At 34.9% G+C, this 71173-nt stretch overlaps 7 protein-coding genes, 1 long non-coding RNA gene, 2 other non-coding genes and 1 pseudogene across 10 annotated transcripts; 3 read left to right on the top strand and 8 right to left on the bottom strand.

Moving 5' to 3' along the window:
• Window positions 1-16563: 16563 nt before the first annotated feature.
• On the bottom strand, window positions 16564-20276 carry LOC145067933 (purple acid phosphatase 2-like). The gene is made up of 8 exons (XM_079014959.1): window positions 20087-20276; window positions 19689-19889; window positions 18957-19068; window positions 18630-18859; window positions 18029-18167; window positions 17652-17872; window positions 16960-17081; window positions 16564-16839 (listed from the first exon to the last, which is right to left on the bottom strand). Exons 1-8 carry the CDS (start codon window positions 20270-20272, stop codon window positions 16644-16646), a joined length of 1407 nt encoding a protein of 468 aa, XP_078871085.1. The 5' UTR covers window positions 20273-20276; the 3' UTR covers window positions 16564-16643.
• Window positions 20277-27601: 7325 nt separating this feature from the next.
• LOC145080391 (uncharacterized) lies at window positions 27602-30386 on the top strand. The gene is made up of 11 exons (XM_079023169.1): window positions 27602-27984; window positions 28154-28328; window positions 28422-28580; window positions 28656-28749; window positions 28879-28949; window positions 29108-29159; window positions 29288-29336; window positions 29403-29540; window positions 29633-29752; window positions 29837-29998; window positions 30129-30386. Exons 1-11 carry the CDS (start codon window positions 27674-27676, stop codon window positions 30133-30135), a joined length of 1338 nt encoding a protein of 445 aa, XP_078879295.1. The 5' UTR covers window positions 27602-27673; the 3' UTR covers window positions 30136-30386.
• A 373-nt stretch (window positions 30387-30759) lies between these two features.
• LOC145080471 (uncharacterized) lies at window positions 30760-31903 on the bottom strand. The gene is made up of 3 exons (XM_079023175.1): window positions 31644-31903; window positions 31386-31514; window positions 30760-31228 (listed from the first exon to the last, which is right to left on the bottom strand). Exons 1-3 carry the CDS (start codon window positions 31743-31745, stop codon window positions 30932-30934), a joined length of 528 nt encoding a protein of 175 aa, XP_078879301.1. The 5' UTR covers window positions 31746-31903; the 3' UTR covers window positions 30760-30931.
• Window positions 31904-32089: 186 nt separating this feature from the next.
• LOC145053153 (immune-associated nucleotide-binding protein 9 pseudogene) lies at window positions 32090-32977 on the bottom strand (annotated as a pseudogene).
• A 1311-nt stretch (window positions 32978-34288) lies between these two features.
• LOC145080423 (electron transporter, putative (DUF179)) lies at window positions 34289-37565 on the top strand. The gene is made up of 3 exons (XM_079023172.1): window positions 34289-34802; window positions 36558-36694; window positions 36782-37565. The coding sequence occupies exons 1-3, from the start codon at window positions 34562-34564 to the stop codon at window positions 37463-37465; spliced, it is 1062 nt and encodes a 353-aa protein (XP_078879298.1). The 5' UTR covers window positions 34289-34561; the 3' UTR covers window positions 37466-37565.
• Window positions 37566-37894: 329 nt separating this feature from the next.
• LOC145080359 (putative serine/threonine-protein kinase At1g09600) lies at window positions 37895-40881 on the bottom strand. Its single transcript, XM_079023167.1, has 5 exons — window positions 39883-40881; window positions 39524-39811; window positions 38808-39457; window positions 38428-38746; window positions 37895-38351 (listed from the first exon to the last, which is right to left on the bottom strand). The coding sequence occupies exons 1-5, from the start codon at window positions 40213-40215 to the stop codon at window positions 38205-38207; spliced, it is 1737 nt and encodes a 578-aa protein (XP_078879293.1). The 5' UTR covers window positions 40216-40881; the 3' UTR covers window positions 37895-38204.
• An 810-nt stretch (window positions 40882-41691) lies between these two features.
• On the top strand, window positions 41692-46026 carry HSD5 (hydroxysteroid dehydrogenase 5). The gene is made up of 6 exons (XM_079023171.1): window positions 41692-42064; window positions 43770-43962; window positions 44084-44169; window positions 44265-44396; window positions 44503-44667; window positions 45576-46026. The coding sequence occupies exons 1-6, from the start codon at window positions 41870-41872 to the stop codon at window positions 45876-45878; spliced, it is 1074 nt and encodes a 357-aa protein (XP_078879297.1). The 5' UTR covers window positions 41692-41869; the 3' UTR covers window positions 45879-46026.
• On the bottom strand, window positions 42317-42389 carry TRNAK-UUU (transfer RNA lysine (anticodon UUU)). The gene has a single exon. It is a non-coding gene; the product is annotated as a tRNA-Lys (tRNA).
• Window positions 42472-42544, bottom strand: TRNAK-UUU (transfer RNA lysine (anticodon UUU)). Its single transcript has one exon. It is a non-coding gene; the product is annotated as a tRNA-Lys (tRNA).
• A 192-nt stretch (window positions 46027-46218) lies between the features above and the next one.
• LOC145080439 (Rieske (2Fe-2S) domain-containing protein) lies at window positions 46219-47512 on the bottom strand. Its single transcript, XM_079023173.1, has 3 exons — window positions 47015-47512; window positions 46634-46894; window positions 46219-46553 (listed from the first exon to the last, which is right to left on the bottom strand). Exons 1-3 carry the CDS (start codon window positions 47393-47395, stop codon window positions 46374-46376), a joined length of 822 nt encoding a protein of 273 aa, XP_078879299.1. The 5' UTR covers window positions 47396-47512; the 3' UTR covers window positions 46219-46373.
• Window positions 47513-65118: 17606 nt separating this feature from the next.
• LOC145080515 (uncharacterized) lies at window positions 65119-66598 on the bottom strand. The gene is made up of 2 exons (XR_013695161.1): window positions 65811-66598; window positions 65119-65276 (listed from the first exon to the last, which is right to left on the bottom strand). It is a non-coding gene; the product is annotated as an uncharacterized LOC145080515 (long non-coding RNA).
• Between the last annotated feature and the right edge of the window lie 4575 nt (window positions 66599-71173).

Genomic DNA, 71173 nt, shown 5'->3' with positions numbered 1-71173 from the left:
ATCGAGTATGCCGCCTAATGCTCGATAAATCTGTCATCGTATTCATTGATGATATTCTAATCTATTCCAAGTCTGAAGCTGATCATGCCATTCATATTCGTACGGTATTAGAACTTTTTCGAAAGGAGAAACTATAAATGTGAATTTTGGCTTCGTCAAGTTCAATTTCTCGGCCATGTTATTTCTAGTGACGGTGTATCCGTAGATCCTACTAAAATAGAATCCATTCAAAATTGGGAAGTGCCCCGTAATGCTTCCGAAATTCGTAGTTTCTTGGGTCTCGCAGGATATTACCGGAGATTCATTAAAGACTTTTCTCGTATAGTCGTACCTCTCACGAGTCTTACACGAAAGGAAGTGAAGTTATAATGGGGTGAAGCCTAAGAAAAAAACTTTCTCGACTTTAAAAGATCTTTTGATTCGTGCTCCAATCTTATCACTTCCAGAAGGTGATGATGATTTCTCCGTATATAGCGATGCTTCAAGATTGGGACTCGGTTGTGTGTTGATGCAACGTGGTAAAGTGATAGCCTATGCTTCAAGACAACTGAAAGATTATGAGAAGAATTATCCCACCCATGATCTCGAACTCGCTGCGGTGGTATTTGCCCTAAAACTTTGGAGACATTACCTTTTTGGTACAAAATTTCAATTGTATACCGACCATAAGAGTCTCAAGTACATATTCAGTAAGCAAACTTTGAATATGATACAATAACGAACCATGGAGCCGATTAAAGACTATGACTGTGAAATCTTGTATCATCCTGGAAAGGCTAATGTAGTTGCCGATGCACTTAGCAGAAAGGTTTATCGTAATAGTATGTGTTATGCTATTACTCACAATACAGTAAAATTCACTATTCTTGATGAACTAGAGAAATGGCAAGAAGAGACCCTAAAGCCAGAAAATGTGAAGAAAGAAAGGAAGATACATTATAATAATGCTTTACTTGATGATCCACGAGGATTAAAGGTATTCAAGAATCGGCTATGGATTCCAAAGATTGGTGGATTAAGACAGAAGATTTTAGATGAAGCCCATAAATCTAAAATGTCAATACATCCTGGTACAAGTAAAATGTACTATGATGTAAGAGCTGATTATTGGTGGCCTGGATTAAAGAGTTGATTTTAGATGAAGCCCATAAATCATGTTTTATGTAAATAATATTATGAAATATTATGTGATATCGAGTATTGAGTTCTAATAGATAGTTTTTACTAGAAATAAGGTAAAACTATGTTTAGAATCACTCGGAAAATATTGGAAGTCTTGTGAGATTCCAATTAAAAGTTAAAATATCGAAATTTAACAAAAATATAAAATTTGAAATAAGTAAAATTTTATTATTGAAAGTTGTAGATAATCTCGTTAGAAACATTTAGACGAAAACCTCATCGAAATCCGAGTTATAACGAAGAAGTTATGACCAATCGAAGATCCGCGACAAAACCGGCACGGTGCCGAATGACGTAAAAAGTGAGTTTTTGATAAACTACTTTTTAGCCTTAGTGATCTAAATGAAAGTTGTAGTATTCGTTAAACCGAGAATTTTGATAAAAAGAACGCCAAAATATGACTTCGTATGAGGAAGTGCAGCTGGAGCTTTGGAACTCGTGGAACAACCCTGACTTTCAATTTTGAGAAGATCAAAGGGAATTTAAGGCGCTGTTTAATTTGTGTCTGACCGAGTCGAGTCAGACGTTTTTGGCTGACTCGGTCAGATGTAGGTGTTTGATAGATTAATTTTGGTTGTCTGACTCACAAAGAAATATCTGAGTGGGTTAGAAGAAAAAAAGGAGCTGAGCGAGAAAGGGTTTCTACCTTTCCAATTTTACCCTTGCCTTTGTAGAACTATCAGCGCCTCCATCCCCTTCGTTTTTTTCTCCTCTTTCAACACGTTTTTCTTCTTCATAGAACAACAAGATCCTCGATTTGAAGTTTCGATTTTTATGTTCTGATTTGAACAACAAGAATCGTCGATTTGAAGGTCCGATTTTTTTGTTCCTCTTCTTATCAGGTAACTTCTTTTCTTGTTTAAAGATTCATTTTTTTTTTATCTTTTTTTGTTGTTCTTTTCCTATTTGGTGTTCCAATTTTTGCTATTATATAGCCGATTTTTGTTGTTTGTTGTTGTGTTATTGTTTGCTGCTAATGTATAGTTCCTTAAGACTGATTGGGTCATATTTTTGCTGTTTGAATTTCAGAGTTTTGGTGTTCTATTATTGTTTTTTGTTTGCTGTTATGTTGATGTTTGTTGTTTTGGTCAATTTGCAAATTAGTTGTTAATATATAGTTAGCAACAATTCTTTTGTAATCGTAATCTGTTTCCCCTGTTTTCGTCTATTTCTGTTATTCTTGCTTTGTTTTGTACCCATATTTTTTCAATATAATCTTGTGTAGTTGGGTGCTTATATTTTCATGTATTGTTCAGAATATTGTTAATGTACAGTCCATGGTCAATGGCTTTTGAATTCTTTCCCCATCAAATACAAATGGAATAAAATAAACAAGAGGTAAAATCCAAAGTCAAACAATACTTCAAGGGATTTTCAACCAGATTCAACAATGCAGTCAACCTAGCTTGTGAAACAAGGGATGCATAAATGCATCAGTTTCAATACTTTTTAGTAGATATGTCATGGGCTTGTCAAATATTAACCAAATTACAAATTTTAAAAGATTTTGTGGTGAAAATTTGGCTTCCATTTGTGAGAATTTTGAAGCCTTTGTTTGATTCTTTAACAATTGATGAAAATGAGTGTTTAGTAGTTAAAATGGGTGAAATATGGCAATCTTTGAAGTCTGTATTTGCTTCAATAATTCTTGCATTTCCCAGTGGACAAGAAGTTGGACAAGAAGCTGAGATTTTAAATGAATGGTTAGAAAATAAGCATATTTGGTGTTTGTGAGAATTTTGAAGCCTTCATGTAATTGTTGTTATTATTATTGTTGTTTTTTATTATTATTGTTGTTTGTTGTTGTTATTATTATAATATTGCATAGAAACGTGTAGACCGTAGAGCATCGGGGTAAAATGGTCATTTTGCATTGGTCAGCACATTCAGTCAGATTTCCAATCAAACAACATGATTTCTTACTCAGTCAGAATTTCTTACTTAGATAGACCTTTCTCAGTCAGCACTTTTTCAGCCAACAATTATCAAACGGGGCCTAAGTCTACACTTTACTTAATCTTTTGTTTGAACTATTAGATTTCGTTTTTGAGCTACTTTCTGCTGTAATCATGAGCTAAAACTCATATCTTCTATTTAGGGTAGACGAATTTATGACTAAGATTTGATTTTGTGGTGGATTAATTGAATTTGGTGAGTTTTATTTTGTTAAGTTTGTAGAAGAACCTTATGTGTTAACAACAACTATTTTCTGTTAATTAACAAGTATATTAAGCTGCATGAACATCACTTAATTGCTTATCTCATATGATTTATGTGAAAACATTGTTATGTGCCTAGGAATAGCGAACGTGAAACTAGGTTTAACTAGAAAATAGGTAAGTTAATGTGTGAGTTTGTGTGTCGAACCATCATACAAGAAGTTAATTAAATTAGATTTTTCATTAGCTAACTACAAGTCTTACTTAACCCGAATCAATAAACTAGGAAATTTATTAGTTTAATCATTTGATCATTGCTTGAATAGATTTGTTTTCTAAGGATTAGTAATAGCGAATGTGAACCTAATCACCTTAATCGCTAGCCAATAACAATTAATCCATTGTACATGCCATAAAATCAACCATATGAATAAATAAGTTGAACCTAAACAGAAGTTTACCCTGCTTACTCAACTATACCACCAATTAACAGGTACACTGCCTTTTGTGTGTCTAAATAATATTTAAAAAGTAGGATTAAAACTAGTGCATTTTACACACATCAACAATCCAGCTCCCCCTGAGCTCCAACAAACTTTTTGCTAAGCGCAAGTGATACAAAAGATCGGGTAGCCCCTAAATCAAACAATATCAATGCAGAAGTACCGTTCATGAGGAACAATCCTAAAATAAAACAAATAAATATAAGTAGACAAATAAATATAAATAAAGAGATAAGGAGAAGATACATACCTGTAACCAGATCAAGTGTTGCGCAAGCCTCCTCTGTTGTTAGCTGAAAAGCATTGCTCCTACCAACAGACACATCCACCTTGACTTGGCATCCATCAGTAATCTGTAGATTTGTTGGAGCAGGTGTCATTGGAAGAAATTGTTGTATGTTATGAGGTCCTTTCGGTGGTACTTCTCGGGTTATTGGGTTCGATCTATGTGTGATAAGGAGCAATTTGGAGGGCGAATTCTAATTCAAGTAGGGGAGAATTGTAACTGTTGGATTAGGTGTCTAAGCCCATAACTATAATTGGTATGTACTTGAATTGATAGCAGCACAGTCCTTTTGGGTTGCCCTCAAACCTAGCAATCAGACAAGGAAATTATGAAAGGAGAGATATTAATTTATTATAAGATTAATAAATTAATATAAATGAATTTATTAATATGTTAAAAGATTAATATATTAATAAGAAATCATTTTGTTTAATTAATTGTTAGCCATAAATTAATTAGAATTAATTTTGGGGTTAAAAGAATTGATTATAAGGTGCAGGGACTAGTTTGCAATTATCTAATAGTTGAGTGGAAGGCTCTAGAAACCCCTTGGATAAGGGTGGACGAAATCTTTAGGGTAAACCCTAATAATTTCGTCCATAGGGGCTTGGATAAGGCCCTTGGGTTTGCTTAGGCCCTAAGCAAAGGATAACTAGGGTTTCCCCTAAACCCTAGATCCCTCAGCTATATAAGGAGCCTCCTGGTTCATGTTTTGGTCACTCTTTTCTTTTGAAGAAAGCCTAAGGGCCAAAATTTTGCATACTCCCTCTCCCCTCTCTCCTCTACTTTCCTTCTTGCTAGTTTGGGTGTGATTCCATTAGAGGCATTACACTTGTGGTGCTAAGCTTCCAAGAAGATCAAGATCAAGATCAAGGGAATTATCAATTGTTTACTATAACAATTGAAAGGTATGTAATTACTAAACCCTAGGTTGTAAATTTCGATTATAGCCTCTCTCCTCTAGGGTTCTTGTTTTGCAATTCAAAGTTGTATGTTCAATAGATAAAACATAGATCCAAAGTAGGTTGCATGTGAACTTAGGAATTGTTTTCTAGTTTATTTGTTTTACCTAAAACACATCAGTGGTATCAGAGCCATTGTTTGTTTTAAATTGAATTGTTATAATTGTTGAATTGCGAATTAGGGTTTATAGCTATTAAACCCTAAAGGCCATTTTTTTCGATTTTAGGGTTGTGGATCAAAGGGTTTTTGAAAACCCTAGCCTCCAAAGAACCCTAATCGAAATTAGGGTTAGGGTTTTGAAAACCCTAGCCTCCTCCCTTGAAAATTTCGAAATATGCTATAAAGATTAGGGTTTCTTTGTTTTGGATAATAGTTGCCTTATTGGATAATTAAGAAAAATAAGGAAAATATCCTATCCCTATATTTTCGAAATCTAGAAGGGATATGGATTAGGATTAAATTAATTGTTTAATTTAATTAGATAATCCTTACAAGATTTAATAAATTAATTAAAAGTTAATTAATAGATAAATATTAAATCTAATTAATTGGTTTATTTAAATTTAAAATTTAATAGTTTAAATTTCGAAAAATTTTTATATAAACCCTTGAAGTTTTAAAATGATATTAAAACACACCTTATATATATTATAATTAAAAGTTAAATATTATATATGTATAAGAATATGGTCAGTCAAATCGCTAGTATGCCTCATTCACGAAGCTAGTCTATAAGGGGGGGTACAAGGAAACTGCCTATAAAATGGTAGTTGAATGGGTGTCCACTCTCATCCACCGCTTCCTTGATTAGTGGAGGGTCGTTAGCAGAACGAATTTGATAGGACAACTACTTCCCATTAAAAGTATAATGCTATTAAAGAAAGTACTAGAACACTATTTTTCAAAATCCCAACTCTAATTACTTTAGGAAAAATGTGAAAAGTATGCTAATCCATGAAATTGCACATTATGCTTTATTGGCCGTTAGTGGAGCGTGTGTGGTTAACCGACACACTAAAAGGCACTAATAAAGAGTAGTAATGGGTATATTATAATTATCATTTTGATGGAGCGTGTGTGGTTTACCGGCACATCAATAGTTAATGATAAAGACAATAAGGTTACCAAGCACATTTGCATGGTTATTCACATCTAGTTTGTGATCCTCGGTATCCCAGTCACAAATAGTAGAGCATAATCCGAGATTAAAACATGCCATTAAATAGTTTTAATGTATCTCAAAAGAATTAGGAATTTCACTTCGTTTATTTTGTCTAATGGTGGAATTGGTGAATCGTCATTCACCTACCTTTATGAGATTTGAACTTGGATCTCGGCATCCCATTTCTAAGTTGTAAATCGTCATAGTTGGGTCCTAACCTTGATATGATATCTTTGGGTTATTATATTGAGGTGTCTTGGAATCTAACTAAAACTATCTTTCTTTTCAGATGTTTACTCCTGGAAACACTTCTGCTTCATCATCCTCCAGCCACAACTTCTCTCTACTAAACATCTGCTCCAAAGTCATTATGGATGGCTCCAACTATAACGATTGGATGCGTAACATCAAGATGGCGCTTAGATTCGAGGACAAAGAGTATGTCCTTGAAAACGAGCTCAAAGAACTTGATGAGTCAAAAGCCACTCCTGAAGAGTATGCTGCCTACAAGAAACACTATGATGATGCTACCAAAGTGGCATGCATCATGGTTGCAACCATGTCCCCAGAATTGCAGAGGTACTATGAGGACTACTGGCCTTTTGAGATGAACAAGGACCTTATGGAAAAGTACCATAAGCGAGCTCGTCAAGAAAAGTTTGAGGTAGTCAAGTCACTCATGGCTTGCAAGATGAAAGAGGGGGAATCAGTTGTATCTCATGTGCAAAGAATGCAACGCTACATAAAGCGTTTGGTCAAGCTCAACATTCACTTCGATGAGGAATTGGACATTGACATGGTCTTGAACTAGTTGCCTGATTGTTATGGTCAGTTTATCTTAACTTACCATTTGAACAACACTGAGCAGACTTTGGCCCAATTGCACAACTTGTTGTAGACAGCTGAGGCAGGGATGAAGGGTAAAAGTATACCCTCCACACCTGCAAGTGCCCCTGTCTTGGCCATTGGACATGGAAAGGGGAAGAAGAGGAAAGGTCCTCCCAAGCAAAAATGGAAGAGCAAGGCTCAAGCTGTGTCATCTAGTAATGGCCCGAAGGCTAAGCCCAATGGTTCCACTCCCCATGTTTCTGATCCAAAAGAGGCCATTTGCTTTTACTACAATCAAAAGGGGCATTGGAAGAGATCTTTCCCACAATATCTGCAAGATATCAAGGATGGCAAAGTGAAGCCATCCTCGGCAGGTATTTACACTATTTCTGCTAATAACTCATTATCTTCTCGTTCATGGGTCCTTGATACAGGATGTGGATTTCATATCTGTTCTGATTTGCAGGGGCTAAGGGAAAGTGAGGAAATAGAGCATGGGAGAATAAACTTGATCATGGGGAACAGAAAGTCTTCACCAGTTACCAAGATCAGAGTTTATCAACTTTTGCTCAGTAATGATGTTAGATTAGATTTAATAAATTGTTGCTATTCGTCTGAGATGACGAGAAACATTATTTCATTTCATGCATTGTTCAGACAAGGTTTTAAATATTCTTTTAATGATTTGAATGGTTCAATTTCTGTTTATAAGAATGGTGTTTTTTTGTTTGAAGCTTTACCTTGTGATGGTGTGTATGAAACAGTGACTTATGTTGATAGCTTAGGAAATAGTGTACTTAATATTGACTTGTCTAATAGTGTAGACAAGGCATGCTTGTGGCATTGTCGTCTTGGACACATTAACAAGAAACGCATAGCCCAACTCCAAAAGGATGGAGTGTTGGAATCATTTGACCTAAAATCAGATGATATGTGTGAATCATGTCTTTTGGGAAAGATGTCAAAATCACCATTCACGGGGTCTTGTGAAAGAGGTGAAGGTCTGTTGGATCTCATACACACAAATTTGTGTGGGCCCTTCAGATCAACCACAAGGGATGCTAATCGATTCTATGTGACTTTCAGTGATGATTATAGCAGATATGGTTACATCTACTTGATCAAACATAAGTCAGAAACCTTTGAAAAGTTCAAAGAGTTTAAGCATGAAGTCGAAAATCAATTGGGCAGAAAGATCAAGATACTTAGATCCGATAGAGGCGGGGAGTATCTTAGTACCGAGTTCAACGACTATCTGAAAGAATGTGGGATAGTCTCACAATTGACTCCTCCTAGGACACCACAGTTAAATGGTGTAGCTGAGAGGCGTAATCGAACCTTGTTAGACATGGTTCGTTCTATGATGAGTCGTGCCTCGCTTCATATTCACTTCTGGGCGTATGCCTTAGAGACAGCCGCCCACATCCTCAATCTTGTCCCTACAAAGAAGGTTGCCAAAAAACCTCACGAAATGTGGACAGGGAAAGTTCCCTCGTTAGCACATGTTAAAGTCTGGGGTTGTGAAGCTTTCGTAAGACGAGAGACTCACGACAAGCTAGCAGCTAGAAGTGAGAAATGTGTTTTCATTGGTTACCCAAAGCAGTCTTTTGGATATTTGTTCTACAGACCTAGTGAAAACGTGGTGTTTGTAGCTCGAAGAGGAGTCTTTCTAGAAAGAGAGCTCATATTCAAAGAGGACAGTGGGAGTACCATTGACCTTGAAGAGATTCAAGAGTCAACCAATGAAGGAACCTTATATAACACTAGCACTCAACCAGAGGAAACAGTTCCTGTTGAACCGGTTGATAAATCATTACCTCTTCGAAGATCCACTAGGGTGAGTGTGCCACCTGAGTTGTATGGTTTTCATATTACTTCAGATGGTGACTCATTCATAAGTGATAGAACACTGGTAAACTTAGATGAACCAGTCACTTATAAGGAAGCAATGGCAGGCCCAGAGTCTTCCAAGTGGAAAGAGGCAATGGACAGCGAGATTAAGTCCATGTATGACAACCAAGTTTGGAATTTGGTTGATAGTGCACCAGGTCGGAAGACAGTTGGGTGCAAATGGATCTTCAAGAAGAAGACAGACATGGATGGGAATGTGCATACGTTCAAGGCTCGACTGGTTGCAAAAGGTTTCACTCAAACTCTAGGGGTTGACTATGATGAGACTTTTTCGCCGGTGGCTAAGATTAAATCTATTAGGATATTGCTCACCATAGCTGCCTTTCATGACTATGAGATCTGGCAGATGGATGGCAAGACTGCCTTCCTTAACGGGAAGTTGGCTGAGGATGTTTACATGAGTCAGCCAGAGGGTTTTGTTGATGCAAAGTTTCCCAATAGAGTATGCAAGCTTGAGAAATCCATTTATGGATTGAAACAAGCATCTCGCAGCTGGAATCTTTGCTTCCATGAGAAAGTCAAAGAATTTGGTTTCTCTAGAAGTGAAGATGAGTTTTATGTGTATATCAAGGCAGTGGGAGTATAGTAACTTTTCTGGTGTTATATATCGATGACATATTACTCATTGGTAACGACGTTCCAACCTTGAATGAAGTTAAGTATTGGCTTGGAAAGTGTTTTGCCATGAAAGACCTAGGAGAAGCCGCCTATATTCTTGGGATTAGAATATTGAGAGATAGAAAGAAGAGACTAATTGGACTTAGTCAAAGCACATACTTGGATAAGGTACTAAAGAGGTTTAGTATGGAAAATTCCAAGAAGGGAGAGCTACCTATCCAGAGCAATACCAAATTGAGTAAGACGCAATGCCCGAGTACAGATGATGAAATAGATGACATGAGTCGTGTACCTTATGCTTCCGCTGTCGGATCGATCATGTACGCTATGACATGTACTCGCCCTGACGTGGCATTTTCTTTGAGCATGGTCAGTCGCTATCAGGGAAACCCAGGTAGAGCTCATTGGATAGCCGTGAAGAATATACTCAAGTATTTGCGAAGAACAAAGGACTGGGTCCTTGTACTTGGTGGCAATGATACTTTGAGAGTAGATGGTTACAATGATGCCAGCTTTCAGACGGATAGAGATAACTTCCGTTCTCAGTCAGGCTGGGTATTCTTATTAAATGGAGGAGCAGTTACTTGGAAGAGTTCCAAGCAAGATACGGTGGCTAATTCTACTTGTGAATCAGAGTACATAGCAGCAAGTGAAGCGTCGAAAGAAGCAGCTTGGTTGAGGAACTTCATCGGGGATCTCGGAGTTGTTCCAGCCATCCAGGAGCCTATGGAACTGTTCTGCGATAATGAAGGAGCGGTTGCCTTGACAAAGGAACCGAGAGATCATGGTAAACCAGACATATCGACAGAAAGTACCATTTCATCAGACATAGAGTATAAGAAGGCCATCTTATAGTGAAGAGGGTGTCATCTGAAGATAACCCAGCAGATCCCCTCACAAAGGGTCTGAGTAGGGCTAAGCATATTCAGCATGCTCGGAGCATAGGACTGAAAGATGATATTAGTTTTAGTAGTTAGATTAGTTTTCTGAAACTTGTAACAAAGTAAATGTAATTGACTTTTGATGATTAAATAATAAAGTATTATTTATAAGTTTGGGTTCTACCTTTTGTCAATTGTTTATTATTGTGTTTCATTTTTGCATGTTTTACTTCCCGAATAATAAGATTATTCAAACTCCACAGTCGCTCGTACTTTTGGAAGTAAGTAGTGAATCAAGACTGTCATGAACTGGATTGTAGATTGTCTAAGGATAGACATGGCAATGTATTCGCTGCAACGTTCATGCGTACTCAGAAATTGAGATTTGAGTATTGGATAAACCCTCGCTCAGAGTATTACTTCATGGAATTCATCACGAGTAATATTGAGACGATAATATCTTATAATCTTGAAACAGAGATATATGAGTTGTGATTTGCAAGTCGGCTATGCATTGGTGATACGAAAACGCATCAGTAACTTGGTGTTATAAAACGTATTATCATGTATGGTTTGATGAGTAAAAGATACAAGCATATGATTCAATGTTTATTTGTTCCTTTTGCCCTAACGGGAAAAGCGATATCTGTGGGCCCCTCGATGATTTGGTGTTGACTTGTGTGTTGGGCCCAGCCAGGACTAAATTGATGTGTTCAATTAGAAGTCCTACATCATCACAAATCAGGAATCGGGAAACATAGATTCTGGACAAAGAGGTTGATTGCATTCCATGTCTTTTGTCTAGGGATATCTAGCAGAACGAAGGATTATATGATCACTTATCTTAGGACACGTAACTGACTGGGTCAGAGTTCGGCAGCAGCTTTTTGGAAGCTACAATTTGCTGGTCAAATTTAGAAGGCATACTAGCAATTATAGTTACAGACTTATCCAAGTGGGAGACTGTTGGATTAGGTGTCTAAGCCCATAACTATAATTGGTATGTACTTGAATTGATAGCAGCACAGTCCTTTTGGGTTGCCCTTAAACCTAGCAATCAGACAAGGAAATTATGAAAGGAGAGATATTAATTTATTATAAGATTAATAAATTAATATAAATGAATTTATTAATATGTTAAAAGATTAATATATTAATAAGAAATCATTTTGTTTAATTAATTGTTAGCCATAAATTAATTAGAATTAATTTTGGGGTTAAAAGAATTGATTATAAGGTGCAGGGACTAGTTTGCAATTATCTAATAGTTGAGTGGAAGGCTCTAGAAACCCCTTGGATAAGGGTGGATGAAATCTTTAGGGTAAACCCTAATAATTTCGTCCATAGGGGCTTGGATAAGGCCCTTGGGTTTGCTTAGGCCCTAAGCAAAGGATAACTAGGGTTTCCCCTAAACCCTAGATCCCTCAGCTATATAAGGAGCCTCCTGGTTCATGTTTTGGTCACTCTTTTCTTTTGAAGAAAGCCTAAGGGCCGAAATTTTGCATACTCCCTCTCCCCTCTCTCCTCTACTTTCCTTCTTGCTAGTTTGGGTGTGATTCCATTAGAGGCATTACACTTGTGGTGCTAAGCTTCCAAGAAGATCAAGATCAAGATCAAGGGAATTATCAATTGTTTACATTAACAATTGAAAGGTATGTAATTACTAAACCCTAGGTTGTAAATTTCGATTATAGCCTCTCTCCTCTAGGGTTCTTGTTTTGCAATTCAAAGTTGTATGTTCAATAGATAAAACATAGATCCAAAGTAGGTTGCATGTGAACTTAGGAATTGTTTTCTAGTTTATTTGTTTTACCTAAAACACATCAGTAACATCCTGTTTCAGAATGTCCTTGATTAGGGTTCGTGGGCTGCAACCCGGGCATGAGGAAGTGTCGGGGTTGCGAAGAGTTGCTAGAAGCGTAGGGCATCTTGTCACATTTCCGTGGATATGAGGTTCATTGGAAACATAGTTATATCGAGGAAACAATGGAAGTTTGAAGTTTTGGTAGAAATAATCCCTTATTTGAGAAAGGTGGCAACTGAGTACGCTGGGCGTACGTGTGTGTATGCTTGGCGTACTCATGTGCATGATTTTTAAGCGGAGCCACCTAGTACGTTGGGCGTACTAGGCATATAATGAAAACCCTAATTTTGGGTGGGTCCCTATATAAAGAGTGAGATGGCATCATTCATGGTCACCATCCTCAGATTTCGAACCCTGTTAAACCCTAAACCTTCGTTCATGGAGCTTGTGAGTGCATTTGAGTGTTTTTGTATGTTCTTGGAGTGAAGAATAAGCTTTGGAGAAGAAGGAGTGAGAGTCCAGACCCTTGGATCTGAGCATATCTATGTTGGGAGCTTCACATAGAGGTATAAAAGCTTCAAGCTTTCTCACTCTTTTGATTTGTGCATCTTAGTAGAGTATTTTAGGGTTTTGTCCCAAAAGTTGGAGACTTTATAAGATATTGAGCTCAAGAGACTTTGATCAACCCCTTTGAGTGTATTTAGTGGTGTAATGTCACAAAAATCAAGACTTGGACGTTGGAATCAAGTCATGCATGAGATATGAGCATTTTGTGATAGAAGAATGAGAGTTTTGTGTGTTGATGACCTTATCAGCCATGCAAAGGCTTAAAGTCACTAACTTTATGGAGTAAGAGCCATTAGGGAGTCCAGATCTAGGGTTTGAGTTAATGTCTTAATGGGTTAAGACCAAAAGAGTAGGAAAACAATCATGGTCGTACGCTGAGCGTAATTCTAGTACACCCCGTGTACTGACCAAATGTCCCCGATGGCCAATCTGGATTCGTGAGTTCGTTGAGCGTACCAAGGGAGGTAAAGCCCGCGTAACCTTACTCTGGACTTTTGAGCTAAGTCTCATTTTGGGCCTTGAGTGTTGGGCCTGGAGTTTAGGCTTGTTGTACTAGAGTTTTGGACCAAAGGAATATATATATATATATATATATATATATATATATGTGTGTGTGTGTGTGTGTGTGTGTGTGTGTGTGTGTGTGTGTGTGTGTGCTTTGGGCCCTTGGGTTGGGCTTGCCATTAGATTTGAGAGTTGGGCCTCAGGAGAGCCCATTTATTATTAGGCCTTGGTGGGCCTAATGGGTTTTAGTTTATTGATGGGCTGGTTAGTGGGCTATCTTTAGACCTAATGAGTGAGAGTTTGGACTTAGTTCCTAATTGGGTTAATTGTGGGTTTGGTTCAGAGATAGAGGTCGGTGCACAGCAACAACGTTTATAGGGGCTGTTCATCATCCGATGTGAGTCTTCTCACTATACTTACCATGAGTGGTATCTTTGTGTGACTGAGATGTCTTATGTGCCTACCTGTGTATTGTGATATTCTGAATTATGTTTTTGTGATTTATGTCGAGTATTATTATTATGAGCTTATTGAGTTAGGACCGGAGGGTCCACCCGAGTTTTGGGACCGGTGGGTCCCATTGAGACACATTGACCGGAGGGTCTTATCTAAGTATAGCCAGTGGCGGATCCTTCTTGGGGCCAGAGGGGGCCATGGCCCCCCTGATGTTAAACTTATTTATACCTTTATACATATATTACATGTAATTAGTCGTTAAAAAATCCCTTGGAGGCCCCTCTCGTTTTATAGACTTACTGATAACACCTATATGTGCGATTTAGTTAGAAAAAATCACAAAAAGTCTAATTAATCAAGAAAATAAGTAACCCATTAACAAAATCTTAGAAAATCACTGATTAAAAGTCAAAACGATTGGTATTTTAATAGGAAACTAAGTAAAATTTAGGATACTACATAACTCTATAAAATACCAAAACACTAATCTAATTTACAACCTTTTCAACTCAATCTTTGAGAAAAAATTAAACACCAAAAAAGTATGTTTGTTGCTGGAAAAAAGATGTTCCAAATCTCATGGGAAGAATAAAACCCCTGCCGGACTGGTAATCTCCTTCGCCGATCAACAAACTGCATGTGGTGTGCTCTCTTTATGTCGTCTGCACTGGTGCCTGAGTGCTCAACGCCCTTCCTGTGTACAACCTCTTTATGCCTCTGTCGGTGCTTCATCTCTTCAGTGCGCTTCACCCTTTTAATACTTGGTAATTCTTTGCATACTTATCCATTGTTTTAGCGAGGTAATATAGATGAACAGAAAAAAAGTAGGGAAGCAAAACACAGTACCCAATGCAATCTAGATACCTATTGATATAATTAAAAAAACATAATAAAAACAGTGAAACCGATTTAATACTAAAGGCTGTGATAATTTAATGTCAATGTTTTGTTATTTAATTTATACTATATCACAATGATTTCTATTATGATGTTATTGTTATTAATATATAAGAAATCAATTGTTAGGTTTGTTAATTAGAGGCGATAAGAAAGTAATTTGTGAATTTTTTTGTTAGTGGCTGATCACATTAAATCCATGGTATACGTTTAGCTGAAATATAGAGTGGATAAACAGACGATAAATTGGGTTGATTGGAGTATTTCTTCATTTCTATATTTGTAATTGTACTCAATTTAACTTCTCTTGTACTGTTTCTTTGCCCCTCAGTTGGCTAGTTTCTTACTAGTCTCGGGCTTTTTTTTTATATATTATATTTGCCGTTTAAAAAAAAAATCGTTTTGATTATGAACAAGTGACCCGCAACTATCTTTCGTACTATATATTTTATTTTTGTATATCTTTTAATTATTTATAATTATTACTTGTGTTATTCTTTTAATATAATCTATAATTATTACTTGTGCTATTCTTTTGTTGTTAAGGATAAACAATATTAGCGTCAAATTATTTCAAATAGGTCGTTAGTTGCTAAAATGTGATCTCAAGCTTTTTTTTTCTACACATTTTTTAGATCAACTATTAATTATATATTATATATATAACATGTTCAAAAATTGTTGAATTAAAAATAAGGGTTCATGATATTAATGGTTAATATAAATTTGTTTATATGGTTTTGTTTTGAAAATTTGATTACGGCCCCCCTAACTTTTTTGTCTGAGTTCCGCCCCTGAGTATAGCCATGAGAGGCTATTGAGATATGTGTGGTATTTTGGGGAACTCACTAAGCTTCGCGCTTACCGTGTTATTGTGTTATGTGTTTCAGGTTTTTCTCATGATCGCGGGAAGGCACCGGCTCGACTATACACACCAGTGAAAGAGTTATGTTTTGAGGATCTTTGATTTTAATCAAACAATTATAAGGTTGCGATTTGTAAATTAAGTAAATGAGATTTTTTGTGAAATATGTTATGAGAATTATGTGATTTTAAATGAAAATTTTGTTTGAAAATTGAGGAATGATATCTTATATATATTAGCAATATATTGGCATGATGATGATAATTATGCCTTGTAGTTTGTGACTGCTGGAAGAACAAGGCCATGAAGAATTGATACGCTCATCCTAAATAGCAAACGACGTGGAGTCTCACACGAGGACACAAAAGCAGATTTTCCGAAACTTGTGTATGTTTGGATCATGCATGGATATCATATTTCATATTATAAAATAGAACTGTATTATGTTTTTGGAAATTGTTTGTGCAATGAAATGTATATATGTTTGATGTAAAAATTTATGTATCTCAGGTGACGAAAGTATTACTTATTTTATTTTAAGATACATGTAATCTAGTATTAAAGACAAATGTGATAACTTAATTTCACTCGCATCATATTTACATTTAATGTAATATTTAGTTGTATTTTTATGCTTTCTTATGGTTATGCATGTTGGTTTGTAATCTCCATGAAATATGTTCCCCACTATTGAGAAAAACTTTAATTGGGACCAAATTGAAATGTTTTGAAACCCGATCGTAAACAAATATTGTTTTTAAAATGGTAAGAAAAGTTTGGATGTTACAATTTAGGAGTAAACCGCTGATTTTAGTTACAAGACTTACAAGATCAATATTTTTATTTTTTCAATTTCATAAAAGAAGATTAACTTTTGTCGAATTCGAATTTAAAACAAGTCTTTTATTAAAGATAGAACGAGATTAAAAAAAAAGAAAAAAAAAACTATTTCATCAAAGCATTATAACAAAGTCACATATGCATATCAATTCATAATTCAAACACCCAAACTTATTGTTTATGTACCGAAAAATCAAAAAGGAACCACCACTTCGCTTTAAGTTTGACATATAGATTCATTCTTTGGATACCAATGTCTATTGAAAAACACCATGGAATCCGATTTAACAGCATACCCGTCAACATTGCGATGCCAACTGTAATAAGCATGTGTTCGATTTTTAATCTCAAATGTTGCATGACCAAAACTAGCTTCTCTAAATGCAGAATATTTTGGTTGTGGCTCCATCATACTGTGGATGTAAAAAAATACATTAGAATCAATCTTTGATGTCAGTTGTCCTTTTTTTTTGGATCCTATTTTTTTTTTTAAATAAGAAAAGGGATCAAAAAGAAAAAAGAATTATTCTTACTAGGTTGCTAGTCCTTCGATGTTCCCTCCATCTCCGATTGTGATGTACACAGGGGCATTTTGGTCGTGGACAGGAGTGCATTCCCCATTCACAATGTTATAAGCAATGTTGGATATGCGTTCCTGTGTGAAATAATTTGACAAATAAATGTGAGAAATTCCAATGTTATCCCTAATCTACGGATTTGCAAACCTCACCTTACTAATGTATTTTGGACTAAGTTCAACTAATTATATTAAATAGATAGTTCATACACAAAATATCTATAATGTATAAATGAGCTCTATAAAATTTAATTGATTGACATCATTATTTTATTTTCATTCAATTTTATTATTATTTTTCTACAATACATTAAAGTCTACAACTTTTAATAAAACTTAATTTTTGAAAATCATCTATTTGTTCATTAAAAAAGTTTAGTTGAGTTTAATTCCTTGAATATTAATTATGTACTCCATCTAATTCAACCATTCCATTAAATACATTAAAGAGTAAATATCACCCTTTACGTGTCACATAAAAAAAAATAATAATAAGAAAGTCAGGAAGTCCCTACATTAAGGAAAGTAATGCTCAAACCTGAACCTAAAACCTCACTTACACATTCTTAAATCCTTAGAACTAATTGGCAAACATGAAGGGACCTCATACGATCTATGTAATTTATGTTCAAATGGTATCCAACTTACCGAACGTTCATATGCATGAACATGACCGGCAAATACAACATCCACCTTGTATTTAACAAACCATGATTCAAACATAACTCGCATGGTTTCGCCTTCCATGTAATGGTACGTGTTGCTATTGTACCATGGAGAATGCATAAGAACAATCAACCATGGAGTTTCGCTTCTATTAACCTTCGGTAGTTCCTCAATGAGCCACATGTACTGTGGAGTGTATGTGCCTATATACACCACATGAATCCGGTTTAATTATGTTAATTATATATTGTTATGTATGTGAGTCACTAAGATGGTGCACTTTATTATTATTTTTTTACTATTATGTTTGTTCTTGTGTCGGATTTTTTTACCAAAATAATGAAGTTAACAAGTTTTACCATATGCTGAATATGAAGATAATACAATGATATATGCCGAAGCTCTCTTGATTGAGTACCAAAGGGGTTCTGTGCTCCCAGATGCTTCAAAGGGGACATGATATCGATGGAGAAAAGGCTTAAATGGCTTCTTTTCACCCTGTATAGAAACAATGAAATTTTAAGTTGTATAGTACCAAATTATGTCGGTTCATCTAATTACTCAAAAGTCCAAAGTGTATCGTCATATACCTCCTGTGTGGTAGTTTAATATAAGAAATGATTACCTTGTATCTTTTAGGGACAAAATTTTATTTGGATATATAATATCGAAAACCTATTAGAGAAAACGATGACACAACTTGGGAAAAAAAAAAAGGAAGGAAAATTTGTAAAACCTTATAATTTGGTGGATAAAGCAACGTATCTTCTCCTTGGTGTATTAATTAAAGTCGAAAGGGAAAATTTTGTAAAACCTTATAATTTTTAGGGACAAAATTGTAGTTTTTTTTTATGAAGTCACAAACATTATGTGTAAGCAACAAATACTAAAAAAATGATCAAAATATCAATTGTTTTTAAAATTGTGACAATTTATATTATTTTGTACAGTATTACTTACTATGGGGGGACTATAATCAAGCTCATGGTTTCCAGCTGTCCAAATCCAAGGTTGATATGCTACGCTTCTTTCGACAAACCTTCCCCAAGTATCCCATCTTCGGTTATCATGGAACTCATAATGATCAGCATAAGACAAATCACCAACATACAACACCGTCTCCCCTTTCACAGGGTTCATTTCATAATGTGTAAGTGTGCGATTTGAATCGTATGTTTGACCAAGATCCCCTACAAACAGTCATTCAACTTATTTAAACACGCAATGCAATGTCATAAGTTATAACATCACAATTCACAAAGAATGAAAAATAACTCTAAAACATACCAATGATTCCAAAAGTGTAGGGCACATCGAGACCGACTTCCGGAGGTGTCACAAACCAAAATGTTCTTGTCGTGTGCCCGACGCCAACCTCATAATAGTATTTAGTATTAAACTGTCATGCAAGATTTTTATTAATATAAGACGAGGGATGAATAATATAAATAGAATACGAATAAAATAAAATAAAATACAAGGTTAAAATGACCAAAATGTTAGATGTCATATCACAAAATAATTACCTTTTCTTAAGAAAAATTACAAATAATAACTTATTTTATAATATAGACTCTTAGGAAATAACTTTAATAACTGAAATCGCTTTCTGACCATTCTATTGAATATTGACTACCATTTTGCAACATAGTTACTTAAAACAACCAATGGAAAAGAAAAATTACGTAGTGTGTGCGATGTCATAAAACTTAGATGTATTTGTTACTATTTTCCATTTAAGACTTGGATGTATTTTTATTACCATCTAAATCAAAAGACTGGCCTATTTTCTTTGTTTTTGCATTTTTACCTTGTTTAGTGGTCAAAAATCTTTTTATTTTTTTGAAAAAAAAAACTTATATCTATTACATGATTTGAACCCTCAAACCTTAAAGAATGAAGACAACATTGAATTTTGTTAGGCTAGAAACCTCTTGGTTATTATATATTTTTTCAATTAGAACTTTTTTAAAAAAAAAAGTAGGAATTTAATGGAAGGGTTTAAACTTTAAACCGTACCTCTAAGTTTTTGAGGGTGCAATGATGGATGTAACCAGAAGTGTAGTTGTAGTACTTGTAAGTGTACATTTGGCCTTTGGTTTGGTTTTTTTGGGTACTATCTTGGGGCCAATAAAAAACCGTATCTGAACCCGGTTCATCCATCGTTACCCATGACACTATCACAGCTTTTCCCACATGATCACCTTGTGTTATATGAACCTTTCAAAACACAAAAATACACAAAATTTTGTCATTTTAACATAAGCTATATTACAAAAAGAAACTCTATAAAATTATGTGTTTTGCATAAATATCATGTGTGAAAAGTAGTACATTAAGCTGGAAAAAAAAACAAAAATAGTACTTCTAAATCATAGGGCTTATAGCTCAACGATATCTGGTGTTGACAAAAATACCTGCTGAGGTGCATTATAGCCGGAAGGGGCATGAAAGACATCACTATCAAAAGGCATGTCTATGCTTTTTTCTTCATTTCTAATAAAAGAACTTGTAGTTCCTCCATTAGAGAGCAACAACAAACCTCCATTATTCAATGCTAAAAACCATAAAATTGCAATCGAATAACACCTATAAGATATCATTTCTCTCAAGAAAAGAGCACACATCAGATGGTGTATTTTGAATACTCTCATAAATATATGGGAGTACTTATAGGATTTTGTGAAATGTGGGAATATCCGAAAATTAAGTATTGATATGTAAGACATCCGATGATATCAATGAGAAAAGAATTATACCATTTTTCGTTTTACTATGTTGTGTTTCTTAAATATTAGCAGCATGACTCATGAGAGTGGAAGTTGATACAAATGTAAATTATATATTATATGAATTAAACGTAAACAAACTCATTTTATATTTTTATAATCAAAGAATTTTTCAAAATTTTTAATTTACTTGGATCGTCTTTCTTGTATACATAAACAACTCACATACAAAAAACAATCAAATTGTTTGTTTCACTTGGATGTACTTTTTTTTCCCCCACTTGGATGTGCTTTTAGAGCTCGGCAACTAGTGGGTTGCCGCTGCCGGCCAAATGGAGTCCAAATGTTGCAAAATACTTACTAATTTTGCATAGTACACTTCCAATTTAAATTTGAAGTCATACTATTACTCATTTATATTTATGTATAGATTAATAGAGGGTTCCTCTAGGAACAATAATGTTTTCTATTGGACCCTTTTTTTTAATAGTAAAGTTTTCTTCTTTCAAACTTTGACAACAATTGTTTGAGATGTTAACACTTTTGGTTATTTATTCTTTAATGTTACACCATTTGGCTACAATAATTTGAGATGTTAACCATTTGGCTACAATAACTTGGTTACAATAATTTGGCTAATTTTGGTCCTTTACTCATTTATATTAATGTTACACCATTTGGCTACAATAATTTCTACAACTTTGCAATTTTGGTCCATATAATATTAATTACAATAGACAAAACTGCAAAAATGGTCCCTGTGGTATGTATTTTTTTGGGGTTTCGGTCCAAACCTCGACTTTTTTGGATTCATGGTCCTTTTGACATAGTTTGTACGTAGAATTGGTCTCCCGACTTAACTTCCGTTAAGTTGTTGCGGTTAACTCCCTCATGTGCCTCCCACATGAGGGTATATTTGCCTTTTCACTTATAAGGGACCATTTTTACACCTGAAAAATATATCCCCATTTTAAAAAAAAAAATTAATACCTATTTATTTATTTTAATAATTAAAAAATAAAAGAGGTCTCTCTCTCTCTCTCTCTCTCTCTCTCTCTTTCTATCTCTCTTTCTCTCTTCCCTTTTCTTCTTCCCAAACACCATTGTTGAAGAAGCATCACCCAAAATCCCATGTCGAGTATCAAACAAACAAACACACCCTTGGATGGTTGTTTCCGGCGAGATCAAGAGGAGCTACAACCCTCTCAATGACTGAAATCGATGTTCAACACCTCCGCAACCCTCTTACAGTCGAAAAAGCACAACCCCAAACACCCCACCTCAATCGTTGTTACTGCAGCTGCTCTGATTCCCTTCTGAATCGTTGCTATCGATGATGAGAAATAAACCACGATGAGGCTCGCTGGGGAGCAGCCTCGCCACCTCCTTCGTTTGTTCATCGCATCTTTCCCCTTTCGCACATTTCCTCACCGAAGTTGCTGTCGCAACTTACTTGTTTCCCTTGGATCTTCCTTCCTACCTTCTCCTTCGAAGATCAATGCTTAAGCAGCCATTGTTGCTTCCGGTCTTATTCTTCCTTCATCGGTCCGATTGAGCACCTGTGACACTCCCTTTGATCGGCGACTGCAACTACCTCCCTCCCATGTGTGTTTTGATGCCGGATCGGGAAAAGGAACAGTGAAGGAGGGCTCGTCGGAGATCGACGCCACCGTTCCTCACTATCGCCAGCCATTGCCGAAGACTCCAATCGTCCTCCTCGCCCGTTTCTTTCCTTACTCGATCTGCAAACCATATTTATTACAAATCTGAAAACCAGGGTTGGAGATGGTGGTTGAAAGGTGGTGTATGGCGGTGGTTTGTGTGATATGCTTGAAAGATGAAGACATTAAAGATGATGAAAATGGACTTGAAGAAAATAGAGAGAGAGAGAGAGAGAGAGAGAGAGAGAGAGAGAGAGAGAGAGACCTCTTTTATTTTTTAAGTATTAAAATAAATAGATAGGTATTATTTTTAAAAAAAGGAGGATATATTTTTTTCAGGTGCAAAAATGATCCATTAGAAGTGAAAAGACAAATATACCCTTATGTGGGAGGCACATGAGGGAGTTACAGAAACAACTTAACAGAAGTTAAGTCGGGGGACTAATTCTGCATACAAACTAGGCCAAAAGGACCATGAATCCAAAAAAGTTGAGGTTTGGACTGAAACCCCAAAAAAATGCATACCACAGGGACCATTTTTGCAATTTTGTCATTACAATAAGCCATAATATTTTCTATAACTTGACAGTTTTGGTCCCTTCTCTAATATTAATTTTCGTTTTACAACATCTAACCACCATAGTTTCTATATTTTGTCAAGTTTCGTCTATTTTCTACAACTTGGCAATTTTAGTCCATTCTCTAATATTAATTACAGTAAGCCATAATATTTTCAACAACTTGACAGTTTTGGTCCCTTCTCTAATATTAATTTTTGTTTTTCAACATCTAACTACCATAGTTTCTATATTTTGTCAACTTTCGTCCCTTATGTATATTCTAAAAAATGATTTCATAAACAAACACGAACTATAAAATCTGAAACAACCAATAAAACAATAAAAAAAATCCCCGACCCTAGCAACGCGAGGGCATACCCTCTAGTTTTACATTAAAAACACAAAATTTTAGAGACTATAGAATCGAAGACTACAATGTTATTTAAGGTTGGGGGACCAGAGTAGTTTTAAGCTCACTAAGCTTCATCTCAACCTACCCATAATGGAGAAAACTTTTGTCATTGTTAGGAAGCGGTAAAGAAGAGAGGAAGAAGAAAGTGATAGTGGCTAGTGGGAGAAGAGCGGTACTCTCTTATCTTCACGCAATTGTCAAGTTAGTACACGCTCATGATGCCGAGTTGATGACGCAGTGTTTGCGGAGCAGACTCAACTCTGTCAATCCCCACTCACCATAGCCTAAGGAGTGTTTGGGTGCTTACTATTATGTAGGAGATGTGATTGGTTTACTAAGTTTAATACAAGTCAAAATATTGATGGAGTTTATTTGTAAAGATTTTTTTTTAATAAAAAATTATTAATGTATTAAAGATGATTGCAACAATAATATTTTTTTATTATTATGAATTATTCATTTTAACAAAACAATAAAGGAAGTTTTGTGTATTTAAATATAAGTAAAATGCCTCTGGTATGTATAGGTTTAAATAATATAAAATAGATATTAAATTTTTAAATAATGTTTGATACGGTAGTTATACCCTCGGGGGTTCATGGGTTGGTGTTAGCTTTGACTTTTGAGTTTTAAATCGATAGAGAATATTGTTTTCTTATTCGGAAAATGTTGAGTTTCATTTACGTATTTCGTGTTAGGTCATATACTCATATTTGTTTATTTTAAGTGATACTTGCTTGCAAAAGGCGTATAGTGAATATTATATTTATGCTTTCGATATTAATTCATGACAATATAAAGAAGATAAAATTTGATGTCTCAAAGGAAAATAATAATAATAATAATAATAATGATGATGGTTATGTTTGAGGTTTGAACCTAAAATCTGTGATAATATTTTGTGTCCATCATGCTATCATGCGTGACATGTGACCCATATATTATTTAAAAGGTCTATGCAACCAAAATGTTAAAAACCAACCAAATTGTCAATATTATGCAATATATTATATTTAGGGATGGGCATCGGAATCGGGTACCCGTTTTTGGAACCGGAACCGTCTTGGAACTACCGGTTTTGAAACTGGAACCGCCTTAAGCGGTTTCGGTTCCGGTTCCTAAAGTTATGGAACCGCCTTAAGCGGTTCCGGTTCCGGTTCTCGTTTTTTTGGAACAGTTACCCGTTGGCTACCCGCCGAAACTGGTGTGTATATATATATATATATATATATATATATATATATATATATATATATATATATATATATATATATATATATTATTTCACATGAATATGTGTGTTACTTAGAGCGGTTTACAATATATTGGTCCGATTTTGTTTGTCTTTGGTCCGAATTGATTTGATTTGGATCGAACTAAATTGCAATTTTATCGACAAAAAGATAAAAAAAAAAAATGAATGTAACCGGGTTACCCACTCCCGGAACCGGAACCGCCGGTTCCGGGACTGGTTCCAAGCATTTAAGAACTGCCCGGGACTGGTTCCAAGCATTTAAGAACTGCCTAGAGCGGTTCCGGTTCCGGTTCCGATTCTAACTTTCTGAGAACCGCCGGTTCCGGTTCTTGCCAAATGAGGCGGGTACCCGCTTATGCTCATCCCTAATTATATTAACGGTGTTACAAAAATGTTAACATATTTCCTATTTATTTAAAAACAATATCGACATTTTAAAAAGTCAATAAATCAAAAAAAATGTTTGATAATATGAAAAAAAATTAAAATAATTTTTTATCGACCTTTCAAAAAAGAAATTTCAATAAGTTAAATTCTTTTAACTTTTTAATACTACTTATGACTTTTTGTATTATAAAAACAAATATATCTTAAAACATGTATAAATTAAGACAAACACTTAAAAAACAACTAATTGATTTATTGATTTTTTGTCACCACAAAAGATAATCCATTTTTTTTCACCACCATAAGCCAATAAATCAATTTCTCTAAAAGTTCAAAATGAAATCTCGAATATCCTCACATTTTGATTTCGAGTTTTTACAAAAAATAAAAATAAATAAATAAATAAAAGAATATAAATGTATAAAAGAATTGTTCAAAGCCTAGATTTTGAGTTTAGTTATCTAAAAAATATAATTGTGACAATATTAGGGTCAATTTGTTTGTTTGCAGGCATAACAATCGTGTCATGCTCGGGTTGGCGGATTTGGAACATAAACCTATATATAACTTGTCAACCCACTTATTTACACGGGTTCACAAATTGGCAGGTTCGTATGTCAGATTTGGGTTCGTGTATTCGTGTGTTGGATCGCAGCAAATCGATTGCCTACTGCGTTGTGCGTTCATCGTTCACGTTCAGGCGCCGACTTCGTTCGATAATGATTCAATCATCCATGCCATCATTCTTCGTGAGTTTGTTATGTCGTTCATCATAGAGGGGAAAGTGAAAGAGGGCTTATTCGATTTTGTTTGTGAGACACCGAGATTATTTAGGGCAAACGCCAAAAGTCAAATGGTCAATGGTATCGAGTATACTATCCTAATATAAAGCTTAAACTGTATTAATCAGACTTAATATAAAGTATAAACTGTATTAATTAGAAATCGGCATAATCGGCCGATTAATCGCTAATCGGACCTCCACTGATGAGATTTATTGCTAATCGGTCACTAAAATCGGGTTTGGTCAATACAGGTCAAAGTCGGAATTAATCGGACATTATCGGGCTTAATCGTAATCACCTTTCTGCAACCATGTTAATATATTTAAAAATATAAAAAAAAATTATTAGAATTTTATTCAGATTGACCTACTTTTTTAAAAACCTATAATAAATGTCCACAGGCCTATTTGTTTGTTTATTAAGACAGAAAGAATAGAAGTTAAAAAAGGGTTTTTTCCATAAAAAACCTTATATTTTGGTTTTTTTCTTTTTAGACCTAAAACTTTTAGTTTTTTCGAAAAAAATCCAAAGTTTACCGGAAACTTGTTATTTTGGACCCTAACAGGTCACCAACATGTAAACTAACTGATTTTTTTTCATAAAAGACCCTACATTTTGAATTTGTTTCCGGTTTAGACCTAAAATGTTTTTTTTTTCAAATGAATCTCAAATACTATTGTTTTTGCTTTATCAAGTTGTCACTTGTCTCCATGAAATGTTATGTGCTCATTAAAAGCCGTATTTCATTGGATTTGGATGATCATTTCGATTATCTATTGGAGTTATGTCATTTATCTAAATTTTTTACGGTTCGAAGAATCAAGAATTCGAACCCTCCTCGCTATGGTCCTAACTCCTAAGTAACATCTATGAACTAGATTTGTACATTTCTCATTAACTAGACATATTATGAATTAAGACTCAATAATAAAAGATTTAAAAACACATCATTTATAACAACTTTCTAGAAAATATTTATCGATGAAGTAGTGACATTGTTAATGTAATATAATATAATTAAAACTTCATTTTAAAATAAATTAGATGAGGTAAGAATAGAGATAGTACCCTTTCAGAAACATCATGATATGAATAGAGAGAGTTCTAAATCACTCTAACTCTGTTTGAATTTGAAATTAGGATTCTACGTTTTTTGAATAACTAATATAAATGAAATTCAAATTTGTTCGCTGATTTTTCAGGATATAACTTGTATCCAAATTGAGATTGAGATTGAGATGATGAATATGAGCCGAAAATAAAGATTGAGGGGTCATATGAGAATGACATGTGACATTTAATGAGTTTAGAAAAGTGACACGTGGCTATAAATGATTCTTTTATTAAAGAGGTAGATAATTTTGTTAATAAAGGTTTTGGAAAATTAAGTCATCATCTTCTCTCTTTCTTCTGTCGGCACTCGCTCGAAGAGTGTAGGTGATTTACCTGTTTTGATCATATCATGATGTTTCTGAAAAGATACTTTCTCTATTATTTAATTTCTATTCTTACCTCATCTAATTTATTTTAAAATGAAGTTTTAATTAAATTATATTACATTAACAACGACACTACTACATCGATAAATGTTTTCTAGAAAGTTGCTATAAATAATGCATTTTTAAATCTTTTATTATTGAGTCTTAATCCCCAATATGTCTAGTTAATGAGAAATGTACCAATCTAGTTCATAGATGTTACTTAGGACCATAGCGATGAGGGTTCGAATTATTGATTCTTTGAACCATAAAAAATTTAGACAAATGACATACCTCCAACAGAGAATCGAAATGATCATCCAAATACAATGAAATACAACTTTTAATGAGCACATAACATTTCATGGAGACAACTTGATAAAGCAAAAACTATAATATTTGAGATAAACTTGAAAAAAAAACACACACACATTTTGGGTCTAAACCGAAAAAAATACAAAATGTGGGGTCTTTTATGAAAAAAAAATCAATTAGTTTCTTGTTGATGACTTGTTAGGGTCCGAAATAACAAGTTTACGGTAAACTTTGGGTCTTTTTCGGAAAAACTAAAACTTTTAGGTCTAAAACGAAAAAAAAAAAAAACAAAAATATAAGATTTTTTTTATGGAAAAAACCCGTTAAAAAATGTGTTTTTGCCTCGACTTTGGTTGCTAAACCCAAAACCTTCCGCCAAAATTACAAAGTTTTGCAGGCGGCGGCGACAGACTAAAAAATCGATGCCACAGGCGGAACGGCGAGAACACATCCTCGACGGCATACTGCAAGAGAGCATACGCGAGACTCAGAAGATGAAGTTTGCGGTGAAGGCGTGGAGCAAAAGCGGGCGGGCAAGGGTGGGCCTTCTCCAATTAAGCAGTACCAGCAGTAGCTTTGCGCAAGGAGGACCACCGGCGAAAGAGATAGAGATAGAGACACCAGCTCTTCTCCTCACAACTCGCAAAGGCTTGCCTGCTTTCATATCCCCTGACCACCTTTCATCCCTTCCAAATCCCGATTCTCGTCTCCTTCAGTTTAGCCCCATGCACTTGTAAGTAATCCATAACTTTTCATTCCCCAAAAATAGGTTTTTAATATCTGTTGGATCTGGATGTGTTTCATGGATCGTGAAATTGTAAAATTGAGGGGTTAAATAATCAATTTGATAGGAATATATTGTTCTCTTTGACCATCCCCCTGTCATTTGTTCTATCTTGCAGTATGGAGGGTCCTAATTCGAAGACAATATCAGCTATTGGAGGAGTGCATCAGCTTCTTGGTTTGCATGAATATGGATTTGTTGCTGTTCCAAGGGATTCCATTCTATCTCTTCCAGAATGTAATAGTAGTAATAAGAATGGAGCATCATTCGAGACTCCATGTGGGCGTTTCCTGGTAATTCCCTTACACCTCCCTTGATTTCATATCATCTATACCCGGTCTTCTATTCCATTACCATTATACTCATAATGCTTTGTATCTTTTCAGGTGAAACCTGTGGAGTACATGAAGATGATCTCTTCAATGAAACCAGACTTGTGGGTCAGTTTAGCTGATGAAGTACATGCTTCAGTTACAACAAAGAGGAATAAAGCTTCTGTTGACCGAACTATCAAATGGCTTGATGATTGCATTTCTCTAAAATCAGTAATCCATCTTACTTTTCATATGAACACCATTATTCCTTGCGAAATATTTCTTGTAATAATTTGTGGAATGTAGACAGATGGAGCTCTTTTTGGATCCATTGTTGGAGGATGCAGTATTGAAGAACGCCAACGCTGTACTCAAGAGGTAGCTAAGAGAAACGTATCCGGTATGCTGTGCTCTTAAGTGATTTATAGAGAAAGCAAACTAAATCCTCAAGCTATTGAATAAAAACTATAGATTCCATTTTGTAAAAGAAAATTGTAATTAAAGTAATCACTTTTATGTGGCATTCCAGGTTTCTATATTGGCGGTTTTGGGCTTGGAGATAGTGTTGATGAACGGGCTACACTTTTGCATGCTGTTACGGTACTATTACTATAGTCTATCTGTTATCAGAAACACTTACATTTATAGAATTCCATGTAATGTAATTATATGGAAAATGTATTAATTAACACTCTGCATTTTTAATACTAGTTTTATGTAATTATGGAAAGAAATATTGATGTAATGGTTGTTTTCAGGACTTGTTACCAAAAGAAAAGCCTCGCCATGTTTGTGGCCTTGGACTTCCAGGTATTATTTTTACCACATTTGTCTACATATCTTATAATTTTTTTTATTATTATTCATGAAGCATGAAAGTAATATAGCGAACATTTTGTTCTTTTATTAACCAAAGAATCTTTCTTCCATGAATGCAGAGGAGGTATTGCAGGGTATTGCTGCAGGCATTGACCTCTTTGACTCCACGTAAGTAGGTTTCAATAACTGCTTTGACCTTTTGTTGACTGTAAGCTGATACAAGTGTTTGAACAGGTATATTTACCATCTTACCCTTGGAGGCTTTGCGCTTGTCTTCCCACTTGATGGAAAGTGTAAACATGTGTCTGACCCCGGGGTAAGTGCTATGGCTAGTGATGGCACAAAGATAAATCTAAAAGCAACCATTTATAGGTATATTATTACTTGACATGTATCATTTATAAGTAATTAGTTATTATTATATGATAGAAAAACATTAATAATAACTTATTATTTTGGTGCAGGAAAGATGCATCATGGATTGTTGATGGGTGCATCTGCTACACATGCCAGAACCATACCAAAGCATACATCAATCATTTGCTTAATGTCCATGAGATGTTGGCTCATATTCTTCTTGAAATGTAAAAAACATATCCTTTCAATTTATAACTTTTGTTATTCCCAATATATTTTTTGAACTTTTTTTTTTGTTGTTGTTTTTGCAGACATAATACACATCACTATTTGTCCTTCTTTGGGGTTATTAGAGAAGCAATTACAGAAGGGAGATTTGAAGAGTTAAGGCAGAATTTCATTGAGAAGAGGCGTGATCATCTTTTGGCAGCTTCACTGAGCGCTTGTGAATTAGAAACTCCAGTAAGGTTAAGGTAGGTTTGTTTATGATCAACTAACTCTTACCCTGTTGTTTTCTAGTTTATGACCTTATTTTAAAGTAAAAGTATGATTAGAAGCTTCTTTTACCAAGTTAAAATTGGATCTGTTTGTGGTAATTTTCAGGACCTAGTGATCTTTGGAAAATGGAAATGTTTGTTTTGTAGCTGACGTGGGATCATGAGATCAAGATTACTGTTAATGGATGGACTTGAAATATAGAAATTTTGGATGAGTTTGTTAGTTGACTTGAAAGATAAAATTTTGGATTAAACACACATAGTTTAGTAATTAATTGTTATATTTAACTAAAATTGTATTTTTACTAAATGCCTTCAACAAATACTTCTTAATTGTCAACATGAATTAGTAAATGGGTCGAAATGAGATGTTGAGCCTTGAGGTGAGTAACTGTCTGACATGTTTGTTTATCGCGCTTCCAAATCACTTGAAGTAACATGATCCTCAACTTAATTTAATCCTTATAATTGTGTTCTTAAGGACATAAGATATTATCAACGAGTTATTATTCTTATTCACTGAAGAAGCTATGTTTGAAACCCCTGGTTTACAAACTGCTCATGATATTTAGCTTACCCTTGATGTTGAATGCATGTCGTCTAAATGGAAAGGACTGTCACATATACGAAGCAATGATGTCATTAACACCAAGCCTCTTACTATAAATAGAGGCTTCATTCAGTAGATGTTGTATACCAAGCTTCAAGAGAAATAACAAGTGGCGTGTGTATTTTTATTTATTTATTATTTTTTAATGAAAAATGTTATCAAGATAAAAGGTAAAAATAACCCAACATTCAAGTACGATTACTGAAAAAGCATAAACACCACACAATCTTTCTAAACCAAAACAAACACAGAATCTTGTGTAAAAAACCATAAAGTATGAACTCTCAAACATCAATCATCTAATCGAACAGACCAAAGCCCATGTCATCATCGGACTCCACTTCTGGCACTTCCTTCTTCTCTGAGTAATTCGTTGCAACAGCAATGGACAAAGCATTCATGTAACCATTGATGAGCATGTGAGGAGCAGCTGCCATGGTTGGATGATGGATGGCTAAAGCTAGAGATGTGACCATGGAGACACCATTAGCAAACTTCTCACTCAAGTCTTCTTCAGTCAAATCAAGAACTTCTGTCAACATTTTTTCATATAGTTGTTCAAGCTTCAAAGTTGTCTCTTTGAACGTTGATTCAACCTGTCAACCAATAACATCACATGCCTAATCTTATCTTATTTAATAATAAGTATCTCATACTTAAATTGTGTAACATTGTTAATATTACAAGGTCTTGTAATGATATGTCAAGTGTAAATCTGAAATAACAACTAATGAACAATATAATAAGTTTGACCTTCTGAATCTCCTCATCTGATTTCTTTTGAGCAATTTTAGCATTCTCTTCCGACTTCAGCCAAGGAATCCGTTCTTCAGTCAATAGTTGTTCAAGCGTCCAAGTTTTCTCCTTGATTTCCGAGTCAACCTGTCAACCAATAACACTCTCAGATACATGTACATAATCATTTTCATTTTTAAGAATAGGTATGGACTACTTGAACTAATTAACCACAAACATATCATAACATCCGTTCTTCAGTCAAAAGTTGCTCACCTTCTGTAACATTTTTTCTAAGTTCTTTTGAGCAGTTGTAGTATTCTCTACAGCCTTCAATCGAGCAGTCTGCTCTTCTGCCAATACTTGTTCATGCCTCATAGCTGTCTCCTTCAGCTTTGACTGAACCTGTCGACCAGCAACATATATGCTTAATCTTTTTTTACAAAGTAGGCATGACTATTTTGAATCCTACCACAAACATTTCAAAACATGCTATGATATTTAGCAAATGTCATTTGATAGATACATATGTAAATCTATTAAAATTTGAAATAATGCACTGTGTTAGAATACCATTTCATATATTGGCTTAAATTGCTCATCGAACATTGATATCTGCTGCTCATCACGTTCCTGGGTACACTTCTGTAAAACAAATATTATTGGTGTGATGACTGCAACGTGGTGTCATAATTACAGGTCAAGTGTAGATTTGCAATAAATTAATAACAATAAAGTTTCACCTTCAGTTCAGTAAACATCTCGTTGGTATATGGCTTTCCTCCATTATTTTTTGAAACCGTGTTTACAAGAGAAAGAAGCTTTTGCACTTGATTTGATTTCTTAGTTGGATCTTTTGTCTTGTTGTCAAAGAGAACACACCGATTCCCACACAAGTTAAGGGTTTTCTGAAATAATAAACAATTGTTGATTAAGCAAAGACAAACATAGGAATTTATGCAATAAAATTTGTTGGGCTATGTGACCTGTAATGCTTTGGGAGAGTCTCGTAAAAACTCTTCTAATTAAGCTTTCATCATCATCTTCAAGTTCATCTCCACCAGTGAAAACTATTATCATGTAATCGTAAAATTTTGTTCCAAACAAAGTGAGCAATCGACTTATAGCAGCTTTTTCATCTTCTACAAAGAGACAACAAACTGAGATGACAACAAGAAAGGCATCAATACCATCCCTAGCCATACTGATGCACTTGAGAATCTCCTTCCCAACAAAATCAATATCAAGAGAAGAGTTGAACAATCCAGCCAGAGTGTCAGTGTTAACAGTCTATATATAAACAAACAATATAACACTAAATAGAATATCAAAGTAGTTGCAAATTAATACTAGACTTGTCATAATTAAGTGGCTTAGTCAATGTATATACCAGGAGTGTCAATCACATTAAGAGTTTGGCCATCTTCCAATGCAATTGTTTTCGATTCAGAAGTAGTTGTTACAGCAGATGAATTGCGCTTTGATTTGAACATCTGCATTCCAAGGATGCTATTCCCAGTAGCACTTTTCCCATTTCCAGTCTTTCCAACCAAAACAAGAGTGTGAGGCCATATAAACTCACAATCTTCTTCAAACGGATATCCCCCCATCATACAAATTGAATATCTATCATAAACAATTTCCAAATCAGTTTAAATGGCATGATTGTGATGAGAAAAGTGTATATCAATGCCACCATAAGATAAATTGTCTTTTACACGTATATCAGATGCACAACACAACAAACTAGTACCAATTGTTCCATAAGCGTGTACTTGGTGAGAGAGAAATGACCAAATACATAACTTAATTTACATTTGCCTACAATTAATAACATGATTCCCGATCATATATTGCATTAAGCTTAAAAAATATGTACATTACAACTAGAATCGAGAAAGTGTCATGTGTACTCTTCCTCAATCCCTTTCTCTACTGAAATAGAATACAGACGCATGCCTATATAACTGTTAAAATTACAATTGTTTGCCATATACTAACAATGTGAACAAGGTTGATGTACAAGCCTAGAGCAACAATAGTCAATAGTATTGTGATTTGATTGCAAAAAAGATCATTAAAGCGCTCAACATTTTGAAGGCAATTCAAAGAGCTAGAATTAATCATGCAAAAAGTACAAAACAAATACTTGAAAGCGAAAGATCTCTAGGGTTTGCTGTTAATGAAGAATAAAAAATTTAATAAACACAAAACATGCTTGAAGAGAGAAGGAAAGTACCGGTTTTATCATTAATTAAGGATACATACGTCTCACAAGATGTTAAGAGATCAGTTAGGCTTATTGTTATTCGTAATTATCCTTTCATAATTTTCTTTTATATCCTAGTTAGGCTACGTGGCATGGTCTCCCTCCACCATCCAAAATTTCGGCCACTTCAATGACACCACATTGGCACCACTTAGCTAGAAATACCCACCATAGTCAATCTAAATACAAATATTTCATTCTTTAACAATTAAAATAAAAGACATCATAATAATAAAAAGAGACATGAGATTCATTTAAAAAAAATATATGACATTCGATAAATGAAGGAGCTAGGCTGGACATCTAATTTTTTTAAATGAAATTGTCCACAACTTTTGATTATAATGCCCACATAATTCAAGTTTTTTATTGAAGAAAACCATATCATCACTCTGACCTGGAAAACCTATGAAATTCGGTTAGAATGGTTTTTTAGGAAGAAATAAAAATCAAAGTCCAAAGGAATAAATCAGAAAAGTATTAGTTAGATGGTTAAAACAAAAAAAAAATGTCAAAACGATAGTGTGGTTAATGATTTTCTAATATTTTGCAACAGATAATGGATGGATTAAAATGGAAGTAGCCAACCCAGTCGTTTTAGACTCTTTACCAATAAAAAACGGTTTATATATTGGCATATTCTCTCTCTCTCTCTCTCTCTCTCTCTCTCTCTCACACACACACACACACACAGACACGTTCCTCTCCCTTTCCCTTTCATCTTCGTTACTCTCTATCTCGCACATCCGCATTAATTACCACTGAATTCCTCACTCGGTCCTCCTTTATCATCCTTTACGATGACCTCATCTGACATTACCATGATTTCTGCGAAATCAAACTAAAAAACTCTCCAATTCAACTTATAAAAATCCCAATCTTACCGATCGTAATTATCAAGAAAAAGCTAGAGAAGAGGATCTTGATGGATCTGTGCGCCGTACAGATCAAAACTGCAGCTCGATGCCCTTATATATCGAAGACTAATCACTTGTGCGATAAACCTATTGCGTCATGGAAATCAAGAAAGATGGCTTCTTTCGATGTTGGAAAGGTATGCGAGATCAGGGTACCAAGAGGAACTGTTTCTTCCCATCAATCCTTCGTCGTGCGAGCTATGGGAAAGAAGAATTCGCAGAATAACTCTGATTCATCATCTTCTGCAGGTGCGTTTATATTTTTTTCTTCAATAATTTAGGGTTTTCTAATTCATCTTCTTCTGAATACCGCTTGTTTTGTAAAATATGTTTTTGGGATTACCCATTTTTTTTATAAAATATGTAGCTGTTTTCTAATTAAATTGGTTTCTGATGATTAAAACTACATGAAAGATAGTGCATTTATAACATAACCAGAAACGACCGAGCTTATGGTAACAAATTGAACATGTTTGAGTTCTTAATTTTTCAGAGTTTTTGTTGATTTCCACTAAGATTGATGCATGTTTGAATTGTCTAATAACCTTAAGAAGGATAAAGTTATCTGACAGATTATCTGTACTACGAGTCATTTTCAATCACAATGTGAAATACGTTAAACACAGACAATTATAAGATTAAAATAATCAATGTTTTGGATGTGGCTGCATGTCACCTAATTTTTTACTTGATGAATATACTTCTTGGATGAATCTATCCATAGTGGAATCGTTTAAGTTGCAGACTGTAACTGAAATTTGATCTGCATGAGTCCATTTGTGTGGACAAAAGACCGAGGATGCATTAATGAAGAGAACACATTCGCAAACAGTTAAATGATCACATAAAACCAAAGTAATATGCTGCAACTTTAGACTTTAAAAACAATCATAACCTAAAAGGCATTATCTGAAAATCTCAATTCTAAACAAGTGTTGACAGATGATCCAAATAGATAATTCAAATAATAAAACGAACAATCATCGAAAGTTCATGAATGTGAACAAAAAGTTGGACTTCTATATATCTTCCTCTTTCACCAGTAAGCAAACAAATTCCTTACCATTCCCTATGTTTCTATAAATTTCATCTGCATCCTCTCTCTTCCACCTTTTTTTTTTCTTCCTTTTAATCTGTCTTCTTTAACTGAAATCTGTTATCCATCATTTCACACATTGACTTTTCCAACCATGGAAACTTTTAGTATGGTATTATCTAGATAATTATATCAAATTGGGATCTATAGCTCAGTTGATAAAGTTGCATAAAATCTAGTTGACCCCACTTGATTTTGATATTGGACCTCTTTTATAATGGACCTGGTTACCAAATCAACACTCAGTTACCAATAAGTCAATTTCTGTTTTAAGTGATTAGGATTTGGTGGGTCCCTTATCTGATTATAAACTTATAAGTTACACAACAATTTGACTGAAATACATTTCTTTTCTGTGCAATTTGCCTTTATTGTTAGGTATGCCCTCTCTTTTTGTTTCAAACTATCATCTAATTTTCAATTAACCCGTTATATTCAACTAGCAAGGCTGTGAGTCAAATAAAAATGCAAATATAGTCTAATGAGTCAACCGAAAAATGTCAATTTAACAAATAAATTAAAAGTTTTGGTGATAGTTTAATGGGGAAAAGTCTGGTTATATGTACTATTATTATAAGGATTGAATACACATAATAAGAATAGTATTATCAACCAATTTTTAATTTGGTTAATATATTTATTACACACAGTAGTAACAAATTATAGTTTTGGTCCATTTTTAGGCAATGTATGATTGTCTACACAATATAGCAACATACTTTAAATTTTCGTCTTGTAGTTGCTGCATACATACATACATACATACCTTGTTTGTTTATATATATTATGTATACAAAGTTACAAACACACATATGCATATACACTCATATGTATATATACCTAAATGTATATGTACATTCACATATGTATTCATTTGTAAGTGTTATATTATATATACATAAATCCAGGCAATGGGGATCAATCTATTCCAGAAGGTGAGGGCCTGAAAGGAAACAATCCCCCTGAGCCTGAAAGCAATAAAAAATCACAGTATAAAGCCACAGATTGGAGAGAATTTAGAGCAGTCCTCTACCTCAATCAGCAGGTAACATTTCCAAATCACACTCCATTTTCCTTACCTAAAATATCAACACCAAACACTAGAATTGACTTTTTACTTTTTACTATGCAGTCAATGCTTAACAAACAAGATGAAGGGGTAGTTCATGAGTCTAAAAGTCTAGGGTCAAAATGGGCCCACCCCCTAAGCGCCCCAGAAACCGGCTGTGTCCTTGTGGCAACAGAAAAGCTCGATGGGGTTCAAACATTTGAAAGATCCGTTGTCTTCCTACTTGGATCCGGGACCCGCCACCCACAAGAAGGCCCGTTTGGCGTAATCATAAACCGCCCCCTCCACAAAAAGATCAAAAACATGAAACCCACAAATCTCCATTTAGCAACAACATTTTCCGACTGTTTGTTGCATTTCGGTGGGCCCCTTGAAGCCAGCATATTCCTGTTGAGATCCGGGCCCAAAAAAACCGTTCTTGATTTCGAAGAAGTTATTCCGAATTTGTCCTTTGGTTCTCGAAACAGTTTGGATGAAGCTTCGGGTTTGGTGAAATCCGGGGTGCTAAAACCGCAGGATTTTAGATTTTTTGTTGGGTATGCAGGGTGGCAAATTGATCAGTTGAAGGAAGAGATTGATGCGGGTTTATGGCATGTGGCCGCATGTAGTTCCAATTTGATATTTGGTGGGACCCAGAGTTCTTTGTCTTCTTCTTCTTCTTCTTCTGATGGGTTGTGGGAGGAGATTTTGCAGCTTATGGGAGGAAGTTACTCGGAGCTTAGTCGGAAGCCAAAGCAGGATTTTTAAATTGGAATGTATTGTGAGTTGAAATAAAATGAAAGGAACTATTTTATGTGTAGTCTCGAATTGTACAGAATGGGTCAATGTAGAAAACTTTTTCTTTAAACTTTTTTATGCTACTTGTAGTTATTAACTTATAATAATGTTTTGTGCATTTAACTTGTAATATTATACTTGGGTAAATATGGGTTGGCATTTTAAGGTTTCTAGGTTGCATGTTGTCTGAATTGGTAGAAAAATGTAAGTTGGTTGTTATTATGGATACAAAAGTATGTTGCTTGTTTTGGTTAAAAATGACAATATATTGCTATGTAGCCCTACTTAACCTGTTTAACTCCCCCCTGGTTGGGTAAGACAAAGATTTGGAAGTTTTATCCAATTGATATTAGTCTCAGTCCAACATACCTTAAACAAAGTGTAAGGTCGTCATGTTCACTACACTTAACATCAACATGTTGCTATAACACGAGGAATCATTATTATGTAAACCAGAAAGCGACTGTATCTCTATTTCAAACATTTCAACTTGTGTTTTTTACAATGGTATGCTTTACTTATTTATTGTTTTAAGCCTGAATAATTCCTTCCAGCCACACAACAACAAACATCACCACCGATTCCACCATGAAACCCGCAGCTTCACCCCTTTGTATCTTCGTTCTGTTTTGCCTTATGTTTCACAACAGCCGCACTTCTTCACGTTCAAACATATCATCATTTTGACTCCCATGAAACTACAATTTTATCATGCCATTCTACTTTTGTTCTTATCTGCTCGTGCTCTTCGGACTGCAGCTTGAACATGTCTTTCGTGTTCTTTCAGCATGTCCTCCGTCCTTCCACCTGGCATCAACGGTCCAGAATATTCTCTGTTTACCCTCTTTCCTTGCCCCTGAAAACAACTCATAATCTGATCAAATGCTCTTCACATAAAATGCTACTGCAAAAACATGGTAAAGAAAAATTACAGGGTTATCGAGCTTCATGGGATCTGCTGCTTGATGGGTGTTAGACATCGGTCGCTTCATAGCAGGATCAATCCGTAAAGGCCCCATCCTTAAACTTGTACAAGCATCATCGTTTATATTCTTAGAATATCCCGCAACTGCACTTTGATGGATCTCTGAGTTGGAATACGAGAATCCTTTCTTCACGTTTCGATTCTCCCCTTGAGCATTGAAGTTTCTCGCATTCATCGCCACCTGTGCTTTAGATTGTGCTTTCCATTCGACAACACCAACCCTAACAGATTCAGGCACATGTCCTTTCATCGCTTCAGCTTTCCGCCTGAAAATCCAAAATTAGGTTCGTATACAACAGAAATCGGACAAATCCATGAGATATTTACCTTCTAGCTTCCTCTGCTCGATACCTAGCATCAAATTCTTTGCTTGGAGGGTATTCTGGTAATTCCGATGGATCACAAGGAAGAGGGCTCGTCGTGAAGAACTCACTAGCGAGTGCGGAAGTTGCAGTACCACGTTTTTCTGGATCGATTGCAAGGAGGGTATCCAAAAGAGCCAAAGCAGAAGGAGGCATATGCTGTTGAAATATCTCAGAAACTCGACGATCGTAAGGATGTTTAGGTTTAAAACTAGTCGCATGAGGTAATCTTGATTTCATCCAATATTCGTCTGAAGGTGAACCACAAAGCTTGAAGATCTTATGTATTTGTTCAACCTCTGTTCTTCCTGGCATGATAGGCCTTCCTGTGTAGAGCTCTGCAAGGATGCAGCCTGCACTCCACATATCAATGGCGACACCATATGATGTCGAGCCGAACAAAAGTTCAGGAGCTCTATACCATAAAGTTACAACACGGCTAGTCAACGGTTCTTTTTGACCAGGCTCAAATCTTGCAGCCAAACCAAAATCTCCAATCTTGAGAATTCCATTGTTGTCAAGTAAAATATTTGAACCCTTTAAATCTCGATGCAAAACACCACGATTATGGCAGTGCTCCATTCCACGAAGAAGTTGTTGCATATAACATTTAATCTATACACGTAAATACAAAGATTTTGATTATAGAATATGAAGAAATCAAGAAAAGGAAGTACAAACCTGTGGCTCTGTGAACTTTTTGACTCTTGCAGATGTTAAAAGCCCAGCAAGATCATGCTCCATATAATCAAAAACAAGATACAAACTCCCTGAAAACTTTGAAGTAACCAAAGCTTGAAGCTTCATGACATTAGGGTGGTCTAACCTACGCAGGATACTAATCTCCCTGGCCATAAAACGGACACTTTCTGGATCCATATTAACAAAACGTACTTTCTTTATAGCAACGATTCTATCATTTTGCAAATCACGTGCTTTGTAAACACTACTATATGTGCCTTGACCAATCTGTATTCAAAAGATTACTAAGGTTATTCGGCATGAAGCATGAAATATGAGTAAATAAAATGAGTACCAACTTTGTTTAGCATCTCATATGAGTCAGCACTGCGTGGGGTCCATCCGTGTACGGCTTCTGGAGCAACTGAGGTTAGCCATGAGGGCCATTGGGCTGATTTTTGTGCACCTTGGGTGCCACCTACTATGCTTTTAATCTTTTGCATTCTTTTTGAACCAAGTACCCTTTCAGATAGTGATTGTTTATGGCAATCTTTTGTCTCATTTTTACCATGTTGTGAAACACCCTGTCTCTTCGAAGGTGCAGCCACCTGTACATCAGAATATTTGCTTTCCTCCTCTTCACAATCATTTCTATCCCTTCCGCAGCTTGATTTTGAGCAAATCCCACCCATTTTGCTCTTTTTTTTTTAAATAGATTCAAGGGTTTATCTCGATTGAGAATCAATTTTCAATAACCCAAGTGTTGAAAACTTCCAGGATTAGACCTTTGTGTTTTCTTACAGCTTTCATGAAGCTCTTTTGGGGAAAACAAAATGCAAGAAGCTTTTTGAGCTTCCCACTTTCCCAGAATTTACAATTCCAGGCTTTTTTTTTACCCCAAAGGAAACGTGGGTTTTCTTTTCTATATGTTTTTTAACAAAAAATCTCAAGAAACTGAAAGATTATACCGAAATTTTCAAGCTTTTGGTGTAATAATTAACGACATACCATTTTGAATGATTTGAAGATCAGTGCTACCAGGGATGAAACAGATTGATTGATTACAATCAACAAAAAAAGAAGAAATTAATAAGGGAAGGGAAGATATGTTCAGAACACAAACCAGAAATCTTGCATCAGATCCACACAAATTAAATCATATAAATATGTATATGAATAATTTGTATGTGAAATCTGATGATTGGATTTCTGGTCGTTTCTGTGAGATAACCCAGAAGGTGATTTGGGGGTTCCAAAAGCTTTTCCCTTGCTGGATTTTGCTTCGTATCTGAATTTTATAACAGATTTGACGAAAGCATTTTTCTGAAAGGCCAAAAATGGAAAACTTATAAACAAATACAACAGCATTATAGGATACCCATCCATTATGATATACAGAAATTAAGAGCATACATACATGTTAGTTAAATAAAACTGGATAATAGTTTAATTACTTACAGAAAAACATGGAAAACTAGGTTCCGAAATTAAAGCCATTGTAAAACAGCTGAATTGAAAGCCTTGAAATCTGCTCAACCAAAGATTTTCTTTTGCAGATAGATTGTATTTGTGAGGAACGGTTTTTATGGCGGGAACAAATACTTCTAGTTTAAATACCTGTTAGATTTACAGAGTTAGTCCTTTAATTCTAAACTTTTCTTATTTTAGTCCTTGTATTCTCACCAATATTCCTTCTGCTTAGAGTTTTTTTTTTTTTTTTTTTTTTTTTGGTTTTGTGCTGCTTACCAAATTTATTAAACAATCATTTTACTCTATTAATTATACTTGAACTTCAAATGTTTATTATATTGACTAATTAATTGAGGTTAATATAAATATTCTAGAATATTTTTATTTATTATTGTCAAGAAAGATTTCTTTTAAAAATTTGACATGTCTTTAGGAAATTAATGACAAAATTGATGAAGATTTTTATAAAGTATTTTACATAGAGAATTAAGTCGGAATTTTCATTAAAAAAGTCTTTCTAAAATTATCAAATGTGTCGTAAAATGCTTTTAGATTTTATAACATGACAAATTGACAATAATCTGTCTTGGGGACGGTGCCGGTGGCATCATCCAACATACCACTCCGTCACGACACCAGCCTGAGAAGGCAACACGTGTTCCTCGCATGCATGACCACCACCACCTTAGTGCCAGTAGCAACAGCAGCAGGCAGCTCGTTTCTCCTCTGGATTCGTCGTCACTCGCCGCTTTAATTTTTCATAATCATTGAAATTGTTTATTATCTATCCAACCATCCACTCGATCTTCTCTATTTCCTCTCACTCAGCAAAGCATATCTTAATTTGTAAGGTGTTTGTTTTGGTGGTGGTGACATATGGTGATGATGGATACGATCAATTCTGTGCTTAATTGGGTTGTACCACCTGCAAGTCTAGTGATGCTCGCCTTCTCATGGCCGGCACTTACTTTCATCAACACCTGTGAATGGCTTTACTATTCTTACCTTTATCATGAAGATATGTATAACAAAGTTGTGATCGTCACCGGAGCTTCTTCTGGAATCGGCGAGGTATGCTATCAGTTCTTACCTACCTATTCGTTTAACAATTAACTGCTGTTTTATTCAAAATCTAGTTTAAGATTCACCATATGTAGTCATATTATATTATTGCACTGGATGAAGAATTTTGGAGCCGAAAATTTATATGAACCCAATTTCGATCTTGGAAGTCATTTATGAGATTGCTTTCAGTTAAAGGGATTAGTGTTATGACGTGTAAATAAATAAACCACATACGAAAAAAAAACGTAAGAATCACATCGCCATCCGTGGGACTCGAACCCACGACCACGTGGTTAAAAGCCACGCGCTCTACCAACTGAGCTAGAACGGCATGTTTGGTAGGTTTTGAATCATATGACTCATATATCATAAACCATAAGCATTAAGCAGAACACTCAAAAAAATTCTTAGGTCGCCATCCGTGGGACTCGAACCCACGACCACGTGGTTAAAAGCCACGCGCTCTACCAACTGAGCTAGAACGGCTTGTTGTAATGAATAACCATTATAATTTATTAAACGAAAACGAACATGATTACCGGCGTTAACAACTACCATTTTCTTTTTTCTCAAAAACAACTGATTTTACCGGTACTGAAAACAAACTGAAGATTATTTTTCTAGTTAACCATGATTATTTGATAAAAAGCAATTAAATAGAATAAATTCGAAACCATGATAGTTTTTATAGACTCAAGCAGTGGTCGGCTGAAGAAAAAAAATAAACCCTAATCAAACATACAGTGGGTTCATATGGACTATTTTGATTCTGCAAATCGTAAAATTCACTCATATCAAACAAGTAGTTGGTGGCTTAAAGCCTAAAGGGTGTTTGAATGTAGGATTTTAGATGATTATGGGATATAAGGAGTCATCAAATGCAGATGATCCTTTCTAGTAAAACAGATCGAATAATCATAATTGAGTTGATGTGAGTAGTTGCAAATTCATCATCAGGTTTTTTCAACGATTAATAATGAGTGTTTGAACAATAGTATGTGAGTATAGTGGAGGTTCATTTAAAATAACCTTTAATAACATAACCAATTTTATCATTGGAAATAATATTTTTGCTCTTGTTTTATCACATGTGCTATTTACTAAATGTTATTATTGTTTTTGTATATAATTTACCGTTCAGTTAATAATATTTTTATTATACTCCTCTAATTCTATTGTAACTTCAAATAATTATAACTTTTCCTGCTAATTTATCTCATTAGGTTTGTAACGTTTGTATAATATTTGTATTATTATTATTATTATTTATTTCTATAAAATATATAATAATTTTATCATTTATATCTTTTCAATAAAAAGGAGTGGATATAGTTATCTTTTTAGTTTTGCTTGTTTGTGGCATTTGATATATTAAATGTAACAAATTAGATTATGGGTTTCATCAAATACATACAATTGCATGAATTGGTTAATTTAGGAAAAGTTTTTTTTTTAAGAAAAAGAGTCGACCAATGGAATTGTTTATAATAATAGATTTTTGCTAAATAAAACTAATTGAAATCTATTGTAGAAGATGAGAGGCATCCTAGAAAAATGAAAATGACTTTAATAATAAGTTGGTGGTGTCTGTATATGTAATCTTAACACCTCTAGTATCTGGTTTGGGGTAAATTAAGAAACATAGCTCACCAATAACTCAATAATTAAGCACACTGAGTTTCAAATATGTTGAGTTTTTCATTGTTATCAGCAAATCGCGTATGAATATGCAAAGAAGAGAGCAAATCTGGTATTAGTTGCACGGAGAGATCACCGACTGCATGGAATCAGCGAGAATGCTAAACGGCTGGGTGCACCGCAAGTCTTAATAGTGGCTGCAGATGTTGTCAAAGAAGACGAGTGTAGGAAATTCGTCAACGAGACCATCAGTGTTTTTGGACGAAGTAATCTATTCCTCCATTATTTGTGCATAAACATTATTTATCCATACAACAACACTTTATATAAACAGTCCTTAATAGAAAGAGAAAAGAGATATTTCATTTTGTTTTTTATTGTTTGCAGTTGATCATCTGGTAAACACGGCAAGCTTAGGGCATACCTTCTATTTCGAGGAAGCAAATGATGCTTCGGTGTTCCCTATTTTGTTGGTATAACTCAAACTCGGCTTTAGTGACATTCCGATGAATGAATATTATCTAACTTCTTACTTGATGGACATCATACACTTATTGCTAAATTTCAGGATATCAATTTTTGGGGGAATGTTTATCCTACGTATGTGGCTCTTCCATACCTCCGACAGAATCACGGGCGGATTGTCGTTAATGCTGCGGTTGAGAACTGGTTACCTCTACCAAGGATGAGTATATATTCCGTGAGTGCATTCCGGTTGACAAACCGATTATGTTCCTTTTTTTTTTCAATTTTTAGGAACGCGGACCACTTTTTAACTCTAGTTATATTACCTTTTGCTTGACCAGGCGGCTAAAGCTGCTCTAGTGAACTTCTATGAGACTTTGAGGTTGGAATTGAACGGTGATGTCGGAATCACAATTGCTACCCACGGTTGGATTGGTGCCGAAATGGCCCGGGGGAAATTCATGTTGGAAGAAGGCGCCGAGATGCAATGGAAGGAAGAACGAGAAGTAAGTTACCTAAAATGCTAGCTTATAGTATATTAGTGATACCCTTATGACTATTACCAACTTCTTTAGGGTTGTGATTAATGTCCCCAGATAAAAACCGCAACTTTTTGTCCCACCCAAAAAATTGCACAAGGACTTGCCCATGATCTCTTGTCTGTGCAAAAGATGTTACTAGGGCTGGCAATTCTCGACACGACACGCGACACGACCCGCGACACGACACGAAATAAACGGGTTTGGGTTGAGTTTTTCAACCCACCAACCCGCTAACCTGCCAACCCGTTTATTAAACGGGTCATATATGGGTTTCTCAAAAAATAAACGGGTTGACCCGTCAACCCGTTTATATTGTTAATAAAAAAATTATTTTATTTTTAAATGTATTTATGTATCAAGTATTAATATTTAATAAGTATTACATAATATATACCATTTATTCATAGACCATTTGAATGTTTCGACATTATGACTCGTGGTGGATGGTCTAATGTCATAAGTCGTAACCTATAAGGCTAAGTTTGTAACATGTTTCTATTAATGTTTTCAGTTTTCATTTGGATGTTTAAGAATTAAATATCTAAAATTCGGACCCATGAACCCAAATCTGACCCACGAACCCGCCAACTTGTGAACCCGTATAAATAAATGGGTTGGTGGGTCATATATGGGTTTATGTTTCAAACCCGCCAACCCGTGACCCGCCAACACGTGACCTGTATATTTAAATGGATCGTGTTTGGGTTGACATATTTTGACCCGCCAACCCGCCAACACGCGACACGCCAACCCGAACACGACACGATTGCCAGACCTAGATGTTACCATTGAAAGCTTGTTCGGTCTATAATCCAGTTTTGTCTGAAAGTGTCTATTTTTACAATTTGTGTTTGTTTTTTATGATCGACAAGGTGCAAGCTGCGGGTAGTCCTGTGGAAGAGTTTGCAAGGTTAATTGTATCGGCTGCAGTGCGGGGGAGTGCTAATGTTAAATACCCAAGCTGGTACGATGTATTCCTTCTGTATAGGGTGTTTGCACCGGATGTATTGACGTGGACATTTCGGTTCCTTTTGTCAAACCAAGGGGTAAGGGCAACGTCTTTTATGGGTACGGGGAGACCTCTTCTAGAAGCCTCATCACCACCAAAACGACTTCTCACTGGAGGAGAATCTCGTACGTCTCCTCGACTTCAGCTAAGGCAATTGGACGAATAGGGCAGTTTGTGTTTGTAAATGATGTTTTGAATAATCATGGTGAGGTTGTTTGTAGTGATTTTGATGTAATGTTCTTTTATCATATTTTCTACCTCAGCATAAGGATTTTAAATGCATAATAAGTCGTAACGATTTCACTCCTACAATATTTCTAAGTCTTAGCAGCCGCAGCGTAAGATTTTAATTCCAATGTAGATTGAGCTATTCGTGGACATTAGGATTTTATGCAAACCAATTTGTGTGATTTATACATATGACATGAAGAACAACTATTTTTTGCAAAAATTGGGATTCACGACATCTTTTCCATATATAGCTTGCTTGTAGGTAAAAAAAAAAATAATAAAAATGAAGTACATTGCTTATATTTATGTTCAAACCAACATATATAACTCAATCACAAACTTTGTGAAACTGTTGGAAACACAACAAAACGGATGTATACCTTACAAGTTTACCTGTCAGTTTGTTTTCACACTGGCTCGGTAACAATGCTTACTTGATGTTGGAATAAAGAAAATCCAAGAAGCCTGTCCCCTTAAGGATCCCTTTACCAGTCAAAAGTTCAAAATCCAAAAGCAACAGGAACCCGATAATGGCTGCTTTTCCATTTATCAATTCGTTTTTATTTGTAAAACCAAATCCTCCAGACCCTTCATCAACCACCATTCTTACCTGAACACCAAAACAGATATAGTGGAAAAGTTGTTAGAAGTACAATGCTATAATTGGTGGTTGGAAACAAAGTTAGTTACCTCATCCACGTTGACATCAGTAGCGGTTATACCAGGTTGAGCCTTTCCACTAAACACGATTTCTGCAGATGCAACCGATGGTGCTGATCGTCCCATGCTTATGTAGATATTTTCACCATCAACTTTTACTGGATAAACAAATAAATTACTTAAAGCGGGTGTCAGCACTCTTAACACAGGATTCTTAGGAAACCACTCTTTGATGGAACCATTTCGCAAATCGAATGTGCTATCAGTTGCTGGGCACACGATGCATCCCTCCTGCACAACATTCTTAACATCACTCACAGATGGAAGAACAATTGATGTTGTTAAACTAGTACATTCATCGATTTCGAAATCGACCTAGAAATTTTGGGGGAAATTAGGGGAAAGCAAAACCTGGGTGAGCTTAGCATTGATCAAGCCTTCACTATACGCACCCTCGGCAGGTGATCTATTCTCGATAGCAAACACCTCATCTTTATACCACAACAGGAGAATCTCCTCTCCATTTTGTATTATCACTCTCCTTTCACCTTTCGGAAGCGCCGATACTGGCACCACCGGTATCCAATTCCTTGTATCTTCAGAAACGCCTGAGGACGACACATCTGCTGCCTTGCACGTTATCCCATTTCTCCGGAGGGCCAGAGTTACATGCTTTCCTGGTTGGCTATACTGATGATGCAATGGTAGACGTGGTAGTTTCCGGCGGTGGTGTTGGGTGTAAGGGGAGGAAAGGAGGCCAGAAGCGAGCTTGGCGGCGGCCGTAGCGGCCATAATTGATTGTTGCGACGGTTATGGGCAGTGGGCGTTTGACGGAGGAGAATGGAAAACTGGAAATTGAGTGGATGAATGGATTTGCATTGGCATATTATCCAAAAGAGAAGAAAGAGTGGACTGGTCTCCCTTGCCATACGTACAGGTACCATAGCCACATAAACTGGATAACCCAATATTTTATAGACTTTAGGTTAAAAAAAAAGGTATATTTTTCAATATCTATTAAGATAAATTATTAAGTTAGAAAAGCCCTTGTGCTAAAACAAATATTATAATAAACCAGTGAGGGTTTCCCGGCGTTGTCGGGTCGGAAGGGAGAATGGAATCGTTGATTACTGAAGTGGTTGGATTACACTTACATATTCCTTCACCTCCATATCTTCGTGGTGTTTTCCTGAGATTTTATCTCTAAATTTGATAAAGTTATTTGAAAATCCGATGCGGAGAATCAACAAAACTACACTTGGTCGAGTAAACCATCCTTCCCAACTTCATTTAACAATTTCTTTCTTTGTATAAAGAAATGAGACCGGATACTGATACCTATTTTGAAAAAAAAAATCAAAAAACTCATTAATCAGTTCAATTTTTATACCTATACATGGATACAATTTTTCTAACAATGGGATCGAAAATGTAATTTATAATACTATTTCTATATAGTACAAAAACATAAGAAAACATACAAGTTTAAAAAGGAACATATATAAAATAGAATCATAAATCGTTTACAGTAGGACGACAAATGTACATAATAAAATCAAATCGTTTACAAATGTACATAATAAAATCAAATTTATATACAATCCAACTGTAACAGAAGGGTAAACAATCAGAATTTATGTAAAAATATTTTGTTATATTTTAACAAAAAATCAACTTATGAGGTTTATTGAAGCTAAATTCAAACTTGTTTTAATCATTGGCTATGTCAGATTCTAATTTGATTGTGCTCAAAAACTAATAACCAAGAAATAAATAAATATGGCATCAACTTTTACGTATTATTTATTAAGAGGACGTGCAAGTTGCCAACAAATCAAACTGATTATAAAAAAAGTATTAGGATAATACACTCCCAAAAGCCTATGGTTCAAAGTATTCCAATGTAAGTCCACCATTTTGTCACTGAATTATATATAATAATTAGTTTTTGTAATCGAATTAAGTTAACATGTTAGTAAAAAGAACATGAAAAATAGAAACCTTTGTCCGCAGTGTTTAAAGAACAACCATGAAGCATAGTTTGCAAATCTTCTCCCACGTTCTATTTTTTGACAAACCTTCAAGAATCATAATATAATGCGAAATATATATAAAGTCAACATAAACCAAAACAAAACAAAAAAAAGTTTCATCCACGAAAAAGCAATGTACCTTTGTTGAAATCGCAAACACAGAACGCTTGTTGGGACACCACTACAACATACAAATCCATCTAAATATAAAGCACCAAAGCTTGTAATTTGAAAAGAAAGACCAAAAGAGTAAATTTGCACAACACCAAGAAAACAATTGAATACTACCTTAAGACAAAGAACAGGAACTCTGTAATCTTCAAACGTATGAACATGAGATCTAAATCCATCATAAACCAAACTCCTCTGGTCACACATACAAACTGAATGGTTAGATGAAAATACAACTCCATTTGTCCCAAATTTCCAACCACAAAGTAAAATCATTATTTAAATAAGAAAATATAGAAAAAATAGTGTTAGAAAAATAAATAGCCTAAAAACATGATACTGTAAACTAAATTTATGAAACATTATCATATATTTCACACCATATTTGAGTAGGAAGAGAAGTGGTAGGAAAGGCTTACCCTTTCACAAGTACCTATCATTTCTGGAGCCATTTTATCAAGATTTATGTAAAGCTCGTCACTTGTGACCTACAACAAATTCATGAATAGAAATATTATAAATCAGAATACAACCAACAGAGAAAAATAAGTTATGGAACAAATGAGACTCACCTCCTCTTTGGTTAAAGCTACAAGGTCCTACAAGTTTGACTTCTGGTTTTCTCCACAACCAGGGGACTTAATGGCAAATACCTACAAAAGAATATGTACATTTATACTGGTCTTTGATTCATTTCTGCCTAACACATCCATATATCAATATTCGGAACCTCATTAGATCTTATGATAAAAAGGACAGCCTGTAAGGGTAGCTACAGGTCCTTCCCAAGTATTATTCATCTCGTGAACTGTAACATCCTAAAAATCATGACCAAAAATTTCATTTTTAATTAGATAGTGATAAATTTATTTATAGGAAACATCATCGATTTCACATAAAATCCATAGCCCATAGGCCAAAAGTCGTGAAACATGTCATAAGGAAATAATAATGGCAGAGTACAATCCCAAGATCCACATGGAGCGGAAATCATGTGTGACATCCCCATTTTCACAGTCAGAAAAGACCGATTTTGTTTATACTTTATAAAAATCAGAGTATCTCTGTTAAGAAAAACGTTGCGGAATTTGTTCCCATAAAAACATGATAATTACATTATCAATGCATTTCCGAAGAAATGTATTTTTATTCATTTTAAAACATTTAGGATGTCATCATCAATACAGAAACATAAGCATAAACAGAACTTACATTCATTATCACTAGTGATTTATATCTCCTTAATCTATCAGTGTAATGTGACTTCATATCAACACCTGAGATATAAATAAGTTGAGTGGGTCGGGTTGGGAAACCTGGTGAGTACATTGGGATTTCAATCCCACAATGTTATAGCATATATATATATATATATATATATATATATATATATATATATATATATATATATATATGTATGTATATATAGACTCACACAATATACGATTTCCCCATGTATATAATCAACTCTTACCCCACCCCGTCAATCCTCACAACGAGACTATCCATACTCACGGACCTTAAATTTTACCTCTTACTCCGGATCTAATCCATGCTCTCGAGTCCTTAATTGTACATATTTCATACTCTCGGATGAGGGACAATTGGTCTGTGTCTAGATCCATACTCCCGGATTAATGACATATGACTATGTCCTGTCCATACTTCCGGACTAAGGACAACTGACTATGTCTTAATCCATACTCCCGGATTAACGACAGTTGACTGAGTCCAATCCATACTCTCGGACTAGGGACGAATGACTATGTCTAATCCGTGCTTCTGGATCAATGATATGTTTAAGGTTTTTATTCCCCGTATATATCTCACTCATACTCATAAGGAGATACTACCCAATGACCCTCATAACAAATTTTAGGTTTACTCATTAACCTAAATCATTATAAATAACCAAGTATGTTCTTTAAAACGTAATTCAAACAACATTAAATAATTCGCACATAAACATATATTTAATACATTCAATCAATACTTGTATTAAAATCATGTTTATGAAAGGGACTATGCACTCACCTGATAAGGCGGTGACTTGGTACTCGCATAGCGCTCCGTTACACTTTAAACAATTTCCTTCGACAAAACCCAGTATCATTACCACTAGGGTTTAGTTTAATATTCACCGAGACTAATTAATAGTCTAGCTATTATTATTATTATATAAGCGTTAAACAACACTATATAACTCATAATAATAGCCCAAACAATTATTTTAAGGTCCTAATAATGTTACTATAATTATTTAGAAGCTATATTAAAAATTGCGTAGGCGTAGCTCACTTACATCGGGTTCTAAAGAAAACCGGGCCTTACTCGGAGCAGCGTTTCCGAACCGAAAGACCCTTTTTCTCGGGACTCTGGGAGCCTCGGGGCTTCCCTCGGGTGTTAGGGGTTCACGTAGACTTTAGGGGGGGTTAAAACCCTTAGAGAGAGAAAGTAGTGAAGGTAAAATGAGAGAAAGGTGTGAGATTTTCAGAACAATTCGCATGCTATTTATAGGGGCGAAACTTCAGTGGTACGCGGCACGTTCGGAGGAGCTACGCTGGGCGTAGCTTCGGATGAGGCTGCCAGCTGCGTCCAACTGTCTTGCACTTAGGACCGGATAAGAACCGAGGGAACGCGGGGCGTTCCGGATCTCGTACGTGGGGCGTACTGCGAGGGTGACGCGTCATTCATCGGATGCGAGACCGTGGGGAGCAAGGGAAGGCTAGGATCATGCCACGTCATCATCAGCTTTGCAAATTGCACTCTTAACTTCTAAAATCATAACTTTCGCATACGAACTCCGTTTTCGACGTTTTTTATATCCACGCGTATGCGGTAACGTACTCTACAACTTTCATTTAGACTCCGTCGGCTAATTTTGACTTTATTTCAAATTTTATATTTTTAACAGGCCGGGACAAGATTGGTCCGTTAAAAATCCATAACTCCTTCATCCGACGTCCGCTTTCGTCCATCTTTTTATCGTTACGCTACTTTTAACGAGATCTTCGATTCTCGTTTAGGTTGTATCGGCTAAAAGCCGTTCGATCTAATATTCGGATTTCGGGTTGTACACTGCTAAGCTGAAACTTCGAAAAATCATAACTTCCTCATACGAAGTCAGATTTGGGCATTCTTTTTATGGACGCTCTCGGTTTAACGAATTCTACGACTTTCATTTAGATCGGTAAGGCTGAATATCGCTTCATCGTAAATTCATTATTTACGCTTCCCGGTGTCGTGTCGGTTCCGTCGCGAAACTTCGACAGGTCATAACTTCTTCGTTATAACTCGGATTTCGGCGTTCTTTATATGTACGGAACCCTTCTAACATGTACTACAATTTGGTTAAGATTATTTATTCTAAATAATCTTTTGTCGAAAAGTCATTTTCGACCCCTATTATCTCTAAATTGACTAGCCCGGATCTACGGGCGTTACATCATGCATGTGTGTGTAATGCGCTGCCGTAAAGCCGACTCTTTTCCCCGTGAGGAAGACATACCTGAAAAAAAACTGTAAGCACAAAGCTTAGTGAGTTCCCCCATCATACCGCATACCGTACGAAACACATATTGTCAGGCATACATGGGTGCCCGACCTACCCAATGCCATGCAAATCTAGGTGCCTGATGTGACATCCCCATTTTCACGGCCAGAAAAGACCGATTTTGTTTATGCTTTATAAAAATCAGAGTATGTCTTTTCATAAAAATGTTGCGGAATTTGTTCCTAGAAAAACATGATAAATACGTTATTAAAACATTTTCGAAGAAACGTATTTTATTTATTTTAAAACGTTTGGGATGTCATCGTCAATACAGAAACATAAGCATAAACATAACTTACTAGTGATCTACATCTCTTTAATCTCTCAGTGTAATGTCACTTCATATCGACACATGTGATATAAATAAATTGAGTGGGTCAGGTTGGGAAACCTGGTGACTACATAGGGTTTTCAACCCACAATAATATAATTATTATGTTTAATCATCAAACAGTTAACCCAATTACCCATCCCCATTATCTTCTTTATTCTTAATGATCTACCCTAAGAATCAGCTATTTCTTGTTCATTCATTCCTAAGGAGTATCCTAAGGAATAGGTATAAATTCCATCGTTGTAAATGACACATCTAGCACAACTGCTAGTTCTGTCACTTAGGTGCGGCTGCCAAAATTGTGACATTCTCTATGGGGCGCATCTGCCAGAATAGTCCTTTAGGCGCATCTGTCGGGGTTATGAGGTTCTCTATTAGGCGCTTCTGTCGGTAGAGTCCTTTAGGCGCATCTGCCAGGGTTTTATTGACAGTATCGTTTTCGAGAGTCCACTCGCAATACATGTCAATGGGTTTTTAGAGTACACCGGTGAACACGTCGTTCACAACACCTACAGGTTGCGAGCCTGCTAGTGTTCCACTGGACAGTCTAGAATAGTCTGTGGTTGTCATCCATACTCTGCTTAATGACGGGGCCATCATTTGGGAAAAAGGCTTCTCACATCGTCCACCTCTCACCCTCACCTCACGGTCTATTTCACCTCTCAACTTATCATCCAACTCATATGTCATCTATTACATCTACCCATGTCTTACCCCAACATTTTCATAGATATAAAATACATATACAGTTTAAATCATTTAAAACATGTATAAAATCGTTCACCCAACATAGATAGCAAGTATTCAGATAATATGCACACAGAGCACGTAATTTATATAAATACTTCATATCTATGTGTAAGCTGAAAGTAACTATGCAGTCACTTAAAAGCTGGTGACTCAGCACTCGGACAGCGCTTCGATAATCTCAAAACAATTTTCCTTCGATAAAACCTACTATCAATACCACTAGGGTTTAGTCTAACGATAACCGCGACAAATTAATAGTCTGACTATTATTACTGTTATATAAGCGTTAAATAACACTCAATATAACTCATAATAATAGCCCAAATAATTACTTTAAGGACCTAATAACATTACTATAATTATTTGGAAGCTATATTAAAAATTGTGTAAGCGTAGCTCACTTACAACTGATTTTAAAGAAAACCGGGCTTTGCTCGAAGCAGTGTTTCGAAACCGAAAGACACTTTTTCTCGGGACTCCGGGAGCCTCGGGGCTTCCTTTAGGTGCTAGGTATTTTTCCTAGGGCTTAGGGTTGGTTTGGGATGTAACGCCCGCGTTTCCAGGCTAGGCATTTTCGTTGATGTAATAGTCTAGGTTAACCTTTGTAACTCATTTTGAAATAATAGAAATATATTATTTGAGTATTATGTGTTTTGTGTTTAATTGCTTAATTATGTGATTTGATTAATTAAGAATAAAATGAGCGTCAAAATTTAAGTGTAAAATAAACTTGATATCTTTGGATAATGTTGTAGTAGTTGAAACGACGTTTCCAAATATATATAGAACGCCCAAATCTGACTTCGTATGAGGAAGTTATGATTGATTGAAGTTTCGACTTAGCGGTATGCAGCCCGAAATACTCGATTTGAGACCGAGCGGTTTTTAGTCGAATCAATCTAAACGAGAATCGAAGATCTCGTTGTTGGTATTGAAGCGCTGAAAAGTTAGGCGAGAACGGACGTCAAACGAAGAACTTATGAATTTATAACGAAGTTTTCCTGTCCGGGCCTACTAAAAATAAATAATAAAAATAAAGTCAAAATTAGCCGACGGAGTCTAAACGAAAGTTGTAGAGCGTAGTCTCACCTTCGCGAGGATATAAAGAACGTCGAAAACGGAGTTCGTATGAAGAAGATATAAATTTTCGAAGTTTATTAAATAATTAATAATTAAATTTAATTATTAAATCTCGGTATTATCCGAAGACGAGTCATCGGACTCATCCGAAGTACGCCCCGCGTACTAGCCTACGCCCCGCGTGCACCGAGGTATGTCGACATTCGCACTCGAGTATTTCGGATACGTAAGCCATGACGATCTGAGGCGTACGCCCCGCGTACTCCGAGGTTCCAGCCTCTATAAATAGGATTTGAAGGCAGCCGACTCCTTTGCTATCTTTCTCTCTTCTCTCTCCCGTTTTACCTCGATTTGCGTGCCAGAAGTACCCCGAAGCCCCGGTAATATTCCCGAGTCCCGAAGCAAGTCCCGAGATCCCGAGAAGTGCGATTCCCGAGCCGAAGCTCTGTCCGCGAGAAGTTCGATTTTTGTGAAGATCTTCCAGATCTACGGAGAGATACTACTTCTAGAAGCCGTAGTGCTGTCTGATCATCTTCTGATCAAGTGAGTGTATACTACCTTTCATAAACACGATAATAATACAAGTATGGTTTGAGTGTATTAAGTATATTGTTGTTTATATGTGCGAGTGTGTAGTTACTTTCTTCTAACGCATAATTATGAAGTATTTTATACGGAATACGTATTATGTGTATATTTTGTGGTTATGTGTGTGAATGTGTATTCACTTTCTTCTATCTCATAGATATGATTTATTCTCTATGAAATACGTGTTATGTGTGTGTGCCTCATCTGTTATGTGGAATATGTATTGATTAAAGCATGTTATACAGGTTTTTAAACTATGTATAAAAATGTATATTTTTATCTACTAATATGTTGGGTAGAACATGGGTAGATAGTTGGTGTGTAATAAACAGATGAGAGGCCTCGCTGTTGTTTGATTTAGTCATCTAGCGGAGTTTAAATGACGACCACGGACTTTTCTAGACAGTCATGTGGAACATTAGCAGGCTCGCCACCTGTAGGAGTTAATGAACTTGGGTGTTCATTCGTTGTACTCCGTCCCCTTCATGGTTGCCTTATTTGACTTATATTGCTGAGGAACCCCCGAAGCATGTGTTGTCGCCCCGATGAAATATTCTTAGACTAGGTCCCTTGTGTTAGTTATTTTAGGGACATAAAGTGAGAATAACGGGAATGGGTAATTGGGTTATTGTTGGTTGGTGGAATTAAATATAATTATTTATTGTGGGTTGAAAACCCTATATGCTCCCAAGCCTGACCCACTCAGTTTTATTTGTATTACATGAAGTGGCGCAAGGGCATAAGATGGATGAACCATCAAGTTGTTTTGTTTACAAGTTTGTATATGTACATATTTGTTGAATGACTTGTAATGTTATCGTTTATGCTTTAATGGTCTGTATCGGAATATGACATCCTGAGTTTTGATTATATAATGAAAATACATTTCTTTTATGGAATGCTTTGGTAAACATCGTTTTATCACGCTTTGTTTTTGGGAATAAATTCCGCAACTCTTTCAAATCAAAAGGATTTACTCTGAAATTATTTTAAAAGCATAAATGAAAATCGGTCTTTTCTAGCCGAGATTTTGGGGATGTCACATGGGACCTTAGAGAGAGAAAGAAACTAGAGAGAGAAGTGATTTTTGGTGTGAAAAACTGGCTGCCCTTGCACCCCTTTTACAGGTGCGAGGCTTCACACTACGCGGGGCATTCAGAAGGTTACGCGGGGCGTAACTTCAGATAAGAAGACCAGGTGGCGAAGGCTCGGTGGTGCGACGTGGCTTCTCCTGGACCGAGGAAGGCTAGAACGCGGAGCGTAGGGACTTCGCATGCAAGGCGTACTCGGACGTTGGGCATCTTCGGATTACGCAGGGCGTATGCGAGGACAGGTGTCACCCATCCGAAGCGAGGCATGCTCAGCAAGCGACGGCTGAGATTTGGCCACATCATCGCATCTAGCAACAGCTTCGCAAATTCGAGTTTAAACTTTAAAAATTCGTAACTGTCGCGTACAAACTCCGTTTTTGACGTTCGTTATATCCAAGCGAAGGTGGGAATGTACTCTACAACTTTATTTTTGACTCCGTCAGCTAATTTTGACTTTACTTTAAATTTTATATTATTAACAAGCCGGGACAGGATTAGTCCGTTAAATCCTCATAACTTCTTCACCCGACGTCCGTTTTTGCCCATATTTTTCTCGTTACGCTACTCTTAACGAGATATTCAATTCTCGTTTAGGTCGTGTTGGCTAAAAATCACTCGATCTAATATTCGAACTTCGGGTTGTACATCGCTAATCTGAAACTTTGAAAAATCATAACTTCTTCATACGAAGTCAGATTTGGGCGTTCTTTTTATCGATGTTCTTAGTTTAACACACTCTACGATTTTCATTTATATCGTTAAGGCTAAAACTCGCTCTATCGTAAATTCACTATTTACGCTTCCCGGTGTCGTGCCGGTTCCGTTATTGCCTCTAATTTGACTAGCCCGGATTTGCGGGCGTTACACCCGACCTACCCTGCTGAGCATACTAGGGTACTCAACCTTCCCCTGTCAGACATACTAGGGTTTCCAACCTACCCTTCGGTCCTAACAACCGAACTTGAGGATTATTCCTCTATTCTACTACCACTATCACATAATATCATACCATGCTAAGACAAAACATATCATGTAGTAGCAACCTATATGATTATCACAAAGACTATCATCTATCATACAACTCCTACTAGTGGGCTGACATTATGGCCTTAGACCCACTTCTACTGGAAGGTAACTCTCCTCGTAAAGTGCATGTCCAACCTCGCGGGGGAATCTCTCACAGCTGCTCCGATAACTCCCGACTATCATAGATACATAACACTTAATCAGAATCTATAACACCACTCAGGGTAAAATGACCATTTTACCCTTCGGCCCAATTGGGTCGCACTTAAATCCCAATTCTAGCTTATTAAGCTCAGCTCTCCTATGGCCCATTAAGGATTCCCTAAGGGCCCACTCATTGTCCAATTTTGAATTGGATACTACTTCCCCAAACGAGCCCAAAGTTTCCCAATTCCAATATCATAGCTCCGAAGGGCCCAATCTTGGCCCAAAAAGGCCCAATACTCAAGTTTCAGATTCCTATGTTCAAAATGATGCTTCACAGTGGGCCATGAGGCCCAAAAGTCCAGGCCCATTCTCTTAAAGCCCAAAAGCCCAATTTTCCCAATCTGCATGCGTATGTACGGCGTACCTAGCACGTACGCCCAACGTACGCTGGCCTTTACTAAAATGGGGTGTTGACCTAGTACGCACGGCGTACTAGGGAGTACGCCCAATGTACTGGTCAGTTTCTCTAAGACTTCATTTATGGCTTAATCCCTTAAGTCTTTTCGTCCAAAATATAGATACAGGTCCTTTAAGACCTCCTAAGCCATAAAGTCACAAACTTTATGTGCTTGCATGCATGCTTGAGGTCAAAACATGATCTTAGTCCATCTAACAAGCTTCAAGACTAACTAGCACTTGCATGGTTGTTGCTTAACCATCAAGATCCAATTTGTATGACCTTAAATGCCTCCAAGAGTAAAAAATGATAGCTCTTAAGCTTTGGACCCATTAATACCCAAGTATTCTCAACAATGGGGTCTAAAGGTGACCTAACGTCCCAAAAATAACAAATCTAAGTATGCTATGATCAAGAAAGGAACTTGATACCTCAAAAGGATCAGGAATGATGCCAATCCTCTGGATATACAAGCTCTTGATGGATCCTTGCTTCTTCTTCAAACTCCTTTCTTCTTTCCTCACTAACACCACACACACAACACTCTCAAAATGCTTCTAGAGCACAACTGCACTCAAAATGGGCTAGGGTTTTCGTGGAGGCTGTATAAGGGTGAAGGGAGGCTGAACCAACAGAGGTTATGCTCTTTATATAGGGAGTAAACCCTAAATTTTAGGGTTTAATGACTTGCACACGTACTCTGCGCGTACTCCTGGTACGTTAGGCTTACGTGCAAGGCATCCACGTTTCCTCCTCACGTGTACGATGGGCGTACATGGCAATGTACACCCCGCGTACGCGTCTCCCTCAGCCCATTTGCAAGGCCCAAAAGCTAAGGCCCAACCACACAATTCCATTATTTACTTAAGGTATTTAATCATTTTACCTGGAAAAATCTTGGATGTTACATGAACATTCACAATCTGATCAATTTAAAGATAACATACGCTATTATGTTTACCTTTTTGCTTGGTTTTCTTGAAAAGACCAAAAGACACTAGCTATTTCCTTTCATGCATCAAGAACCTTTAGAAAAATATTTGTAGAGTGATTCTTAAGAGTGACATTGCATCGAGCACCTGGTGGACATGATATTCAAGGCAAATTTAGTGGGCTTCAATTAGAAAACATGAGAAAGAATGCCATTTTCAAAATCCAATACCTCATGCCTTGCTTTTGGAAATGTCTTTATTGAATCATTCATGTGCTCAAGTAGAAGAGAGACATATCCAATGCACTTTTAAGTAAAACTAAAACTCCATAGTTTATTTAGAATTATACATGACTACATTGACTTGTATGGATGCTAAAAGATGAAAAAGAACATATAAAAGAACCCTGTCAATTAGTAAATGAACGAAAAAAAATCCCATCTCCAAATTGCAAATTAGAAATCAGAAATAGTTCAAGAAGAATCATTTGAGGTTTTGGTTATTATCAAAAATGGAAAACACAACGGAAAACACAAAATCTTCTATGATTTTTGGACGTCGTCATCAATTGTATTTCTTGTTCAAAAACAATCGACAAAAGGTTTCATGGTTTGGCTAATCATACGATAATAATAAATTGATATGAATCACTTCAAATTAAAAGTATACGTTATGTGTTTTTTTACCTCATCGATGTTGAAGATGACGATGGAACAGAGTTGGCGTTGGAATTAGGGTTAAAGGGCAATACTCCGCCATTGAACCTCTGTGAAGGTATGTTAAGTTGTTTGTGAAGAGCCCTTTTATCTCAATGACAAACCTTGTCCAGTCGACTTACCAGAACGAAGCCGTCATTATACCAAATATTATTCCTCTGATCAACTGTATGAGATAATAGGTGAACACCTCAGATCGACTGTTGCCTGCATCTTCAAACCAAATAATTAAAAGTTGAAATAGAACGAATTTTGAAGAAACAGAAATATTGAGAAGAAGAATTGGAGACCGATGTAAAATTGTTGAAATTGTTGAGTACCCGACTCAAAATTCTTAAGTGTGTGCTTCCTCGAGTCTCTTATCTCTTATCTTTGTGGTACGTGGATATTGAAATAGAATTGGGGAAGAAAGCAAGAAACCCTAAATTTCTTCGATTGAAATCTTGCTAGGTCCGTGGCAATTAGCCGACTGTTCGTAGTGGACTCCTTCGCCAGTCATCACCAAAGCAGATGAGAAGCATTGGAGACCGATAACGGTGGAGAGAGTAAACCTTCGGAGATGAATTTGAGAGAGAATAACCGAATGCGGGGGTAATTAGGTAGAGCATGAACCGATGGCATGAGAAGGAGAATTAAAGAAAATGGACCAAATTTTCAAGATAAAAATCGGGAACATCTTAGCTAATAAAAGCGGTGGAGGAAGTAGGTACAAAATACGTGTAAGGGTGACTAAGCAAATGGATTATATGTAGGTAACAACACGTATCAAACATGTATTAAATATGAAAGGGTTAAAAAAATTAATAGTGATCCAATAGGAACCATTTCCAGTTCCTAAAGGAACATAAAATTAATCTATATATAAATTACATAAATGGTCTTTTGGTTATAAGGGGTGTGTATGATTGTTTTTTAACTTTAAAAGAGTATTTGGACAAAAGTTTTTATTCATATATGGTGATGCAAAATGAATTAAAAAAAAATGTTTAGATTATCTTTTGTGATGAAAAAATCAATAAAATAATAAATTAAAAATAGACAAAATTACATAAATGGTCCTAGTGGTTGACAAAATCGACATATTATGGTCCTTATGATGAATTATTTACACAGATGGTCCCTGTGGTTTCAAAATCTTGCAAAGGCGGTCCTTTTGACTAACGGTGTTAACTTTTTCAGTTAAGTCCTATGTGAATTGACATACTTACCCTTCCAACATAGGGACAATTTATGTAATTTGTTCCTACCATAGGGACCATTTATGTAATTTTCTCTACTATTTATTATTTTTTTTTAATTTAGTTTAATTATATATTTAAGGATTTAGATTTTTTTAGGATTTGTTTAATATATTGTTTAATGATATATATATATATATATATATATATATATATATATATATATATATATATATATATATATATATTTGATAACATTTTTTTTAATGTTTTGCTTAAATTATTTTTTTTAAATCTTTTTGACGCTTTCTTCAAGTACATTTATTAAAGTCTTTTATTTTGACGATTTATTGGATATTTTTTGTCGTTATGTTCGAATACATTTTCAATATTTAGTATGTTTATATTTGTTAAAGGATTGCATGACTATTGTAATTATAATTCATAATTTAATTCACTTTCAATCAAATTTTCATTTTTCTTTTTCCTTTTATCAGGTTTATAATTATTATTTTTTAATTCAATTATTTAACTATATAAGGTTGTATAATTATTCTTTTTGTAAACTTTTTTATAAATATTGTTTATAAAAAAAAAGTGTAAAATGTTTGTTAAACGTGAATATCTTTATCTTTATATACTTATAAAGGAATCATTTTTCATTTCACCACATTCATTTGAAACTCTCATGCATTTTTCCTTTCACCACATTCATTTGAAACTCCCATGACTTTTCAATTTCTTTCTAATAATAATTATAAGTTGTTTAATAAGGTTAAATAAATATCAAACCTAAAGTGTAATCATATATAAACTAAATTTCAATATTAAAATAATATCTTTACTTCTACTTATAAAGTTATGTTTGTTAACTTTTAACATATCATACTTAATTAGTTAGTTTTAAAATATTGTTGGATGTAAACCATTATCATTTTAAAGATACAATTTTGGAACAATTTGTATAAAATACTTAAATTATTAATTTAAGTATAACAATACAGGGTCAACTTAAATATAAATTTTACTTTAACTTAAACAACCCTAAAAATATTTTATAAATAGTTAAAAGTGATAAATTGTAGTGTCTTTCTAATAATGATTATAAGTTGGTTAATAAGGTTAAATAAATATTAAACCTAAAGTGCAATCATAAATAAACTAAATTTCAATTTTAAAATAATATCTTTACTTCTACTTATAGTGTTATGTCTTTTACTTTTAACATATTATACTAAATTTATTAGATTTAAAATGTTGTTGTCTGTAAACCATTATCAGTTTAAAGCTGCAACTTTTGAACAATTTGGAAAAAATACTTAAATTGTTAATCTGAATATAACATTACAGTGTCAACTTAAATATAAATTTCGCACTTAAAAAACAAAAGAATATTTTGTAGTTAAAAGTGATAAATTGTAGTGATAAATGCTAAAACTAAATTGTAACCTTAATTTAACTAAAATATTTCCTAAATATATTTTTATAATCGTTAAAAGTTTTCAAATAAGTAGCTTAAAATAACTTACAATAATAATAGTTAAAAATAACTCTGTATAAATGATTATATTATTACATTTAAAATTAAAAAACAATATTTGATGTTTTAAATAATTATAATGACAAAAATTAAAACATTAAGCAAATAAATTTTAAAAAATTAATTAACAATAACAACAACTATAAATAGCATTAAACCATATATATTTAATTTTATTTATGTGTAACTTGCGGGTAGAAGTCATTCAAATGATTGAGATTATTCAATTATAATAGATGTATATATTATCATATAATTCAAAATAATCAATATATATATTATATCAATTTAGTATACGAATTATTATATCAAATTTAACAACAATGTTATTGTTATAATAAAAATAAAACATATATTCGTAAAGACTTCAACTATATAGGTGTTTCTGCGCAACGTGCGGGTATTCGCCTAGTGATTAATATAGATTAGGTAGACATATGCCAAAAATGAGACCGCCTGACAACCTTACCAAGAACGACCAGGTCGTTTCATATTGGATTTAAATGTAACGTTTTCGAGTTATTTTATTTTTTTGTTTTTGTTTTTAGACATTTTGTGCATTTTTAAGTTATACAAATTTCGATTAGCCTATGTATAACTTGAGACCTGTTTTGAATTTCGATTATCATATGTATTCCAATTAACTTATCTATATTAATCCTATTCAATTTTAACAAACATTTTTACACTTTTTTTTTTTACAAAAAACGTTCATAAAAGACTTTATAAAAATAATACTCATACAACATTATATGTTTTATATAGTTAAATATATGAATAAAAAATAATAAGTATATAACCTTATCTATATTTAAAAAAAACATGATTGTAAGTGAAGTAAGTTACGAATTATAATTAGAGTGACTATAAATTCTTCTAGAAATATTTAAAAAAAAACAAAGCCTAATAAAAACATTAAAAATATATATTAGAACAAAAAGCAAAAGAATTATAAAAAATTATTCCAATAGAACATCATAAAACATCAATAAATATATTTGAAAAATGTCAAAAAAAAAAGAAAAAAATAAAAATTTGAACAAAACTTTAAAAAATATTAGCGAAAAAATTATAAAAGAAAAAACATTAAACAATATAATCAAACAAAACTTTAAAAATATATAAATAAATTAAGTAAGAACAATAATAAATAATAGATAGAGTTACATAAATGGTCCATGTGGCAAGAACAAATTACATAAATGGTCCCTATGCTGGAAGGACAAATATGTCATTTCACATGGAACTTAACTGAAAAAGTTAACGCCGTTAGCCCAAAGGACTGTCTCTGCAAGATTTAGAAACCACAGGGACCACCTGTGTAAAGAATTCGTCATAAGAACCATAATTGGTTGATGTTGTGAACCACGAGGACCATTTATGTAATTTTGTCTAAAAAATATTTGACTTAAAATCTCCCTCTGAAGCAGCTATCTATGCTCAGCCAAGAGTAGAACTCTTGACCTCACTCAGAGGCCTATAACCCGGGATGCATCACAACCAGCTAGGCTGGTGATCACATGCAAGCAGCTATCTAGTTAAAAAGCTAAAAAAAGTTCTAAAAAATCAATTTTTACATGGTTTTTAAAATCTCCTATTTAAAGGTAATGAAAAGACTATTTTGAAAAATACTTGAGTTTCTTAAACACTTTTTTTTGAATAAGTTCTAATTATGTGAGTAAAGATGGCAACGAGGGGATGGAGATACAAGGATCCTGGTCTTCATCCCTATCTTCGTCGTCAACCACATCACGAATATATATGCATCAAGATCCTCATCCTTAATGAAAAATATAGAATCTTATCGGGGATTTTCCTCATTACATATTTGCATCTTTTATATAATATATTGACATAATTACAACCTTTAATCAGCCAAATATTACTAATATTACTTAAACAATAAAATTATGTGGATAGAAATCTTAATCGGCCAAACATAATGAAACTTACGATCGTGGGTATAACCACATTCCCACCATGCCAAAAATATTGTCACATCAACGTCAAATCATAACACAACTTTTATACCATATACCAAAGAAATACTCATCATTACAATTACATATCGAAGAAAATACTCTTCACTCAATATCATTTATATAACTCTTATCTTTATATTATTTAAATAAATCAATAGAAAAAATTAAAAAAAAAATACTTTTATAAATTCTATAAAACTTACATTTATTACAAATAAAAATTACATTAATAAAAGAGAATAAAAGTGACATTTCTATTCTAATAAATAAATGAGTTTATTTTCCTATTGACAAGTGTCATAATACTAGAAATTCTCATTAATATTATATGTCATATGTCAACCTATTAATTTTTTATTTGAAATTTTAAATTTGTCACTCTAATTATATTAAATTAATCACATTTGCATAAAAAATAAAATATAATTAATATATATTATAAGAAAATATAATTTTATGTATTTATTTAAATCAACGATGATAATTTTATATAACTAAAAAAAATATCTCTTAATTAATAATTTATTAGAAATAATTGATTACTAATCTTTAATTTTTACTAAATTCTCACGAGATATAAACTAGTATTGAGTTAAAATTTGTGGAGCAACATCCCGGTCAACATGTTCAAAACTTGCATATGAGTTAAAATTTGTTGATTCTTAAGTCTCACCTCATTTTTAAGCTCAGTTTTTTCATGTAGCAAATCAAGATGTAATAAGCAATAAGTGCAGTCGATGGCGTCTTCAAAACATGTATTTATCCTACCTATATCAACTTGTATCTTTCTATTCTATTAATTCTAGAAGAATCAAAGATCTAACTCTTATAATATTATATATGGCAAAAAAACATCATATCACCATTATTGATGTTGACATTCGTCTTCAAACCAAATTAATCATATCACCAAATATTATACGATTTGTATGGTTCGTGAAAAAACAAAAATAATTCGTTTCAAGTTTGCGGATAAACAAAATGTTCATAATGGTTTCACACTATTATTTATTGCATATTTAAACAATAATAATAATTATTAATTACATAACATGCATATTCCTTCGAAACATAGAAGATACTTCGAGCTTCTACCTGAGATGGAACACCAATATTGATGATCAATAAGACACGACAAATAAACATGCCACTATATATTTGTCATAATAACAATATCAATTATATCGTTTTTTATAAAAATCAATTAATGTAAATAGTTTAATCTGGATCAAAAAGATGAATAGTTTGATTATATATACATTATCGAAAGTGTTAAGTGATTTATGTCATGTAATATGACTTGAACTGAACGAAAATAATGAAACTAAAGTTACCATAAAACCTCGAGTGTGAAATGATAAATTTTCAAAGGAAAATTTGCCAAAAATTGATCTTTTTTGCCCTGTGTGGTGTGTGATTAGAACATTTTTGGAATCTAGCCAGCCACAAAAAGAAAATCGAGTAATAACCTGACCACAAGCTATGTTCCAAAGTTTGAATACATGAACACGTGAAAACAGAGCGAAAGTGTGGTGTCATCCACAGAAAAAACCAAAAAAGAAGCAATAATTTAATAAAAGTTTCAATATTCAAATATCCTCTCGAATCTTGGGGATAATTAATAATTACCTTATCGATTCATCCGTTCATCAAAAGGTTTTTGCGGATGTTTGAAGTGAAAAATTGCGATTGACATTGTTATTGTTAGTATTATGATGATCCATGGACAATTGAATCGGCTGAATCTGGAGTGTTTTCATTTCGATTCCACGTCTCTTCCATAGATTTACGTTCGTTTCCTGATCTCGGCGGCCACATTTCACTACAGGCAACGGCGGATCTAATTCTTCCGCCACCATAACTCTCATTAGAACCGGATCATCACTACTAGTCATGTAATATTTCTTCGTGTTAACACCTCTTCTTCCTCTGCTGTTGCAACTGTTGCTTCGATTCGTAATACATTTACTGCTACAGTTGTTGATAGAAGCAGTGTCAATAGCTGGAGAAATTAGGTTTTTGCCGGAGAAGAGTCTGTGGAGTTTAGTGTAACTGAAGCTGGAATAGACGGAGGATTTCGCGTTGGTGGAAGCGGAGAATCTGCAGGCGAGGAAACGGTTGGTGTTGTTGTTGCTGGTGGTGGTGGTGGTGGTGGTGGATCTCTTCTTGATTTGGCCTATACAGCTGAGTTTTGGTGATGAAGGATCTGTGGCGGGGGTTTCCGAGAATTTGGCGGGTTTGACGGTGTCGTTTATGGAGACTCGACAAAATAGTGGCATGAAGAAGCTCTTATTTGATTTTGATCTGTTCGAGTTCGACATTGTTGTTTCAGAGAAAGATGGTGGGGGAGAGAAGAGCAGAGCAGAGCAGGCAAACAAAGAAGCGTGTGCTTTGGAAATGAGAGGCACAGAGCGAGGGTTGTTTGTAAAGCCTGTCAGTCAAACCCTTCTAAAAAAATATTATTTTTTTGGGTTCCTATTTTCACTGTTGTGTCGTTTTCATTATGTACTTTTACATTTTATTTTGTATTTTGATATATTAAAGTTAAATATAACAACAAAGTGAGGAACTATTTTATAAAATTGTTTCATATTGTATATTAATTAATCATGATTAAATAATATTGTAAATTATACTGAGATAAAAGACAACCCGAAAACAAGTTTTTGAATTGCAAACCTTTTTTTTAAACAAAGTTCATATATCTTTGAAGTAATAATATTACTACGCATAACTCTTACATTCTATTAAAAAGTCTATTAGTTTTTAGTCTAAGAAAATCAATATAAATTAGGATACTTTTAGAATAGTGAATGTAGTCATTTTTTAGAATTTATGATTTCGACCCTATAACTCGGAGTATCACAAAATCTGATTTGCAATAATCCAAAAATGACAATTTAGAAGTCATGCCACTTTCAGATTCGAAACACAAAAAATACCTTGATGTTTTGCATTTTTGGTGAGACAGATGAGAGCATATGATTAATTTCTTGTATCAAAAGTGTTAACCATTTACTAGAACATCCATCTTCCTTTTATACAAGAAAGATGACGGTTATAAGTTGGTTACATACCAAATGGCACCAAAACAAGTGGTTATAAGGCATAACAAATTCTTACGCCACAATGATGTGATGTCACAACCTTTTTTGGTGGGAAAATACATGAATGGACTATTTCCTATTATAAAAATCCATTTATGTTTAGGAGTACCAAGGGCTTTTACCCCTTGGACCCCACAAGAGGCGATGCCCCTTGGAACCTTGTACACTAGGGTGCTACCTTTGAACCATGTATTCTTGAGTTCACAATTATCACTTTAAGTGTGCACCTATACCTCCAGTCTTAGCGAGTAAATATACTCAACTTATCTCAAAATTAATAATAACTACACTAAAATATGTTGGTATTATTAAAATCACCAACAATATCAACAACATCTAGCGCTAGAAAGTAAAAGTATCAAATACAAATGTGAAAGGTATACATATATGTTGATTATCCATGTAAGCTTTCTTTTGTTTTGTTACTTTGTATGAAACAACTTTTAAAACAGTTTCTTCCACAATGAATCATATACTCATCAAGCCCACGAGAGGGGAAACTCCTATTAGATCCATACATGCATGTTTCCCACTTATCCATCGAAAAAAAAAACACAAAATGTCGGTCGGTCTAAGTGTTGATCTTCTTTCCCACAGGTTAGTCGATATGTTTGCATGTGTTTCTTTCTTATGGAAACTCCGACGCGTCTTGACCGTTGTACTTTGTAGTAAATGTGATTAAACCAGTCTTATATATATACAAGTCTACACTCCGCACCTCCTAATTTGTATTAAATCATAGGACAAATTACACGAATGGTCCCTATGGTTTGGTGTTTGTTACGCGCCTAGTCCCTAACTCCATTTTTTAACCCTGTCAATCCTTAATAGTTTGGTTTAGTGCACGCCTGGTCCCTCATCTAACCTTCCGTTTGATTTTGGAGTTAAAACCCCCACGTGCCTTGCACGTTGAGGGGTATTTCCGTCATTTTACTTATTCTTCATACCGCCAGTTTAAGAAATCGATGCGTTCAATTAAACGATCATACTCTACATTACACAATCGTATACCCAAAAAAACACATAGCTATGTTCAAAATCCTTACGTGAAAACCCTAGTAGCGACGACTGCAAGAACGAAGAATCGCAATGGTTTCTTGGCGCATTCGTGGTGAAATGGCTGAAATTGACGTTGATCAAAGTTATGGTATGTTTGATTGACTTTCGTTTGAATGATATTGACTGTTAATTGTTTAATTTTGTTAGCTAAAAACGATTCTCTCCTCTACAGCTGGACATCCGACAATGTTTTCAATAAGAATGCACCATGGAGGTGAGTTTACAAGCTTTCCTGGAAGGAAGTATATTCGTGGGAAGCAAACATTTGTTGATTTACTGGACATTGATACCTTTTCCGTTCATGACATTGATGAGATGATGGAAGACCTAGGGTATGCTTCAATAGGTAAACCACTTTACTATCACTTTGAAAGGCCTTTAGGCGATTTAGATTTTGGGTTATTCGCTTTAGCTAGTGATGAAGATGTTCGTTTTTTGGGGAGTTTTGTGACTAAGCATAAGTTAATTGAGGTATATATAGAGCATGACAAAACTACTCTGCACACCTATTTAATGTCCCCAACCCACAGTAAAGTTCGTATAACGGAGATTACTGAACCTCCATCTTGTTCAAAGAGACTGTTCCTGGAGTGGCATAGCACACCTGCTGTTGACTTGGAGGATGACATGGATCACATGGAGAAAGAATCGGGTAATGATCCTACACCCACAGATCATCTGGAGAAGGATTTGGGTAATGATGCTACTCTCACTGATCATATGGAGAATGATTTGGGTAATGATGCTACTCTCACTGATCATATGGAGAATGACTTGGTTAATGATGCTAATGAGTTTGGTAAGTTTGGTGAGTTAGAGAGTGACAATGATGAAAGTGATGATAGTGATTTTTTTATGGACATTGAAAATATATTAGATGATATTAATGTGGATATGCAAGATTTTGAAATGAATATCGACAAAGATGTGGAATGGGTTGGAGGGTCGTCTAACACTGTGGTTGATGAAGGCACACAGGATGAAGCTTTAGAGGTGATTAACACTGACTTTTTAGCATCTGATTCATCATCAGATGAGGGGATTAATGGTCAAAGAAAGAAATCAATAAGAGCAATTCAAAAGGCACATGAGAATGATGAAGCACTTGTTAGTGAACCCTTCTATATTTTTCAAAAATTTGGTTCAGCAAAGGAGTTTAAGGATAAGGTAAAACTCCATGCCATAGAGACTAGAAGGGAGCTGGCCCTTGAAAAAAATGACAAGAATAGAGTGAGATGGGTTTGTAAGGGAACAATACCAAAGCTTGGGCCTAATGTAGAAGTCAACGATGAAGAAGAAATATGTCCTTGGGTCTTATTAGCTAGTAAATGGAAAAAAGATGTCAACTGGACAGTTAAAACGTACAACAAAGTCCATAAATGTCTTCAAACTAGAACAGTAAAAGCATGTACGTATAAATTCCTCTCTTCTAACATTGTTGAACAGGTTGAAAGTAACCCTACTATTCCAATTAGGGCTTTGCAAGAACAGCTTCAACGGAGGTTTAAGGTAGATCCTTCTAGGATGAAAACATTTAGGGCAAAATCTGAGGCTCTAAACCTTGTGCAAGGAGATTTCGTTACTCAATATAGTTTACTCAGAGATTACATTGTTGAGTTGCAAACTCGTAACCCAAATACGACTGTTAGGGTTGATGTTGAAAGCGAAGGAAATCCACACAGTGAAACGAGGACATTCAGGCGCATTTACATATGCTTGGGAGCTTTAAAGAAAGGCTTCGCAGCTGGAAAGAGGGATTTTCTTGGCTTTGATGGTGCTTTCATGAAGGGTCCATTTCCAGGACAAATTCTTTCAGCCGTGGTAAGTTTTAGTTATGGTTCTTTTACTTATTGTTATACATAAAAATAAGTAAAAATCTATTCATGATTGTTATTTATCATAAAATGCAGGGACTAGATGGTAATAATGGCACATATCCATTGGCATATGCGGTGGTTGAAACAGAGAACATCAGTTCATGGACTTGGTTTTTGAGTTGTCTTGGGGAGGATCTTGGCTTGAATACTAATTCTAATTTCACTTTTATAACAAATAGACAAAAGGTACTAAAATCATAGATTTTTTTACTTTATTTCTAAATTGTTTACTAACAAAATCTATGTATGATTGTTAGGGTATTCTAAATGCAATTGCAACCTTGTTTCCTTGTGCTGAAAGTCGTTACTGTGTTCGTCACATTCGGGATAACATGAGGAAGCAATGGAGGGGTAAACCTTTCGAAGACCTCTTATGGACATGTGCAACTGCAACACATGTACAACAGTTTAACAAAGGCATGGAAGAGCTAAAGAAATTAAACAAGGATTGTTATGAGTGGCTTAAGAAGATACCACCTCAGCACTGGTCTAGGTCCCATTTCACTGGTATAACATTTCACTCTAATAACATTGTTTATGTTTTCCTGGTTTGTGTAGTTTTTTAGAATTGACTTTAATTGATGTGATTGGACAGGGAGAGCACATTCTGATGTGATTCTTAATAACTTGTGTGAAACATTCAATGGAAAACTGAATGAGGGTCATGATAAACCAATTATTACTTGCCTAGAGTTCATTAGGGAATATTTAATGAAGAAGATTGTGAATGTAGAAAAGGCAATTGGGAAATGTACTGGTCCTTTGACACCTACAGCTATGCAGACTTTGGAAAATATATAAAAAAAGGAGGAAGATTATAGATCTGTATTTTGTGGAAATGGTAAGTATCAGGTAAGTGGCCCTTGGATGGACCAATGCGCGGTGGATGTGGTTCAACAAACATGCTCCTGCAGGAAATGGGAACTCACTGGGATGCCATGCAAACATG

This window comes from Lactuca serriola, chromosome 1 (assembly GCF_051521515.1).
Source record: "Lactuca serriola cultivar US96UC23 chromosome 1, Lser_US96UC23_V15, whole genome shotgun sequence".
NCBI classification, from domain to species: domain Eukaryota; kingdom Viridiplantae; phylum Streptophyta; class Magnoliopsida; order Asterales; family Asteraceae; genus Lactuca; species Lactuca serriola.
This window is presented reverse-complemented; position numbering and strand designations above follow the sequence as displayed.

Coding starts and splice junctions, on each gene's coding strand:
- LOC145067933 (XM_079014959.1), bottom strand. CDS start 20,272: ATGATATCTTATAGGTGTTATTCGATTGCAATTTTATGGTTTTTAGCA. Junction 17,082..17,651: donor TTCATGCATATGAACGTTCG/GTAAGTTGGATA, acceptor TATTTCACACAG/GAACGCATATCCAACATTGC. Junction 16,840..16,959: donor ATCGAAGGACTAGCAACCTA/GTAAGAATAATT, acceptor TTACATCCACAG/TATGATGGAGCCACAACCAA.
- LOC145080391 (XM_079023169.1), top strand. CDS start 27,674: ATGCCACAGGCGGAACGGCGAGAACACATCCTCGACGGCATACTGCAA. Junction 28,750..28,878: donor AGCTAAGAGAAACGTATCCG/GTATGCTGTGCT, acceptor GTGGCATTCCAG/GTTTCTATATTGGCGGTTTT. Junction 29,160..29,287: donor TTGTGGCCTTGGACTTCCAG/GTATTATTTTTA, acceptor CCATGAATGCAG/AGGAGGTATTGCAGGGTATT.
- LOC145080471 (XM_079023175.1), bottom strand. CDS start 31,745: ATGAGGCATGAACAAGTATTGGCAGAAGAGCAGACTGCTCGATTGAAG. Junction 31,515..31,643: donor TAGAAAAAATGTTACAGAAG/GTGAGCAACTTT, acceptor ATTGGTTGACAG/GTTGACTCGGAAATCAAGGA. Junction 31,229..31,385: donor CAGATGAGGAGATTCAGAAG/GTCAAACTTATT, acceptor ATTGGTTGACAG/GTTGAATCAACGTTCAAAGA.
- LOC145080423 (XM_079023172.1), top strand. CDS start 34,562: ATGGATCTGTGCGCCGTACAGATCAAAACTGCAGCTCGATGCCCTTAT. Junction 34,803..36,557: donor TGATTCATCATCTTCTGCAG/GTGCGTTTATAT, acceptor ACATAAATCCAG/GCAATGGGGATCAATCTATT. Junction 36,695..36,781: donor TCCTCTACCTCAATCAGCAG/GTAACATTTCCA, acceptor TTTACTATGCAG/TCAATGCTTAACAAACAAGA.
- LOC145080359 (XM_079023167.1), bottom strand. CDS start 40,215: ATGGGTGGGATTTGCTCAAAATCAAGCTGCGGAAGGGATAGAAATGAT. Junction 38,747..38,807: donor CGAGCAGAGGAAGCTAGAAG/GTAAATATCTCA, acceptor TTGGATTTTCAG/GCGGAAAGCTGAAGCGATGA. Junction 38,352..38,427: donor CCATGAAGCTCGATAACCCT/GTAATTTTTCTT, acceptor AGTTGTTTTCAG/GGGCAAGGAAAGAGGGTAAA.
- HSD5 (XM_079023171.1), top strand. CDS start 41,870: ATGGTGATGATGGATACGATCAATTCTGTGCTTAATTGGGTTGTACCA. Junction 42,065..43,769: donor CTTCTTCTGGAATCGGCGAG/GTATGCTATCAG, acceptor CATTGTTATCAG/CAAATCGCGTATGAATATGC. Junction 43,963..44,083: donor CATCAGTGTTTTTGGACGAA/GTAATCTATTCC, acceptor TATTGTTTGCAG/TTGATCATCTGGTAAACACG.
- LOC145080439 (XM_079023173.1), bottom strand. CDS start 47,395: ATGGCCGCTACGGCCGCCGCCAAGCTCGCTTCTGGCCTCCTTTCCTCC. Junction 46,895..47,014: donor TCAATGCTAAGCTCACCCAG/GTTTTGCTTTCC, acceptor AATGTTGTGCAG/GAGGGATGCATCGTGTGCCC. Junction 46,554..46,633: donor CTGATGTCAACGTGGATGAG/GTAACTAACTTT, acceptor TTTGGTGTTCAG/GTAAGAATGGTGGTTGATGA.